We start from the raw sequence: 60948 nt of genomic DNA on the forward strand, positions 1-60948 counted from the left end.
AAGGGGTCCTGTTTTTCACATCCTCCAAAGCTGTAGGGGGCTCGGGTGGAGCAGGTCAAGGTGTGAGAGCTCGTTCTCTGCCTCCAGAGGCAGGACGAGGTGCTTCTATAGAAGCTTGTGTCCCCTCCTTGGGCAGTGGCCCCCACTCCTCAGCATGGGCACAGGCCCCTGTGTCTTTGGGAGTCTACTGACTGGCAGGGGAAGGGGCTGACCTGGTACTTGCCCTGCTGTGGGAACAGCCACGTGGAGCAGCCCAGTGTTTTGTCACAGCCCAGAGGCAGCCATGGAAGTTTAGAACAGAAAACCTCACCACTAAGGTACGAGCTGGAAGTAAGAAAGTGCAGGGAGGCCACACAACCCAGAACCTTCTTTTTAGACCTACATAAAGGCATGTTTCACTTAAGCAGATGGGGTCTGAATTGTGGCATGTGAGCCAAGCTGTTAAAGCAGGCATCCTGGGCCTGTCCTCTCCCTGTCATGGTCCCACCTGTCTGGGACATGGTGGGGCAAGCCTTGGGGAGGACTTCTCAGCCCATCTTCCTCGAGGAGTCCAGAAGCCAGAGGGCTGGGAGGAGCCAGGCCCTGTAACTGCAGTAAGGGGTGACCGCCAGTGTGGGTATCTGCAGCCCAAGAGGCGAGGCGAGGTGAGGAGGCACGTGACGTTGGAGTCCAGCTCTCCCATCGCTTCTGCGCTCATTTCCCACTCTTCACACGCACACGCACGCACACACACACACACCTGGCTGTTCCTGTCTCCTGCCAAGAGAATCAGTATTTGGGAAGACCAGGACTGACATCGTTCCTAGTAGACATCAGCCTCTCGTGGCATCACTGACTCTCCTTACTTTTCCCTCCTGTTTCAGTTTGGTTGGAACAACCTGCGCCCGCAGCCCTGTTTCCTGCACCTTCCTGAGCTCAGAATCAGAGCTTCACTTTCAGTCTTGAGCTCCTGATGTTTCCAAACCAGGGACAGGGGCTGGGGAGCCACAGTCTGTGGAAGATGCAAACTATGGGTTATCTAGATCTCAGATGATCTGTCATTTCAAGGCTCATCCCAGAGCCTACTGGGCAGTGGGCTTGGGGACAAAGAGATATCGAGTGAATGGTGATTTCTCCCTGTATCCTGATTTTCAATAAGGGCTTTAGTCTCTGAGTGACAGTTGTGTAGCTGGTTAACTAGGGGATGGATGTATAACAGGGTGTCTGATCATAGAGGGCCTTGTGGTGTGTAGGCCTGGACAGCACGGCCTCACATTTTTGGCTTTACCGTCCTGTGTGTATGTGTCTGTGTGTGTGTGTGTGTGTGCACGCACACGCACAGTTTCTGTTCCCTGGGAGTGCCTCCTGCAGTCGCTGAGAGCTTTTCTGTGGTGCACTGTCCCAAGAGTGAGCAGATGCAGAGGGCCGTGGTCAGAACTCCTCCTGAGCTGTCCTCCCTCCCTGGGATGAGTCTTCTCACCACCTACTCCGAGGTGCCTTACAAGGTGCAGCTCTTCACCCGGCCACATGGCAGGCATCACCATGCTTGAGAAACCGTGGGACACCAACTGGATACAGTGGTACTGTGCGCCATCCATCTTATTTGTCCAGTCTGGGTCTGAGCCAAACCACCCATAATGGAAACTTGTAAGTCAGGGTCACAGGCAAGTTTCTTGTAACATGGAAGTAACCTGATGAGGTAGAACTGTCATATCCGAATGGAAGAGATAGTTCTTCCCCTTATTTCCTTTTGTTGTCAGTGGGATGTTGACAATGGCAAGGAGGGATGTTGGTGAGATCCCGGGTGGCTTCTTGGTCTGCTCAGCCCAAAACCTGCAAGGTGAAGGTCTCTGGCCCATCAGTTAGCCCTCAGACACACTGGTGGCCTCCTGCCTCAAGCTTTAACTTGTGCCTCTTCCTGGCAAGAGAGAGTCATGGGTTAATGTCGACCTGTCATGCCTCTAAATGGAAATGTGTAAAGGCACAAATCCAAGTTCTATCTTCCCCTAGCAGTGTAGGCCTTGGGCTGCAACCCAGAGTCCCTCTCTGCAGGCTGCCCAGGAGCCTGGAGGGAACAGCAGCCAACTGGCAACCCCACTCTGCCCTCCAGACTGCCGTTTGCTGGCTTTTGGTAGCCAGGCCAACATAGATGGCTCTGGAAACTTCCCATCGGCCAGAGCAGCCACCTCGCAGGGTGTGGACTGGCTTTTAGAGTCTCACACACTTCCGACTAGGTATGGAGAGCCCTCTGTTCTACCCTGTGACGCACTGGCAGCTCTGGAGGGCTTTGCTCCTGATGAGGACCTTCTGGCCTGACTGCTCTCAGCATCTTGGGCTCCTGGGTGGGTGGGTGAGCTGGTTTAATTTGATTTGTCTTTTCATGACGTTTATTAGAAGTCAGGCCTGTGTGAGCAAACCATGGCCTGCTTCTGCTGCCGTCCCAGTGGGGACGTTTCGTCAGTGATGTTACAATTCACAGAAAAACATTTTTGAAATGAAAGGGAAGATGATGTACTTACATTGTAAAATGGTTTACAATAAAGTTTGACATCTTACTACAGTTTTTAAAAAAGAAACCATCATTTTTGTGGTTGTTGGTTGTGTGTTCTCTGGAGTTGAAACAGCTTAGTGGAGTCAAGAAAATTTCCCCAGTGAGTTAGAAGGTTCTCCCCGGGAAACAGTGAGAAAGAACCTTCCATCACCTAATGGCAGACGTAGGAGCCAGAATCCGTGGAGGAAAACAGGACATACTCCTGCCATTTCCACTTTCCAGCTAACGCGAGCAGAACTCCTCTCCCTCCCCCTCAGGAGCCAGTGTTGCTGAGAAGATGGAGTGTGAGGAGGGAACACCCCACATCCTGTCCCTGAGGCCACACGGCTGGAGGGGAGGTGTGTCCCTGGGCAGAACCAGCTGAGGGGGCCCTGCTGAAGCACTCCAGGAGCTGACAGCGGGGCCCTCACAGCCCCGGCCTGCCCTCAGTGCCTCTTGACCCCTGTTGAGAGTCCTGGGTTTGTGCCCACACTGTCCAAAGGCATTCCTCATGTCAGCACTTGTCTCAGATGGAGCCTGGCAGTCCTCACGTTGGCCTCCTGGGGCCAGGAGCGGGCAGGGGGGATTGGGGTGGGGTTTGAGGTATGACAGCAGTGGAGTGGCATTCGGGATAACCAAATGTCAGTGCCTGGTTGGGTTCTGTATGCCTGAAGCCTTCAAGGATAAAAATAATCTCCATCACAAACTGACAAGGAGCTTGGGTACGTCTGATCCAGCGGGCCAGGCCCTGACATCCTACCCACATCCATTCCCCACACCCACGCCAGGCCTAGAGTCCTGCCACGTGGGCTATTAGGGGCCAGCAGAGGGGAACTAAGTGACCTTCAGGGGAGCCCTTGGGCCTGTCCCTCTCTCCAAAGCTCAGTTCCTGGAACGGGCTTCACTCTCACCCTCTCTCAGCAACCTAAACGTCCTCAGACCAGGCGCCTTCCGGCAGCTTCAACTCACAGGCTCTGCGGTTTCCTGCCTCCTTCATCCGTTTGCTAAACTTGCACTGAGAGCCGGACAGAGGATGGGGGCATCAGCAAAAACTCAGATGGAGCAGCCCCCAGGCTTCCCTTGGCCTCAGTTTCTCCACCTGTGAACCAGGACAGCCTCTGTGCTCTGAGTCCACAGTTCGGGCCCGTGAGCTCGCCGTGAGAGGACTCTCCTGAGCGTCAAATGCAGGAAGCTTCTGCCCTGCTGCCATGCATGGACGGAAGGTCCCTTTCCTCTGGAATCCAGAGAAAGGATAGAAGAGAGAGGAAAACAAGCTCAGAGCAGTCCGGCCTGGCTCAGGGCCCTCCTTTTCGTCAAGGACACTCCCTACACTGGGATGGACTGTCACAGATGGACAGCTCAGACTGCCACACACACATTCCAGGGCCTACATTCACAAACACACAAGTAACTGCCAGTCCCACCCCCTCCTGCCTGCAAATAGAGCAGCTGTTCCCAAGGGTGAGGGTCTCCCCAGCTGTCTGCCTTCACCAGGGCTGCAGCCCCCCAGGCAGCCGTGCTCAGTGAGTCCCTATCATCTCCAAGAATAAACTCTGAAGCCAGTGGCTGCGTGGATGTGAATCATCGGGGAGCCTGTTGCAGGAGGGGGAGTGACTTCCCGGGACAGGCACGCCGACTATATAAGCTCCAGAGGGCTGGTCGCTGCTCAGATCTCCCTCCAGCTGCTGCCTGCCCGAGAGGCACCGTCGGAGCCACTGTCCCACAGCACCCACCATGTCCCAGGTAGGAGGGCCGAGCTCCGGCTGTGTTGATGCCTAGGGGGTCGAGGTAGAGAACTGGACACTGTCATCTCTGGCAGCTGTGTCTTGTGCTGAGCTCCAGGCATAAACACAGGAGCTCTGGGACACCGAGGCTCAAGGAGGACAACTCCAGCCCTGAGGAGAAGCCCAGCTTACGCTGAGGAATCCCTGTTTAGCTTGGGATTGGTGGTATTCCCTGATTGGAGGGGTGGGGAAAATGTGTATGGTACTGCAAGATTTCTGTATGCATCTTTGTGTGTAAGGGAGCTTCTTATGTGACTCAGTGTGTGGGGTTGCGTGTGTTTATAGTCGTGTGTGTGTACATGTGCATGTGAGGCTGGCTCTGTAGGTGTGGAACCCTACGCCCCGGTATCTCCCCAGCAGGCTGTATCTCTGTGCAGGGGTGTAGGCTGTTGCCCCAGGAGACCAGCCCAGGCTCAGGGGCCAGAGAGTCCTCGCACCTGCCCTCAGTGCTTAGGAAGGAGTAAGGCCTCAGACTCACAGGCACCTGGGGCTGAGGGGTGGGGTCTGGATGTCCCTGGCACTGGAGGGACAGACAGACCAGCCTGCTGAGGGGAAGGCTGTCCTTGCTGCCTTCTCCATGGGTGGGTGCTGACTTTGGACTCTGACTTCGTGGGCACCTGATTTCTCTGCCCCATTCCCACCCCAAAACACACAAGGTAAATACTGCCAATTTGGGGGGGAGATGGGCAATCCCTAAGGGACCCCCTGCCACCCAGTGAGCAAGTCTTGGAATTCACCAAAGACTTTGGAATTCAGCCTCAAAGCCAGTCCCTTTCCCCTTCACCTGTTGTGCCCAGACCTGAACGTGGCCAGGCAGACAGATACTGTGAGGCTACAGCAACCACAGGCCCAGAGCTCCCAGTCAGTGGGAGAAGGGCAGAGAGACTGGTAGGGGCGGGAGTGGAGTATAGTCAGGAAGGCTTCCTGGAAGAGGAATGGAGCCTTGACTTGGCTTGATCAGTGAGCAGGGAAGAGGGGTCTCAGGGCCAAGGCACACAGGTGGGAAAGAGATCTCAGCCTCAAGGCCTCAGGTTGTAAGATGAGGCTCTGGGCTCTCCAAGGCTGGCGCTCAGGAAGCCCCCATCAAGAAGAAGCGCCCCCCTGTGAAGGAGGAGGACCTGAAGGGGGCCCGAGGGAACCTGGCCAAGAACCAAGAGATCAAGTCTAAAACCTACCAGGTCATGCGGGAGTGTGGTAAGTGTTCTGAGGCAGTGGAGGTAGGGGGCGAGGGGCTCAGATGTGTGTCAGTAGGAGGGGGACAGGGTGGGAGTGTCCTGTGGGTCCTTAGTTCTAAGAGTCCAGAGCTCCTGGGCTCAGGGGGGTACTCCCCACAAAGGGGGCCTTCCCTCCCTAGGAAGCTGGGCTGGGCCCCTGACCACACCTCTTCCCCACAGAGCAAGCGGGCTCTGCCGCCCCGTCAGTGTTCAGCCGCAGCCGCACTGGCACTGAGACCGTCTTTGAGAAGCCCAAAGCCGGACCCGCCAAGAGTGTCTTTGGCTGAGAAGTGCACACCACTCCCTTCGCCACTGCCAACACCTAGATGCAGGAGCCTTTCTCAAGAACTCTTTTTTTATGCCAGAACCCATCTTCTCACCTGCCGCTTTTGGGACTGCCACCCCTTTCCCACAGCCCTGGCCCCTCAGCCCAGGGACTCTGCACCAGCACCCGGGAAACACCAATAAAGAGGATGCCCATGTGGCCCCAGCATTTGGAGGGTGTTGGTTGGTCACTGGCCATGGCCACTAAGTGAGGAAACAAGGAGGGACAGGAGAGGTGGGGGCATGGGGCATGTTCTGTAACCTTCACAGCTTTCAGAAGGGTCCCAGAGGATAATGCAGGTGCTATTATGGTCACTGCCACATACTAGAAAGAGCCTTGGACATGGAGACCGGGCACTGACCTTCTGTGTGACTTCAAACCATCTCTCCTCCTTTTCTCAGCCTCAGTTTCCACTTGTATTTGACAAGGGAGTTGAGCTGAAGCCTATTACATAAAACAGACCACCGTGACACTCACTGCTCAGAGTGAAGCAAGTGGTGGCCTGGGGCTCACCTGATCCCCTGCCTTCCACAGAAGCTGTCGAGATGCTTCCAAGAACCCCAAGGCTCTGCGGGACTGAGAGACCTCACAGCCCCCCCTCCCCCTGTCCCTTGTTTATACTGCCTCCTTGCCAGCTTGCGTCCCCTCAAAGACAAGGCAGGTCGAGGCGCCTCTCTGGCCAGTGGCAGGCGGCTTCCTGAGCTATTCTCTCCTCTCCCAAACTCCGAACAAGCTTCCCCCAGCTCTGCCTGAGCCACGGGAACACAAGGTTCTTGGCTTGTGTGCAATTCTTTCCTCTTCAGGCCTCAGTGTCCACTGTGTGCATAGACCTGTCAGATTCAGGGCACTACAGAGGCCTGTCTAGCTGTGACAGCAAGACCATAGACGGTCCAGGGCAGACTGGCAGGGCCTGGCTCAGGGCCAATGCCCCGCCTGTCCACTGGGCAGGTGGAGCTGGCTGCTCAGAGCCTTTCCCACGTTCCTGGCCAGCCTGGCCTCCTTATATAGCTGTTTCCAGGCTAGGCCTGTGCTCTGTGTCCCAAGGGAGCAGACCTTCTGTGGGGACAGGGCCTGGGCCTGCTCACTGGGCTCCTTGGGGAGACTCTTCCCCCAGATTTCTGAAGGCCCCGCTCACCCCATGCAGCCCAGTCATATCCAGAGCCCCAGGCGAGCAGTCTAGATGGGCACAGAGATGAGGCTCTGGCTGTAGTCATGCTGTGGAAGGGGACATTTACTTGCAGCCACAGACACAGCTACAAAGTCTATAATGCCCTTCCCCTGGGTCTGATGGAGGAGACCCCTTTCCTATAATGCCCTTCCCCTGGGTCTGATGGAGGAGACCCCTTTCCGGCCATCTGCAAGCCAGTCACTACCCCAGGGCCCTGAGTAGACTCCTAAGGTGGCTGCCCCACCCCCCACGCCCAGGCTCTTGTTACCAAGTGCTTCCCCCACCCAGCATTTGGCACCTGCCACACTTTCCTGAAGCATCTTTACCCGTTCTGTGGCCACAGACTCTAAGAACTGGGCTTCCCCGAGCCACCAAGGACACAAGCACCAGCTGCATCCTGATCCCCCAATAATTGTTCACTCTATTGCTGTTTGTTATAAAAGCAGCATTTCAACTTTATTAAAGGAAAATTGAAAAAAGTCGTTGGTAATGCTACCCCAGGCCTTTTGGCTGCCCTCCCATGGGTCTAGGCTCATGACAATGGCACTGCCTGGATGTGCTCATGGGGCAGCCTCTGCCCTTTCTCACACAAGCTGTGGTTCACAGGCTCCCTTGGCACGACTGACCTCCACATGGCCACCTGAACGTGCTTGGCACTGAGCCGAATCACCCCCTTGGGGAGCTCTGTGCTGCTTCTTCTGTTCCATGCTTTCCTCTCAATAAATTCCCCCCGTGAGACTTCTGGGCCACAAGGTGTGGGCGTCTTTATGGCTCTCAGTTAGTCTTGTTTTGGGGGCCTTGCTGGAGCTGAATTGAGAGCCCTGGCTAGATTCATGGGGACCCCAGGAGAGAGAAGGTGTTCCTGGGCCCAGCCCGTCCCACCCCAGAAATGAGGCGTGTCCATCCTGCCTTGGCCCCAGCAGATCTTGCCCCATTCAGACACCCAAGGGCTGTTGAGTGCCTTAGGGCCCCACTGCAGTCACACTCGCCTGGCCTCAGGCACCCTTCTTCCCGGAAGCTGCCCCGGCCCTCCTCTTCCCTCCATCTCTCTGCTGCTGCTAGGCTGGCCTTATGGAGAGTGGGCTGGTTCACTGTTGTGTCCCCCTGCTCTAGGGAGCTTGTTGGTGAACGACTGGTGTGAGGGGTGTTGGTGTCCTGGAAAGGTTCTGGACCTTTCAGAAGGGATGCCAATGCCCAGCTCCCACCTGAGCCTGCCTTTCCTCGGTACGTGTTCCTGTCCCCAGCCAAGGTCCACAGGACATTTCACAGTTTGCCTGTTTATCTGAGGCCACTGCAGCTTTTGGCTTGTAGATCCTAGTTTCCCAGAACCTGCCCCCGCAGGGGCGGGGCAGCGAGCAAGTTACTAATTCATTCCCCACTTCCTCGCAACTTCAGAAGCAGCCTGCCAGGCCCTGGAGCCAAAATGAAGACCCCTGTCTGCAGCTACGGCATCATGCTGGTCCTGCTCTCTCTGCTGGCTGTCCTACAGGCCACCACTGCCCTAAAGGTAGCAGGTGTCCCTGGATGCCTGTGTGTGTGTGCACCTGAGCATGAGTGGTGTGAGCTGGTGAATGGGTGGAGGAGAGCCTCTGTGTGTGCAAGCATGTAAGCACAGATCAGAATGTGTGCAAAGAAATGGTGCCGACCATCCACCAGGCCCCACCCTGAGGGCCTTATGGATATTCTCCCACTTAATAGAAGGGGCAATCCTATTATTCCCATCTCACAGGTGAAGACATGCAGCTCAGCAAGTGGCTGCTCAAGGCCAGCAGTGGGTGGGTGGGTGAGGATGGACTTCACGAGCCCAGCTCCACCTCTCCCTGGCTAAGTGACTGGGAGGAAATGATTTATGCTTTCTCTGTCTCAGTTTCCACATCTGTAAGACAGGGTAATAGCAGAACCTATTTGAAGGTTTATTGTGAAGATGAAACCTAATACCTGTCAAGTACTTAGTACGGTTGTGTGTCACTTAACGACAGGGTACATTCTGAGAAATGCATGGTTAAGCAATTTCGTTGTGTAAACATCATTGAGTGTACTTACACAAACCTCGATGGTGTAGCCCACCACACGCCTAGACTTCATTTTATCTTATGGGACCGCCATCATATATGCGGTCCGTCATTGACCTAAGCGTCATGCAGCACGTGACTGTACAGTGCCTGGCACAGAGCAGACCCTAACGTGTAAACAACCCACTGGGCCAGTCACACACCTCTGCTAACTGTGCTGCTTAACAGGGCTGGTGCGCACACAAGAGTGCCATGTGCAGGCAGGCAAGAGGTGTGTAAGGCTCTGTGTGGCCTCCTTTGGGGACTGCAGTCCTTGGGGCAAAGAACATGTGCCTGGGGGAGAGCCCTGGGGGGTGGATGAGGCAACTGGGAAGGGTCCGCGGCTGCAGGGAAAGTGGGGCAAAGAGGAAGCATCCCAGCTCCTAGCGACTGGACCCCCGTTACCTCCGAATTCTCCCCACTCTGTAGGTCCCTGGTGGGAGACTGGCGGCAGCCATTTTCCCCAATTTCCATGGAGGCCGAGGTTGCCAGAAATCAAAGGACTTGTTCACTGCCCTTTCACTGGGCGGAGCTAAGACTGCATACAAGCTTCCTGACCCTGCCAGGGCCTTCTGTGTCCTCCTCCGCTAGAAGGATAAGTGAGAGTCCCCTCCCAGGCACACTGGGGCTTCTGCAGGGCACTTTGAACCCCGCAGAACAAGACCCGTGTGGTCCCTGCCCCGTGGCACTGTAGGTGGGGAATGAAGCACACAGCTGCCTTAAGAGGGGAGACAAAGCTTTGCATATGAAACGCCTCATGGGGTTGAGCCTGAGGCCTGGGCAGTGGCTCAGTTCGGGTTGGGGGCCAGGGATTGGTCTGGGATCTAGGTCAGGGCCCATTCTTGAAGAGTGTTGCCCCACGCTGGGGTGGCATTGAAACAATCCCGCCCCCTCCTCCTTCGCTGTCCAGAATGGCATCGACATCTACAGCCTCACTGTGGACTCCAAGGTCTCATCCCGATTTGCCCACACGGTCGTCACCAGCCGGGTGGTCAACAAGGCTGAGACTGTGCAGGAGGCCACCTTCCAGATGGAGCTGCCTAAGAAAGCCTTCATCACCAACTTCTCCATGTAGGTGACTTCCTGCCCTCTTCCTCCTCCTCGCTCCCCAACCCAGCACTGTGACATCATCCTTCCTGTGCCCCATCAGGAAGAGAGGCCCTCTTCTTGATGTGAGGTATGCAAGGATGTATGCCTTAGGTGTCTGTGCTCCACCTGTAGGCAACACAGGAACTACATGCATTCTCAGAGGCGTTTCCATCCCCCCCATCCCTCCCTCCATCTCTCCTTCCATCCATCCATCCGTCCACCCGTTATCCTCAGTGCTGCCCAGGTGGCAGCTGGAGAATGACGGTGGCATTGTGTCTTTGCCTTTGAGGAGGACAGACTTGAGACATTCTGAGGGCAGGCCCAGGCAGGAGGGAGTCACCAAAAGGCAGATTCCAGCTCAGAATACAGAAAACTTTCTAACCCCTGGGCTACCCTACAATGGAGTGATGCCTTGAGGAGGGGGAGCTCCTTGCCACAGGAAGTTCTAAGTCAACCTAGTCCCCCTGCTCCCGACAGGGATACTGCAGAGGGCATTTCTACTCTGGATCAGAGGCCACATTGGGAGGCTCCTGGGGTTTCTGTGGACTCTGTGAACTGGTGACTATCCTAACCTTGTCCTCTACTGTCCTCCCCCGTCCCTTCCTCACTCAGTTTTGCAATGTTTGCTAAATGCAAGAGAACTCTGTGTCTGTTCCTGGCCCCACAGGAGAGGCAGTGATTGAGGACAGACCAGCGATTGAGGCTGATCCCAGAAACTTAGGGAGAGAGATGGGTGGGGCAGAGCGCAAGCATCTCTCAGGTGGGGGGTCTCCAGTGTCCCCTGGGACCTCTGAAAAACTGCGGTAGAGGCCAGATCTCTGTGGTTGGCTCCTCCTTCTCTCCCTGCCCACTGCCACCCGCCACCCCCTGCCCCATCAGCTTCTACTTTTCCTAACCCCGGAGCAAGGGCCTGTGCTGCCCAACTTGCAGCAGGAGCATCACAGGCTGCACCCAGCCTCCCACGTGGGTGCCAGGGCCAGCAGGTTGCCAGGTTCTAGGCCCATCGCATCTACTGAGAGCCCAGGACTGGCACCCCTCTCTGGGCCCAGATCCTGTTGCTGCATGAGATAGGGAAGCGGGGGGCAGGGTGCCCTGCTCCCTGACCTGGCCAGGAGCCCCAAGTGGGCATCTGGGAGGAGGAGCCCTGCAGGCCACGCCCCAGCCCTATCCCCAGCCCGGTGTGAAAGTGTGACCGGGAAGGTCAGAAAGGTGGGGAGGAAGGACACTCAGTCCTGATGTCCTGGCTGCCCTCTCCCCACCCACCCTAGACACTCCTGCCCTTTCACACCACCCCAGATAGAGCAGACTCATGTCTGACTTCCATGCCCTCCCCACCCACAGGGAGATTCCGGAGCACTCATTTTCCTTCCAGACAAGCAGCCCAAGCAGTTCTCTCTCAGTCCCAAAGAACAACCACTAGGATTGTGTCCACGCCCATAGGAGTCCTGCCCACGAATTGTCCAAAACCTATTTCCCCAGAGGCCACCTTCTCTGCAGAGGGCCCTGCCCTCTGTTGGCGGGAAGAGGGGACAGCCACAGGGGGAGGGGGATTGGCGCCTTTCAGCCCTGTGTCTCCCACTGGCCTGGAGCCCAGCATCTCCCTCCTCCTCCGTCTGCCCCACAGGGCTGGACACTGGGCTGGGCACAGGCTGCCTCCAAAAGCTTTCGCTGGTGACTGACTGCTTCCTCTGGGAACAGTCGGTGAGGTGGAAGGGGCCATTGGAATGTGGGGCCAGACTGGAAGGGAGAAGAGAGGCCAAGACTTAGCTCAGCCCTGCCTCCTCTGCAACCTCCCTGCCATCTGTCCAGTAAAATGCGTGTTTACTAACCCTCAGCATGCCTCAGGGCGGGTGGAGGCTGGGCACGCCTTGCAGAGGTCCCCTACCTCACCCTGGTGCTACACAGAGTCTTGTGCAGAGTAGGTGCATAATAAACGGAGGAGGGCTCAGGAGTCACTCTGTAAAGAAGCACACCAAGTCCCAGAGAGGCTCTCTGGAGGAGGTGAGACTGGAGTGGGCCACCCCCGCCGAGCTCTCCACAACCCCTGTCCTCCTGCCCCAGGATCATCGACGGTGTGACCTACCCAGGGAACATCAAGGAGAAGGTTGCAGCCCAGAAAGAGTACAGTGCAGCTGTGGCCAGGGGAGAGAGCGCCGGCCTCGTCAAGTGAGCCCGAGGGGGTGGTGGGGCAGAGGCTGCCCCTGCCTTCTGCCCTTCAACCCTGCTCCCCCTTCTCCAGGGGCCATATACCGCCTGGCCTGGAGGGGCAGACCTGAGGCCTTCCTCCCCCAGGGCCACTGGGAGAAACATGGAGCGGTTCCAGGTATCAGTCAATGTGGCTCCCGAGGCCAAGGTCACCTTTGAGCTGGTGTACGAGGAGCTGCTCAAGCGGCGTCTGGGAGTGTACGAACTGCTGCTGAAAGTCCAGCCCAAACAGCTGGTCAAGCACCTGCAGGTACCTCCCGGGAGGCCTCCTAGATGACCCCTGCTCTGCTCTGCTGAGGGCAGCCCCTCCTTCCCCCTCCGCCTCCTGGGAGGCCCAGGCTCGGCTCCTGGCTGACCCAGTGACCCACTTCTTGCCTCCAGATGGACATTCACATTTTCGAGCCTCAGGGCATCAGCTTCCTGGAGACAGAGAGCACCTTCATGACCAACGAACTGGCAGATGCCCTCACCGTCTCGCAGAACATGACCAAGGTGGGTCTGCTGTGGTCGATGGGTGAGGATACCAAGGGGCCTGTCTTCAGGCCAGCCCTATAAGCCTGGATTTCCAGAGATCGAGACGGTTAGGCAGAATCTCTCAGCTGGAGGGACTTCTGAGGCCTCTGTGTCCCTGCTGTCATTTGGCAGATGGGGAGGGCAAGGCCTAGAGAGGGATGGCAGGTGCTGGTTTGACCCCTGAAACTGGGGGAGAAGGACTTGGAGAGGAGACTGATGTGAGTGTCCCAGGACCAGGTGGAGAGGAGAAGATGGCTGGATCGTACACATCCTGAGGCCAGACTCCACTTGCGTAGCTCCGGGAGCAGGGGACTCACCCTCACACCTCCTCCCCTGTATGGAGGCAGTCTAGCAACAGCTCGGCCCGAGAAAGAGGTCCCTGGAGTTTGACCCAAGGCTGCATCCTGGAATTCTCACTTCAGACACGGGCGAGGGGTGTTGTTGGCATGGCCTCGCTGCTCCTCCCAACTTCAGCACGCTCGTTTCTCCAGGCTCACATCCGATTCAAGCCAACGCTCTCCCAGCAGCGGAAGTCTCCAGAGCAGCAGGACACAGTCCTGAATGGCAACTTCATAGTCCGCTATGATGTGAACAGGACCGTCTCTGGGGGTTCCATTCAGGTGCGTGGGCTCCAGGCAAGAGCAGAGCAACCGGGAAATCCATCTACCCTCAAGAGTCTGAGCCTGAGTATTCTAGAAGAAAAGGCAAACTAACCACCCCTACTTACTAGCATACAGCAGGGACAGCACAGACAGAGAGCAAGCAGTTTAGTTGTGTTGTCCCTGAAACGATTCCCTTTCGGAGGCAAAGAAGGTCTGTCTCTACTGAAGAGCTGCCCTGCAGGGTTTTCCTTGTTACCTTGGCTGCCAGGAGGCTCACAGCTCAGTTTTATGCTCATATGCAGTATCGTCTTTCACATAGTTTCTGGCATCCTTATGCTACCCCTTTACTCTTTCGATGGACCATATTTTTGGAGTCTTCAGTCTTTTGCTGAATCTTGGGTTTTTTACATCTGAACCTTTTAAGTTTCCTCAAACACTAAAATAAATAGGAGGTAAAGTGGGGTAGAGTTTTCGTGGGTCATGCATGAGCGGGGAAGGCAAGAGCAGGCTGGATTGAGCCCTAAAATTTGGGGCAGTTAGCAGTGGGACAGAGATGGAGGGGGCCGGAATGAAGACAGCATAGGACCCCAAGGATTCGGCGGGGAGGCTGACTGGGGGCAGGGCAGGGCTGTGCTCTCATCACCCGGATTCGTCTCCCTCCGGTTGCAGATCGAGAATGGCTACTTTGTGCACTACTTTGCCCCTGAGGGCCTGCCTACAATACCCAAGAATGTGATCTTTGTCATTGACCAGAGCGGCTCCATGGCGGGCAGGAAAATCCAGCAGGTGGGGTCCATGGGCTCACCCGGGGCCCTCAAAACTCCCAGACACCTCACACCATCAGCTCTCGTCCAGCAAGCAGACCCTCTCTCTTCCATCTTGCAGGGTAGGGGCCTCCCAGGGGTCAAAGTTGGTCAGAGTATGGGGCAGGTCCTGCCCTTAGAGCATTCGCCATGGCCCCACTCCAGATGCAAGCCCTAGGAGGGCCAGCCTGAGAGCACATGAGACCCCAAGAGGGCCCAGTGAGACACCCACCTTGTCTCCCCTCTCCCTGACCAGACTCGAGAAGCCCTAATTAAGATTGTGGACGACCTCGGCCCCAAAGACCAGTTCAACCTTGTCTGCTTCAATGAGGAAGCAACCCAGTGGAAGCCATCGCTGGTGCCAGCCTCAGCTGAGAACATGAAAGAGGCCAGGAACTTTGCTGCTGGCATCATGGCCCGGGGGGGTGAGAGCCTGTGCAGCCCTGTAGGGTGGGGGCTTCTGGGGTACCGAGCGCAGCCTGGGGCATCTGACTGGGAGCTATCCTGAGAGTGCGTGTCCCCACAGGGACCAACATCAACGATGCGGTGCTGTTGGCCGTGCAGCTGCTGGAGAGAGCCAACAAGCAGGAGCTGCTGCCCGCGGGGAGCGTCTCACTCATCATCCTGCTCACCGACGGCGACCCCACCGTGGGTGAGGGCACTGCCAGCACCTCCAGGGCACACTGCCCAAGGGAAGCAGCTGGGGCTCTACCCTGGCTTGCTGTGGGACCTGGGGAAGGGAGGGTGTCTCTGAGGCCCCTCTGGCTCTGAGATTCCAGAAACATCCATTGAGTAAATCACTGTTTTCTCACTCCCTTCCCAAACCACTGGGTCCAGGGGAGACCAACCGTGCGAACATCCAGAAGAACGTGCAGGAAGCCATAAGCGGCCAGTGCAGCCTCTTCTGCCTGGGCTTCGGCTTCCACGTCAGCTACGCTTTCCTGGAGAAGCTGGCACTGGACAACGGCGGTCTGGCTCGGCGCATCTATGAGGACTCGGACTCCGCACTGCAGCTCCAGGTGCCCACACGCCCCTGGTGGGCTGCGTGAGTGAGGGACAGCGCAGAGAGGTATGGAGACCCCAGCCCGGCCTCGTGACACCCCCTACCCTACAGGACTTCTACCAAGAAGTGGCCAACCCACTGCTGATGAAGGTGGCCTTCGAGTATCCGAGCAATGCTGTGGAGGAGGTCACACAGGACAACTTCCGGCTGCTCTTCAAGGGCTCTGAGATGGTGGTGGCTGGGAAGCTCCGGGACAAGGGCCCTGATGTGCTCTCAGCCAAAGTCCGCGGGCAGCTGGTGAGTGTGGCCAGCCATCCTGGAGACGAAGGGCAGCTGGGACAGGCAGCCAGAGGGGCTGGGTTCAAACCGCAGCCCTGGTGGGCTCTAGCCGGTTGACCTCAAGCAAGTTGCAAAGTGCCCTCTGCCGCTTGTGGATGACATGAGCGCCCACTGCGTGGGCTCGTGGTGGAGATTCAATGAGACAACATCCTGATTCTCCTGAGGGCACCTGCGTGTACGGGCACGTGGTGGACGCTCAGCAGTCAGTCTGAGCTGCTGCTGTTCCTAAGGGCACCAGGGCCTGGCGTCCTCCGTCCTCGCACCAGCCCTTTGAGGTTGCTGCTGGCGGGGAGGGCTGCTCTCATTTGACAGATGAGCAGACTGAGGTCCAGGCAGAGCAGGCATCTTGCCCTGCGCCCTGCTGCAGCCGGGTCAAGGACTCGACTCACCACGTGGTGCCCTGTTCTTGTGCCGTGTCTCTGTGCCACAAGAAGGCCTCTCATTCCACAAAGAGAAACAGCACCTGCTCTGTGCCAGCTCTGTCTCTAGGGACCTCTGGGAGGTCCTCACAGGAGAGACAGCGGGGCTAAATCGTCACACACAGAGCTGCAGGCTGGGCTGTCCCTGACAGGATAAACCCAGGGAATCAGGAGAGCAGCACTGGGAGCCCCAACCTGGCTGGGGGTCAGGGAGGACTTCCTGGAGAAAGCTTAGCTGAGACTGAGGGATGAGTAGGAGGTGGCAGAGGCCAGATGGTGGAGTGATGGAGGAATGTTCCAGGCTTGTGTGGCTGGCAGGCAGCATGTGTGGGGAGAATGGCAGGGCAGCCAGGCAGGTGGGTAGAGGGCCCAGGGCCTCGTCTCAGAAGGGGTGGCCAAGTGTCAGGGTAGGCATTGCATGACCTGTGCCAGTCTGCCCGGCCTTAAGCTCAGCTCTGCCACCTCCCAGAGGTGAGACCTGAGGCAGATCACTTAACCTCCCTGTGCCTTAGTTTCCTCCTCTGTAAAAATGAGAATAAGTCACCTTACCAACTTGTAAGGCTGTTGTGGGGACCAACATGTGGGCCAGCGTAAACACCCCATACATGATAGCTGCTGATGATATCCTGGAGGCGGGGGATTCCCAAAGCCTGGAACCCAAGGGGACTCGGGGTAGTTCACAAACAAACATCTCTTTGTTTCAGTAGTTATGTATTTATTTTAATGTGTGTCCTGAAAAATAAACTCAAACCCCAGACCTAAGATTTTACAGGTATGATTACTTAGGACAAGGCCAAGTAGAGCGTGTTAGTCAATTTAAATTTCATTTAAGGAAAACCATCAAACACATAGCTGTACATGTGGAGAGGGCAAACTTCATGCAGGTGGCCTGCATGTGACAAAGCTTCGGGAGGCCTGGCTCTGAGGGAGAGGCAGAAGAGGGTGGCCCCAGCAGGGGTGGCAGGATCGGATCCACGCTGCACAGGTCTTTGGCTGCTGTGGGGAGTTGTGGTGAGAGGGCTGGGGTTCCTCTTTCCCCAGACCCCATTTCCCAGGCTGGGCCAGGTCAGCCCGAGACCAGAAGGACTCCCACTGGGGCAGGAAGTGGCAGTCCACCCAGAGCTTGGCACACACCTCGCTGTCACCATCCCTCAGTGCCTAGTCCCAGCAGAGGGCACCAGCTTGGGCAGGAGACAGCTTGCTGGGGTGGACGGGGCTCCAGACCCCATCAAGGCCACGACCCCTGAGTTCTCTTCTTGACTCTGCCACTGCCTGCTGGGAAAGGCTCCTGCCTCTCTGTCCCGAGTCTCCGTCTTTGGGGTGAGAGTGGGCTCTGTCTGGGACCCTCTCTGTTCCACACTGCACTTGGCGTCCCTCCTGCTGCTATTTCTCCCCCGGCCTGGGGTTCAGAGGCCATCCTCACTCCCTGCCTCCCAAAGGGTCGGTCTGCCCTGGGCCCCTGGCTCTGCGCCTGCGTGCTGCCCCTGGGGTAGTGTCCTAGCTTTTATCTCCTCCTCCTTCTCATCCTTGGAGGCTCTGTCACTGAGCCCCTCACAGCCCTAAACTCCCTCCCTGCCTCCACTCTACTCAAAGAAGGGCAGTCCTTGCAGACAACGCACCAGAGCTGTGCCAGCCCCAACAGGTTTCTCAGGGAAGTGCTCGAAGCACCAGGCCGGGTGCGGATGTCCCCCTCTCACTGCTCCTGCCCTGGCTGGGCCCCTCTTCCCAGCACCTGCAGAACATCACCTTCCAAACGGAGGCCAGCGTGGCCGAGAAGGAAGAGGAGTTCCGCAGCCCCAAGTATATCTTCCATAGCTTCATGGAGAGACTCTGGGCATACCTGACCATCCAGCAACTGCTGGAGCGAGCGTGAGTGGCCCATACCCTTGAGGGCCTGCTGGGGTGGCCACACATGGCCTCAGCGCCTCCCCAAGCTCTTCACTGGGTGGGTAGATGTAGCGGGCATGGGGGCATCTCCCAGGCATGGAGAGAAGGGGTTGTAGTATTGTGTCTGAGTTCCAGACTCCCCGAGCAGGAACCCCCTGGAAGGGTCTGGAAGGGAGAGGGAATCTGATTAGGCATCCAGGGACCTGCTGAGCTTCTGTGTCCTCAATCTGCAGAGTTTCTGCATCAGATTCTGAAAAACAGGCCCTAGAGACCCGAGCTCTGAGCTTGTCACTCAACTACAGCTTTGTCACCCCACTCACATCCATGGTGGTCACCAAGCCTGAAGGTCAAGAGGAGTCTCGAGTTGCTGAGAAGCCCGTGGAAAACGGTGGGTGTGAGGTGGGATCCCAGCCTCTTTGGCAGCAGGGTTTTGATCCAGTGTTCTGCCCCGCGCCTCCGCATCCCCACCAAGACTCCATCCCTGCCCCCCACAGACTCCCAGGAACCCCGGGAGACTCACCCCATTTCATTGGTGAGGAACCTGAGGCCAGGTCTCCTGACCCCGGTGTTCACTACACCTGTGTGGTGCTGGGGTTGAGAGCAAGGTTAGATATAAGCATTCAAATTTATCAGATACCCTGAGTGTATCTCTCACTCTCTCTTTTTGTTTTATCCAGAAAACAGACACAGGAACATCCACGTAGGTAAGGTCCTAACACCCTTAAAGGCTAGCCTGGGTGACAGTTGGCCAACACAGCATAGGACACCAGCCCCACGAGGTCGCTCGCTAGGGCCTCTCCAGCTCAGCCCAGCTGCCAGGAGGGAGCATCGTCTGCCCAAGCACACTGGTGCATTTAGTCACCTGTTCATTCAGTTATTGGCTACCACTCAGGCCCAGTCCTGGGCACTGGGAACACTGTCCCCATCTAGCTGGGAGCCCCAGAAAAGTGCATCCAAGAAGCAAACCCACATCTCTCTGCTTTCCAGGTCAGTCATTCTTCAGATCTCATTCCACGGGAGACGGAAGGTCCAGAATAACAGGTAGCAAAGGAGGAGAGGGGAGGGGGAGGGGAGGTAGCCAGAACCTTGACCCCGGCCACAGTCTGGCTCTGCCCTGGCCGAGGGGGAGCGACTTACTTGGCTCACCTGGCTGGTGGCAGGGCTGGGACTCAAGTTCCAGTGTGTCTATTAAGAGGCACTGTACAGACCGTGTCCTTACTGAAAGAAGAGGCTTGAGAGGACAGGGTAGTTTGAGGGGCACTGCTGAGTGGGAGACCTGACGTCCCAGTGGAGAGGAGTTCAAGAAGAGTCCATTGTTCCAGCCTTGAATTTCTCCCAGCTGTGGAGGGAGGGGCTCCCAGGGTGACGGGTGTGGGGAGGGGAGCCACCTGCCCTCCCCACAGCCCTCTCCTGGGGTGGGTCCCAGAGCCCTGGCTGTGCGGACACATGACACTGTTTGAGAGAACACCGCATGTGTCAACTTTTCCAAAGCTGGGACTTCTGAGAGGCTATCCAGCTTCCAAAGGAGATTCGGACCGCCCGGCCCTCTTCACCCTCCTCGTGGTCCTTTTCTACCCGACCATATGCTGCTACCAGACATCAGCTTAGGTAAGCTGCTTTCTGATCCTCTAGAGACTGGTTTCCTCAAGGTGATAATCAAACCTGCCCGCAGAGTTGGATGAAATGAAGCACCAAGCACGTGCGGACCAGGGAGGCTGCTGTGGGGCATGTCATCCAGTGACGTGGCCTTCATCTTCACGGAATCAGGTTCATTACGCTCTGGAGGCTGGCCCAAAGCCAACAGTGGTCCCTTGAGCTGTTTCCGAGCCCCAATCTGGACTCAGATGCAGCTGCAGAGGCAATTTGGACCCTGTCTCCTCAGCCTTTTCCCTAATAGCATTCTCTTCAGTTTGAAAACCTCTTTGCAAAGGTTCTTCTAGATTGGGTGTATATGTGGCAGGGGTTGTGGGGCTGGAGTGTGGTGGGTGGCGGGTGGCAGCGATGGCTGGAAGGCAAGCTGATTGCTCTGAATCCTGACTGCCTTCTCCCCTTCTGTTTCCGGCTGTTCCTGCACTAATGCCTGCTTCGGCGCCCTCAGCCCCACCGGTTCCTGAGGGAGTGTTTCATGACATGGATTTAAGAACCAAAGGTGCCTCCCAGGCCAAAGCCCCTGCAGTAGACTCTAGCCCTATAGTAGGGAGACCCTGGGAGGGGAGAGCCCCCGGGATCTCTAGGAACCTGTCGCATAGGTTTCTCAATGTTGAAGTGGAAAGAGAGCCTTGGCCACATCCGCGTACTACCCCATCCCTCACGGCCCCCCAGGGATGGGCTGCCTAAACCCAGACTTTTTTTCTTTCAGAAACAATCATCATGGCAGCCCCACCCCCAGGTAAATTGCCAGCCCTCCTTAGCCCCACTCCCCGTCCTCGCCCCCTAGCCTGCTCCACCTACCGTGGGAACCACACCTGCTGTCCCAGCCCCCATCCAGGCTCCTCCTGTCATCCTGCCGCTGCCTGGGCAAAGCGTGGACTGGCTCTGTGTGGACATCAAGCGCTCTCAGGGGCTGATGAAGCTGCTCTCAGACCCTGACCAAGGTGAGAGGTGCACACCCAGTCATCTACCCCGAGAGACCCAGACACCTCTCAGCCCCAACTTACTACCCTGGAGACAATGAAGGGACAACTGCCCACAGAGACACATGGGCAGACCTTGTCCTGTGCAGGCCTGTCCCAGATCATGGCATGGGCACGCTCCCGAGCACTGACACTTGCACTCATGTATCTACTCCATAGACCTCCCACTGAGCAACACATATGCAGGCTGGGGTGGCCCAGGCACTCCAGGGTGACCAGATGTGGGCTTGCCCCAAGGCACTGCCGTACTTCAGGGGTCGGGGGACAGACATAGGCACAGATAAGCATAGTGGCTTATAGTCAGTGCCCCAAGTGACATGGAAATGAGCCCGGAGGAGCTTTCTGAGGGTCAGGGTTGGCTACACAGGGTCATATGATAGTGACTAGGCTTTGGTACACGAGTGGGGTCCACTAGGCAGAGGAGGGGGTAGGCAGAAACGCAGAGCCCCAAAAGATGCTGGTGGGACTTTACAGGGTGTGGAGGAAGTAGGTGTGCTGGCCATACCTGTCCCCCAACCCCAGAAGGATCTTCCTAGTTGAGCTGAGATTGCAGGTCAGACATGGGGACGCACAGCACTCAGGGCTGCTCACACACACACACCCGCAGAGCCACTCAGAGTCAACGAACATCTACGGCTTCCTCATTCCTCCCAGATCCACATGGTCTCCGCTGCATCACACCAGGCTGGGAATCTGTTCGCTTCCTGAGGGTGGGGACCACTGATTTTCCATTTTGCTCTTGGCCTTGCCACCTGTATCAGGGCCAGACATACTACAGGGGCCTTATGAACATTTATTGACTTCAGACAAGATCTCCCTTCTTGGAGGGCTCATCTGAAGGTGGCGGTAACTGCAGATTCGGGGGACCTTCCATAGGAAACCGAGGGATGAGCGGAAAGATTGTGGCAACAGGCTCCAGTGTGAGGGAATGCTGGGAAGGGGGATTGAGGGCATGAGCTGATGAAGAATGGTTCTGGGGATGTAATCAGGGAGGACCTCCTGCTCAGGCCAGTGCTCAGCTGGGCCCACAGCTTTGACCTCCCTGCTCCCGGCCCTCTCAGGAGTTGAGGTGACTGGGCAGTACGAGACAGAGAAGGCCCAGTTCGCATGGATCGAGGTGACCTTCAAGAACCCCCAGCTGCAGGTCCGCGCATCCCCTGAGCACGTGGTGGTGACTCGGAACCGAAGAAGCACTGCGCACAAGTGGAAGGAAACACTGTTCTCAGTGATACCTGGGTAAGCCCCAGGCTGTGTGCCAGCAGTGACCTCTCAGGCTGCATCAGCTGGTGACAGCGCTGACAGGTGACCTGAGGCCCCAGGCCTGAGTGTGGAGTGGCTAGGCATGAGTCCTCTGCACTGGGCTGTACCCACAGGAGGGGCACCTGCACCATGTCCCTCCTACTCTTGAGGGCACCAAGGTGACTCTGGGTACCTGGCTGCCCTCACATCTAACCCAGGTCACTATCTCATGCAGGGAAACCTGTGGTCAGGAGCTAGCTCTGCTGCTAATCCTGTGTGACCCTGGGCAGGCCGCTTAGCCCCTCTGAGCCTCAGTTTCCTCACTCATAGCTAGGGATAACCATCCCAGCCCTGAGTCAGAGGGCCGAGGGGCCAGATCAAGTGAGAGAATGTGGTTGAAGAGCATTTTGCCCTGTAGACAATGAGGTGCCCTCTGGGCACACCAGAAGGCAGCGCTCTCTAAGAGGTGAGGTAAGGATGACAATGACGAGAAGCTGGAGAGCGTTGTCCACCAAAGAAGGTTACGAATGTTACCCTCAGCACACTCTTCAACTCTGCTAAGAGATAAGTGCAACTGGCATCAAATACCAGGCAGCTGGTGGGTAATGGGGGTGGAAGGCGACCTCTTCTGGATGGAGCTGCCCCACCATAGAGCCTTCCAGAGGCAGCTCTCCAGCTCTGGGAGTCACGAGCGGCCTGGGAGAGAGGCCAAGGACCCTGGCCTTCCCTGAGCAGTGCCCCCTGAGCCCCAAGCCTGTGCCGAGTGTAGAGAGCCTGTGTGTTCCCTCTCCCTGAGCCCCTCAGCAGAGACAGGTTCACACGACAAGTGAGTGCACAGCCAGCAATCCGAGGGCTCCCCCAGAACCTCTCGGTTTTACAGAAGGTCCTAAAGTTCCCTGTTATCCGATGAAGGCACAAAGATCCAGAGCATCCCTCTGCCTTGGATGAACACACTAGAAGATGGAATCAAGTCTTCCTATTGATTGTAGCGATGCAGAGTCCACATACTTTCCCGAGCTATGGAAGATACACATAAACAGACCACGTCTTTTACGTTGAATTGAGGACAGTGTACGTTTAGAACAATTCCATTTACAATAACCTCAGAGTAACATCAGGGTCTTATTCAACATACTCGAAGGCTCCTAACATTCCTAAGAAAACCAAAAAGGTAAGAATTTCAGATTATTTTAAGTAAAAAAGGAGAGGATGGAATGAGAAGGGACTTGCCCTTCTCAGCACTAAGACACAATTTAACACTAATCATCAAAAGGACGTGGCACTGGCCTCAAAGCAAAAGGGACAGAGTGAAGGTGTCAGAGCCCCTAAATCTAGAAACCATTAGAAACCAAATCCAAGAAAACCAGAGAGGAGGGAACCATTATTTTATCTTATAAATAACGTTGGGATCACCAGACATCATCAAGTTACCGTTGGTCCCAGTTGATCAATGAGGAAACTGAAGCCCGGAAGGTTTATGGACTCCCATCCGAGACTACAGTAGGAGTGCCTGATGACGAGAGGGCAGGCCTCACCACTCCCACCCCACCTGCTGAGGTCCCACGCAGGCCTCCCTTCCTGCTCAGGACGCTGGTCTCTCCACAGCCTCAAGATGACCATGGATAGCGCAGGGCTCCTGCTGCTCACCAGCCCAGACAAAGTGACCATCGGCCTGCTGTCCTGGGATGGCCCTGGGAAGGGGCTCCGGCTCCTTCTGCAGGACACTGACCGCTTCTCCAGCCACGTTGGTGGGGCCCTTGGTATGCTGTCCATGGCCGGGCTCAGGGCATCCTCAGAAACCACCTCTGCCTGTGAACAGGCAGTACCCCTCACCTCTGTGTGTCTCCCAGCCTCCCTCTGTCTTTTTCCCTCACTGACCTGCCCTTTGTACCTCAGGCCAGTTTTACCAGGACGTGCTTTGGGGTCCGCCTGCAGCAGCAGATGACAACAAGCGCACACTGAGGGTTCAGGGCCATGACCACCCTGCCACCAGGTGAGTCAGTGCAAGCAGGCCGCTAAGTCCAGCCATGGTTGGGGGCCAGGAGGCTGGGAGCTGGACTTTGGGGCCCCCAATCCTCTGTCCTTGACCAGGAGCTAGGAAGAGTCAGGTGAAAGGTTGATGGCTTAGACATGGCTGAACCAGCTCTCAGTGACCCCGTAAAGGACGGTCAACTCAGACTCACAGAAAACACAGCGGCCCAGAGAGAACTAGGGTGGGTTGGGGGCAGTAGGAAACTCCCCCTGAATTCTCAGAGCCCTGGACCCTGGCGACCACACACAACTGGGTCCCCTTGGGTGACCAGGCCTTGTCAGCCTGTGCTGGAGGGAATTCAAAGAGGCCTCGAGACTCTCCACCCTCCATGTTCCTATCCCCAGCTGTCTCCCTCTCTTCCCACCACACCTGAGATTTGCTAACCACTTGTCTGTCTGTCTGTCTGTCTGTCCATCTATTCATCCCAGAGAGCTCAAGCTGGATTACCAAGAGGGGCTCCCGGGAAGAGAGATTTCCTGCTGGTCTGTGGAGCTGTAGTTCTGATGGGAGGAGTTATGCCCATCCCCGATGCCACCCCACCGTGTGCAGACGGCTGCCACCGTGTGACCACAGGGCTACCTGTGGGTCCTGGACTGTGATGGGGAGGGGTACTTCCACTCATTACAAATAAAGAAAGATGTGTGAGCCCAGGGAGTGGGCATCTCTGGTTCTTTCTGGACAAATCCCAGGGCCTCAGAATCACATCCTGGACACTTAGCGTCATGTGACATAATCTTCCACTGTTGGTCCTCAAAGGCCTTGTGGCCATTGAGGCTCGGGGAGAGCTTGCAGGCCAGCCCCTTCATTTTACAAGCAGGTAACTAAGGTTCAGAGAGATTAAATCACCCATTTAAAAGAACATTCTCTGGGATCAGAGGTTCGGTCTACTTTGTGGTCACTGATTCATGGAAATTAGTTTGGAGTGGGAAAAAAAAGAAGGATCTGAGTAGAAGTTCTTTACAGGCCAACTCTCCAATGTTCTCAGCAAGCTTTTGGGCCCCTTTGCAATGGGATTCACATGACACAATTTGATTTTCACACCTGTGCTCAGGAACGGGCCTGTCTGCTCACCACCTGGTAAAGAAGCAGCATTGGAAGAAAAAGAAGACAGTGAGGAGGCCCCTGTCCCAGGAGGGAAGCAAGGGTCTGTTCCTAGGAGCCCCCAGTCTCACGGGGGTGATCCAGGCCCGCACGTCTAAGTCCTGAGCTGTTGAGGTCTAGTCTCCTGCCCGTGCCCTAGGGTTAGGCGCCCCCAAGATCCACCCAATTCCTGCAGAGGCAAAGCATACTTCAAAAAAATGTATAATTACTCCACCTACTTATAAAAAATGCCACAAGTCTTTGGCTTACAAATAAAAATAGAATAAACCCAAAACCACGGGTGTGAGAACAAGAGAAAAGAGCCGTGCAGGAGGAAAGTTAAATCAGAGGGTAGGAAGCTGCAGCAGCACAAAGCTTTGCTCTGAGCTCCCTGGCAGCCGGAATAAAGCAGAAAATGAGCTAGTTGCTTGTTAAGAGGAAGCAAACCAGATCATCAGGGAAAACATTCTTCTCCCAGCTCTTGAGCTATACGGGTGTTTGCTGAGGGAGCCTTTCTAGGAGGGTAGGAGGAGAAGCCTCTCCAGTGGCAGGATTGCCAAATACACAGGAGCTCTCTCCTGCCTGCTGCTCTCCATCAAGCCTGGTTGGGAATGGGGGTCTCAGGCTGAGTCACTTTGTGAAGGTCTCTCAGAAGAGCTCAGGCCCTAGCTCTACAAGACAAGGGAGCAGCCTCGGGGCTCCATCAGACTGCTGTGGGGCTAGCCCTGACACACCGGGGATGAAACAGGGTGCCCACTCCAAGTTCAGCCCCCTGGGACACTGCCATCTGGGCTGGGCTGTCGAAACTGCAACAGCAGAGGCGTTGTGGGTGATATTCTGGCCCAGCCAGTGCCTGCAGGCCAGGTGTCCTCTCTGAACAGTTGAAAGTAGTTCACACCCTTCACTGTTTTGTTCACTGACTGCTTTCTAGCTCCTACTTGGGCCAGGCCCGGGGCCAAGTGCTGCAGTTATGTTTGGCACCATGACAGACACAGTGCGTATTGTGACAGCTACCACGTAGAAGATGACTAGGTGCCACAAGAAGCCGGAAGTGAGACATCCTGCCCAACCTAGGGAATATCAGGGAAGACTTCCTGGAAGTGGCATGGTTGGGGTTGAGTTTTGAAGAATAAAGAGAAGCTAGTCCAATGGAAAAGGAAGGCAAGGACACCAGGCCTAGAATGAGGACGCTGAACCTGGCATAGAGTTCAAGGAAGGTGAAGGAAAGCAGAGCTGTAGGGTGAGGTGGAAAGGGATGCTGGAGAGGTGGAGAAGCAGGACCAAGCTGGCACTGGCTGTGTACACGTGCCATAGAGCATGGCTTCTATCCTGAAAGTGGGGGGAGCATCAGAGGTTGTAGGGAGGGACAGGCGCAGCCAGGGTAATGTGGGGAGAGGATAGAGTCTGCCTGGTTTTTGCCTGCATGGAGGGCCTTGTTGACTCTGTGTTGGGGGGAAGAGGCAGAATCTTGACTGGGAGCCTCCTCCTGCCTTTCTTCCAACCCGCTGGGCTTGGCTGCCAGCTGGAGCAGCAGGGCAAAAACAGACACCTCAGGAGGACCAAAAACCACGGCGATGATGCCTCTTCACATCCTCCATCCGGCGGGATCTTTCTCCCCTTCGCATGCACATGAAAACTGACCTGAAGGCGTCTGGTTTAAAGCTCCATGGTTCCTCAGCCAAGGTGGGACTGAATGGGTGACAGGGCCTGTCCACTTTGTGGTGTCCCTTCCCAGGCCTGGGCCCTTTTTGCCAGCCCAGCCAGGACGCCTGCCTCGTTCGCTCTGGAGCATCTTAGGTGGCCCACTCCCTAGAGCACTAGCAGCCACCAGTCCACCAGTAGCCTCTCATAGCCACTGGGGGTCTCCCCTGATGACAGGCATTTCCTCCAGGACCGCCCTCCCCAATACCCTCTCCAGGCCCCCAGGCCAGCGTGGGCCCTGGGAAACTCTAGCCTGGCTCGGGCAGAGTGGCCCCTGGAGTGGGAGGTAGGAGAACGTGCTCGCTACCCTTGGCCAGATCCCATCCCCACCCCCACTGGCATTGGTGACCTTTCCTAATCTAACTCCAAGCTCCTCTAGCCCCTGCTCTTGTGTCCCCTGCTCTGTCATCAAGCAAAGGCGCCCACTGCTTCCTCCAACGGGATACCCTCTGCCTAGCATGCCCTAGCCCCTCAGGCAGAGAGAGCAGCAGAGGCAAAGCATCCAGGGCAGGAGGGCTTATGTCAGTAGAACTGGAAGTGGACTGTTTGTCTGGAACCCAGAGAGGGAGCGGAAGCAGCTGGTGTGCGGCGTTGATGAAGTTGGAGAGGCCATAGGAAGGACTTTTGTCTTTGTCCCAAGAGCAATGGGTAGGAGATGTCACTATAGGGTTTGGTCAGGGAGTGGTGAGTTTTGCTCTGCAACATCTCCCTCTGGAAGCAGGGAGTCCCAGGAAGGGGCAGTTGCTGTTGTCCGGGTGAAAGAGGGTTGGCCGGGCTGAGAGCTCTTAGAGCCCCTTCTCCGGGAACCCCTGGCAGACCCTCCATGCCACCCAGAACTTACTGTGGAGGTGGAGCAGGTGATCACCATGAGGTGTGACTGCAGGGGAATCCATGGATCCCCAGCCCAGCTGAAGGCAAATTTGGGGCAGTCATGCAAACAGGTACTGGGGTACTCAGCTGTGCACCCCCAAATCCTGGCCCAGAATGTTGGATTTATCTGCTGAATGGTTGGATCTTGGTGGATATACGGATGATGGGTGGGTGGATGGGTGGGTGGATGGATGCATGAGTGGGTGAGTGGATGGCTAGAGGATTGGAGGGGTATAGGGATGAGGGACATCCACAATTAGCTTCAGGCTGTGTCTGGCCTGGAACCCTCTGCTTCTCAGTGACGGAAGGCTCTTCAGGCCTGAAGGTCCTGAAAGAAGCTCCTGAGCCATGACCCCTGACTTTTCTTATGACCCTCCTGGACTCTGAAATGCACTCAGCCCTTCCCAACTTCTCAGAGCCTCTTTGCTTCAGAGCCAATTCTTCGTTTTTCTCTTCCCCAACCCTCACACATTTGACATCTCAAAATGCCACCCCAACCAGCACTTTTAGCCACTTCAGTGGAGAAGCCCAGGAAGTCGCCTTCCTAGGAGCCCGCCCCTCCTTTGTCCTAGCTGCCTGTTCCCGGGAGCGGGAGCAGGAGTTTGTAGAGGCATGCAGAGGCTGCGACGGTCTTTTTCCACCTCAGGCTTTATTATTACAGCCCTCCGTCAGGCCTCGCACTGTGCCTCTGTTCCAGACGCCAGGCAAGCCAGGCCAGCTGTCTCAGCAGGAGCTGATGTTTCTACTCAGAACAGGCTGGGGACAATGTAGTCGCTATGGACACCATCAATCAGCCCTTGCCCATTGTTGTGGACGAACCAGCAAGTCACCTTCGTGCCACTGCTGACATCTTTCCCGTAGTCTTTCTGGGAGCCCCTGGGAGAAAGGAGAGAGATGCCATGATACACAGTGTGGGCCAGACAGCTGCTGCGCCCATGGACCTAAGGTTGGACAAGGGTGTGAAATTGCCGATTCTAGGAGTCCAGAACTCTTTGGTCAAGAATGAGATTACGTGATTAGTCCTTTCAGTGGGCCACATTTGGCCTTTTCCTGGTTAGGAGGGGCCTGGAGGGGGCCAAGACCCCAGAGGAAAATGAGGGTACCCCACAGAAGACAAGAGCCAGTAGGCCTGTGTGCGTGGGTGCAGAGGGCTCTTCTTTCCTGTCTTGCCCCTGGGCAGGGTGAGGATGTCAGAGGAGTTCCCTCACCTGGTGACTGTCAGCCGGTGGTTCTTCACCACCATGGTGGCATCTGGCTTTGTGGGGTCAGAGCCGGGGTGGACATCAGACACTTTAAACTCGAAGGGGTGGAAGAATTGTCCTGGGAATAAAAACATGCACACTGTCAGCCCCTGTCATCACCACAGGTAACATGGCCACTGGCTTTCCAGGGTTGATGCAAAGGCTGAATGGTGTGTTTTGTACTGGGTCTGGGGTGACCAGAACGGCCTTTCACATGGCTTTCCCCCTTAGCCATGTCGCCTGAACAGCCTGAAGCTTGAACATTCCATACCCAGCAGCCCGTGTGTCTGTGTTGACATCCGGTGACTGTCCACCACGTAGAAGCCCAGAAAGTCCTGGTGGACAGGATGTTTCTTCCACACCTGGTGCAAGACGACCACAAAGGTAACCCCATCTCCAAAGGAGATCACCATGTTCTTCTTCCTGTTGATCGTCACGGACAGCCTAGGAGAGAAGAGGAGGTCAGCAAGTGGGGCCTAGTGGCCATAACGCCGGGCATCTGAATCAAGGGCATCTCAGAAGGGCCTTCCCTGTACATGGCACCTGAGAGCACACAGACTCTGGAAACTATCTCAGGGGTGTTGGAGAGAAGACGCCTCATGTGTGCTGACTATGCCCTCCACCGAGTAGATCTCTGCTCCTCCGTGAGCAGGAGAGGGGTCTGTCCCGGGAGTCTAGAGGCCTGGGATTGAGCCCCAGATCAGCCACTGGCCTCCTGTGTGACCTTGGGCAGGTTCTGCCCGGACTCTGTGCCTCTGTGAGAGTAACACTCCTGCCCTGCTCACCAGGCTCTGGTGATCTGAAGACATAGGAAAGGCTGAAGAGTTTGAGAAATAACAAGCTCAGCCAGAGAAGATGCAAACGGAGATTATTGTTCTTATCAGATTGCGAGGTCCACCAAAAGCTCCCATCCACGCAGCCCTTCTCTGCGTGGTCAGTACTATGAACTGTCCAGCTACCAATTCTGGTTCTGACAGGGCCCCAGGGCTTGCTTGGGGGCCACCATGGCCACCCTCCCCTGGGGCAGGGACTGAACTCTGAGGCCACTGGTCTCCTCTGTGGTCCCTATGGATCTTCTGTCCTGGGATTTGTCCAAATCTCTCTGGCCTCCTTCGACCATCAGACCATAGAGCTCCTCAGAGACTCAGGCACGGGGCCTTACCCATCCTGCCTGACTGTGACGGTGTCCAGCCAGCTGAAAGTGCTCTGTGCAGCCCCATTCCGCAGGGTGATCTTCTCTGGTGTCACCTCAATCTGGAAGTCCATCTGAGCGTTGGCAATGCCCAGTTTGCCAAAGTAAGTCTTGCTGCTCTTGGAGTCAGGGCTGTCTCTCTTGTCACCAATGATCTGCCCATTAACTGTGAGGCCTGCCAGGGGCAGCAAGAGACCAGTGAGAGCTTCTGAGTCCAGGCTGGCCTTTAGCGATGCGCCCGCCCATTCAGCCAGACTTGCTAAGAGGTAACAGAGTGGGAGCCCCAAGGAGAGACTAGAACTTCAGAGCCAACCATGTATGTTCCTAGACTCTCTTGGGTCACGCCGGAGGTTGAGGCCCACGTCGTGGATCTGCCCCTTGCCTGGTCCAGGGAGTATTCAGAGAAAAACTATTCCCCAGACACAGGTTGGATCCTGCCCCCAGGCCCGGGCCACCCTTAGCTCTAACCATCTCCCCAACACCACTGGCTCCTGGGGAACTTGGTGAGCCTGGGGCTCTGGACAGCCTTCAGGATGTAATCTGCATATAAAGATGGGAACGTGATGGGCAGAGCGAGGAGCAGGTCCATGTGCCTACCCCGGGGCGGCTCCAGGCCTTCCCAGGAAGATCCCCTGGCCCCAGCTCCAGCCTGCAGCCCCCACCTGTGATGGGGTCCTGAATGAGACGCAGCACTGTGCCTGGGTCTTCATCAATGTTGAAGCAGATGGCATCGTCTTTCTCTGGGACTTGGATGATGAAGTGGGGGTCCCCATCCACTGAGGGCACATCAGAGAAGGGACTGGTTCCTGGGACCTCTCACTGTTTTGAGGGCCTCCCCTTGCCTCCTGACCCCTGTGGGGTGGACTCCTAGACAGGCAGGAGGTGCTGGACCCTGGGCCCTGAGCCTCACCCCAGGAGGAGCCGGGGAACTCACCGTAGTAGTAGGGTGTTTGCGGACGCTGGTAGCTGGCTGTGGATGCAAAGGGAGAGAGGGCTGAGCTAAACAAAGCAGGCCTGGGGAGGCACAAAGCCCCCACCCAGACACTGTTCATGCCCCTCCCCTTCCTGCTCCCTGAAGCTCTCAACACTCCCCATCTCCTCAGGATCCCAACTATCTGCCTGTCCCGGAGAGCTGATTCAGGAGACTCCACACGGGATCGCGCAGGGCCACGCTCTGTGCAGCGGGGAGGGGGCTATAGTAGCCAGCATGGACTCACTCAGGTAGGCCATGGAGGGGGTCACTGAGGAAAGAAGGCAAAACAGCAGTCGTGAGCAGGGTCTAGGGGTTGCCTCTCCCCAAACTACATTCCCTCTGCCTGTCTGGGGGCTACCGGTCCCCACTGGGGCCTCAACACTGACAGATAGAGGGACTGTGACCCCTAAGTTTAGGCTTTAGAAATGGGGGCACGCCCATGGAACTCCTTTCTGGGGCAGGTGGTAATAGGGGTGTGATTTTAATGCCACGGGTGTGGCATTTTGATGTGGCTAAAATGCAAGCCATTAGATGGTCAGCTTCTCTGTCAGCAGCAATGCTCACAGCAGACGCTGTCCCCTATGCCTGAACTCACTCCCCTAGTTGGGCTAGGGTGGGGCTCGCAGCTGTCTGTCGTCCTTGGTAGTAAAACGCCCACCCATATGCACACTTGTGCGTGGGCACTGCAAGCGTACATTTGATGGGACTGTTCTAGGGGAAAGCAATGACCCTGTCCAAATGCGCCACTGGGACTGAACAGCCCAGATTGATGGAGGTGGCGCAGGTGCTAAGCGGCCCTGCCTGGTGGTGGTGAGCTTGCAGGGGTGAGGTTCCAATTTCATGATGAGAGATGCACAGAATGCCGTGAATCCCAGCATGGGCACTGGAACCAGGCTTCCCGGGCTGAAGTCCCAGCTTGGCCACCTGCTGACTGAGTCCTCAGGCAAGTAGATTTAACCTCTCTGTGCCTCCGTTTCCCCACTATAAAATAGGAACCATGAGAGGACTCCCTTAGAGGGTTGCTGTGGGATTAACGGAGTGTCAGTGCCTGATGTGAGAAACTGCTATTTTTTGCAGGTCACAGAATACTCTCATACTGACTGTCCCTTTTCTGTCAGGGAAAGTCACCCCCCATCAACTGAGAAGGACTTTACGAGGCTCAGAGAGGGCAGAGCCCAGTCCAAGGTTGCTCATGCGGTGGCAGCAGAGCTGGGACCTGAGCCCCGGTGTGCTGAGGCCTCTCCCTGAGCTGGACATCCCCAGTGTGCTTGGAAAGACGTTCTTGGTTCTCTTTTGTCTCCCTCCTGGGACACCCACCCAGCGGCTGACTGAAGCTCACCTTCTGCATCCGTAGGCCCTGCAAGGGAGGAAGAGGAGAAATGTGTTAGAAGTCATAGACTCTCGGCATTGGGGCCAATGTGACCAACTTGCTGCCTGTCCAACCAGCCCCAGGGTGTGGGCCTCGCAGCAGCCAGCTGTGCCCCCACTGAGTGTGCCCTGGAACCAGGAGCTCCTGGGTCAGCTCTTGGCCTCTTGTGCCTCCCAAGGCCATCCCCCACTCCCTGTGCCCAGTTGCAAGGACACTCAGGACTGCCCTCTTGGGGTCTGGTAAGGAGGCCTGGTCCCAGCCTCCCGCTGTTAGGGCCTTTTCCTCTCACAATCCCAGGTACATGCTCCGGGCCTAACTTTCAGGCCAGAAGTGCTACTTCTTGTCTAACTGAACCCTTCCATGCTGAAATGACCCTGGGTAGGGTGCCCCTTTACTCACATCCCTCTAGAGACTCAGAGGCTCCTATTCACCCCCACACTCCACTGTCCACGCCGATGGCTTCATTCCCTCCGCAACACCTTCCTCAGCCCTTGGCCAGTTTGCCTTCGATGCCCCCTGGACCTGCCCCTCTTCGGCAGGTCTGGGTCTCCCCAGCCTGGCCCACTCCCCTTCAGGGCGCCCAAGGCCTGGGGTCCTGAAGGAAGACCTCTGAGTTCTGGTCTCCCCTCTCCGTGCCCACCTTCCCCAGGCTTGTCAGCAATGGCCGTCTGGTCCTCATTGTCCTCAGGCTTGGTCACCACCATGGAGGTGAGTGGAGTCACAAAGTGGTACTTGAGAGATAGGTCCAGGGCCTGGGCCGTGAGGTTCTCCTTCTCCTCGCCATGGGCGTTCTTGCTGTGGGGAGGGGGAGGGAGGGAGGGAGGGTCAGCCTGGAGAACAGCTCCCTGCCTGCCTTCCCCAGCTCTGACTCCTAGATCAGGCCAGGAGCTCCAGAGACAGCCCAGGGCCCCCTCTCTTCATGGTAGAGCCCACTAATGTTCAGGTAAGACTGATTCACCACCTCCCTGGGACAGATGGACAGGCCATGTTGCCTCTCTGGGCCTCAATTTCCCCACCTATAAAACATAAGGAGCTTCAAATGGCCACTACAGCAACCACTCATGGTAGTGTCCATGTGCTGAGTGCTCGGCATGTGCCAGACACTTCGCCGGGGGCTTAACAGGTTAATCCCACCTAAAAGAAGGCTGATGTGGCCCTCCCAAAAGGGCTCAAGCTCTGCCCTCGGGGGCTGAGGGCTGGGACCCCAGCCTTCAGTTGTATTCAGCTTCACCATCACGGCAGGCCCATGCTGGGTTTGGAGTACGGGGTGCTAAGGCTTGCCCCTGCCCTCAGGGAGCTTCCAGGCTGCAGCTTGAGCCCTGGATGTTGGGCTGGGCTCTGCCCCAGGAAGAACATTCCATGGGGCTTGGCCAAGAAGAGGGCAGGGCAGCTGGGAGTGCACATGCGGGTCTACTTCCTGGAGTGTAGCCGAGTCTTCCTTCTCTTGGGCTCCCCCAGAGCATAGCCAGCACAGGGGCAGGCACAGGCAGGTGCTGGGGCAATGCCAGGGGCCCAGCTGTGGGGCTCGGCCATGTGAGAGGTGGGCCAGTGTCACCGTTTCTCCAGCAGCTGCTCGATGGTGAGGTAGGCCCAGAGCCGCTCAATGTAGTTCCCAAAAATGTAGTCCCGCTCCCGCAGGGCCTCCTCCATCTCCTTCATGTCCACCTCCTCTGTAAAGGTCAGATCATTGATGGCCTGGGGCGGGGATGGGAGGAGGAGAGAGCCTTGAGGGCTGGAGGCCTGGAGCCAGGTGGGCCCGATTCGGGGGTCGCCACTGCTGGACTGTCAGCCAGGAGGCCAGAGCCCCATTGGTGCCCATACCCCATCCCTAGCATACATCCAGGCCTGGCCCAGCTCACCCCGTGGCCCTTCACATCCGCCTTAAAGTTGTTCAAGTCCTTGTCCACCAGGCGCCCGGCTACCACGATCTCTGAGCCATCATAGAAGTGCTGGTAAGTGTTCTGGGTGAGGTCCAGGATGGCGTTCTCAGGGTACTCCACCTCCACACTTGTCAGCAGCGGGTTGGCAACCTCCTCGTAGAAGCCCTGGGGTCCAATGAGGGGACCTGGTCATCTCAGGCCACCAGGGAGGGCATGGAGAGGACCGGGTGGGCAGGCTCCTGCTGACACCTCAGCGGGTTGTTGAGTCCCCCAGACCTGGCCGAACCTGGCTCCTGGTCTCCACTTCCACGTGTCCCTGACTGCGCCCTTCAGTTGTGGGAGCCCCCCGCCCCCCCGCAGGTAGAGACTGGGAAGAATAGGAAAGGTAAGAACAGAGCCCTCAGCACATGGAAAGTACTCAAGAAATGTATCTTGGAATGAAAGTAAGACGGAGGAAAGGAAAGGATGAGAAGCTGACTAGAGAAGGTGACAGGAGGACCCAGAGACAGACAGATGAAGGCATGGGGGTCCCCCGCAGGGGTGGAGACGCTGGCACCTTACCTGCTCAGGGAGGAATGGGGTTGCCAGATTTAGCAAATGAAAATATAGGACATGCAGTTAAACTTGAATATCAGGTAAACAACAAATTAATTTTTAGTGAAAGTATGTCTGTTAAGGCTTAAATTGTGTACCCCCAAAATACATAGGTTAAATTCCTTACCCTCAGTACCTCAAGAGGAGACCTTATTTGGGGTTAGGGTCTTTACGGAGGTAATCAAGTTAAAATCTTCAGGTCCTTGGAGTGGCCCTCAATCCAATACGACTGTGTCTTTATGAAAAGGGGAAATTAGGACCCAGAGACAGACATGCACGCAGACAAGGTGATGTAAAGAGACAGGGAGAAGGTAGCCATCTACAAGCCGAGGGTAGAGGCCTGGAACAGGTCCTTCTCTCACAGCCTTCAGAAGGAACCAACCCTGGTAACACCTTGATTTTGAACTTCTAGCCTCCAGAACTATGAGACAGTGAATTTCTGCTGTTTAAGCCACTCAGTTTGTGGTACTTTGTTATGCAGCCCTAGCAAGCAAATACAGTGTCCTGTGCAATATTTGGGGCATGCTTACATTAAAAAAATATTCATTGCTTATCAGAAATTCATATTTAACTGGATGTCCTGTATTTGATCTGGCAGTCCCACAGAGGAAGCCTGAGGACAAAATCAGAACCATTACTGATGGGTAGGAGGTAACCAGAGCTTGATTTAAACCCAAGAGGAAGTTCTTTCTAATAACTGAAATTGTTACACACTAGAACAGCTTCCTGAGGAAGCAGTGAGTTCCTCATTCCTGGAGGTGTGCAAGACAAGGCATACCTGCAACTGCAAGTTGGCATCAGAATCCTCATAAATGCGCCGGGCAAGCCCGTGGTTCTCCAGGGCCATACTCTCCAGGAAGTTATAATTCAGATTGTTGCCAAAGCCCAGGTTATATAGAGGGAACTTGCCCCTGATGGCGTTGCGCACATTCTCTTGGATTTTTTCGGGTTTGCTTTCACCTGCAGGAGAAGGGGATGTTCCCACTCCAGCCACAGCCCCGGTGACTGTCTGGTCCGGCTCTGTCTAGACATTTCTGACTCCTGCACCTGCACAGCCGGTGGAATCACGGCCACGAGCCCCTATTGAGGCAGAGGGTGAGGAGCCCTGGCTGGGGGAGGCAGGGCCCTGACCTTGAGGGGCTCACAGACCATGGGCGTCCCTGGGGAGAGCTGCCCAAGGTCTTCCAGCAAGTTGGCTGCAGAGCCAGGATTCAGAGTCACACCCTCCTGCCTCACCAACATTGGCATCTCCGTCGGTCAGCATGATGATGATGGACGTGCTTCTCTCTGGGACTGCATTCTCCTCCCGGGCCTTGTTCAGCATGCTGATGCCCCTCAGCAGCGCGTCATTGATGTTGGTCACTGGCACACAGACAGACAGCACTGTAGGAGGGTCTCCTCAGGTGCCAGGGTGGAAGAGGTCGGGACAGCAGGTCCTGCTCATTGCCCAAGGGCTCTGCCCACCAGTGCATGGTGGTACCCAGTAAATATTGACTTACTGAGTCCATGGGTAAAGAAAGAATGATTCATTCTTTCAAATGGACATAAAAAGACCGGTCTCTCAGAAGCACATGGTAATTGTAAAAGCAATTTGGAAAAAGTCAGATGGACCCCCAGCCCCCTCACTGGGAAGACAGGGTGGCAGTGTAGATGTCACCTGTGATTTTCGATAACAAGCGGCCAAGGAGAAGGGTTCTCTGTGGCCTTATATTGCTGGGTCTTGTGGGGCACCAGAATCAAGAGTTAGAAACAGAGAGGATGGGTTTCCTTAGACCTCAGGGAAGACACCCTGATATCAAGCCTGAGGACCCCCCATTCCCACTTCTACCCCAGATAGGGTCTGCAGAGCCTGGAACAGCAGAGTCTTTGCCCCAGGGCAGGAGGGAAACAGCTGCTCAGGCAAAGAGAGGAGGGGTAGGAAGTGTCTGCTCTGCCCTCTGTTCTTACTTCCTTGAGAGTGAATGTTCATCACGAACTCCCTGGCCTCCTGGATGTTCTCAGGAGTGGCTTGAACTAAATTGTCCTTCCAAGTAGTCACATCCCCACTGAACAGGATGAAATTCAGGTAGTCATCCTCTTTCACATCCTCCAGGATTTTGAGGAGGGCATCCTTTGTCTAGGAAAGAGAAAGACAAGCAGATGGGAAGCTGGGAGAGGGAGAAGCAGACAGCTGGATGTCCTCCAAGCCTGGACTGGTGGTGGGGCCTGTGCAGTCTGCAACGAAAAGGGGTAGATGCTTTGTGCCTTTTTTTAATGCTGTTCCCCTTCCTCCCCTTTCACTGGAAATATCAGCTTTGTCCATTTAAAAAAAAAAAGACCTCTCTCTCCCACCCCTCACCCCCACTCGCACTGAGGAGAGTACCTGCTGTATTTTCCGACCGTACATGGAACCGCTGACATCGATCACAAAGACCACATTCTTAGGCACCACTGGAAGGCCTTGAGGTGCAAAGAAGTGCACGAAGTAGCCATTGACTATCTGGAAAGGGGAGAGAGAGACTGGAGACTGGTGTCCCTTTAGCACCCTCACATTGGCTGCTCTGGCAAATAGAAGCCAGCCGTTTACCAGCCCAAGAAAAAGAGAGCCTTTCCCACACTCCCAGGGTCACTACACAAAGGCTCTGGCCTGCCTGCCCTCTGCACACCCTGCAGGAAACTTGGTCTTGGGCTGAGGATGGAGGGTGCCAGCACAAGATGCAGCTGCAGCCACTCCCCACACCAGTGCTCACTCCACCGTGATGGGGAATCAACCACCCACCAGTGGGTACCTGTACGTTGGCTGGAGACTCTCTGTTCACATCATAGGTGATGGTGAAATCTCCGTTGAGGAGTGAGTCTGTACAGGTTGGGCATGAACGCTGTTGATCCAAGCTGGGCTTGAAGGACACGTGGCCCTGAGGGAGGGAGATGGAGGGCCTTGCTCAGCTTGGCAAGGGCCTGCCCACTGCAGACTTCAGCCTGAGTGTGCCCTGGGGAGCAGAGGCACAGCCCTCACAGGGGGGAGCACTTAGGTGGGTGCCTGGGCAGGCCTGCCACCATCTGGCATGCTCTGGCCTTTCCCAGCACCTCTCCCCCTCTCAGAGGTCAGGGTCTCCTTGGAGGGCAGGGGCCTTGTCTGATTCAGCCTTTGTCTCTCCCTGTTCACTGGGCCCCTTAGCTCCGCCTACCTTGGAGCTTAGCCCCAAGAAGCCAGTTAGGGAGGGGAGTTTTCACCAGAAGAGGAACTGCATGTTGGGTGGTATTGCATGTATAAGTGCCAAGAGGAGGGAGAAGGGGGAGGGAGCAGAACAGAGAAGGGGGGTGGGGGCCAGGGCAGGAACACTGCCCTGCAGAAGCCAGCAGCCCTCTGAGCGTGTGCTCCTCAGGCTTGCCCTGGACGTCCTGAGTGACTGAGCTTTGCTGTTCACGTAAAGGTTTATTCATCCACTGCCCACAACCAGCAAGGCCCCTGGAATAGCTGGGGGCCTTGGGGACCAGAGCCAACCACCAGCACCAAGAATAAAATTCCCTTTTATCTTTCACCCCTCAGTGTGGAGTCAGTAGATCTAAATGACTCTGTCTGCCTCAGTTTCCTTATCTGTAACACAGGGACAGTAACCTGCCCTGCCTGCTTCCCAAGGTAGAATGGGACTGGGCTTTATAATTGGTTCCACATTCCCCCCAGTGCAGCTGAGACCCGACTTCCTCTGGCAGGTCATCATCAGCAAGCAGCCCCCTGCCTCCAGCCTCCTCACTCCTGACCCAGGTGGCCATGGAGGAAGGCAATGGCTACAGATTTATCCCCACACCACTTCACACACATACTCCCTCGCATCAGCCAAGCCCCGGGTTTCAGACTTGTGCTGCTAGGGTCAGTGTTCCTGCCCCTGCCCCCTAGGTCTGAGAGGCCTCTACACCACCTTTTTCCCTGAGAAGGACTTGGTGAGGGCACTGCCCAGGAGGTCATTGGTGATAAATGAGGCTTCAGCGTCCAGTGTGCTGATGCCCTGGGGCTCGAAGATGTCTGCCTCGATCTGAAATGGTCAAAGGTAGAGAGAAGTCACTCAGCGACACTGCAGAGGCCAGGCTCCAGAACAAGGCCAAGGGAAAGGAGATGGGGCAGTGACGGGGCAGGGAGCGCCTCTAGGACAACTCCGTGACAGCCAAGCCTGGGGTCTCCCACCAAGAAAATGACTACAAGGACTTGTAGATGGCTACTCTGACCCCAAGCTCTCCCACCATCTGCCATACGCTGCCCCCAGTTCCACCACTAAGGCGGTTCCTTTGGCTGTCAGCTCCGATATAGGTAAAATGCCCAGGTAACCAGTTACAGGCACTATAGAGACACTTCGCGATGTCACCTCCGGGGACCAGCACCCAATTTGGATCTGCCAGGTCCAGCCTAGCCTCCTGCCCTTGGCCCAGGTGCCAAGACCAGAACCATTGTAATTCCCCCAAGCTTTCTTAGCCAAGTGATGAGGCCTGGACTTCTGTGCTCTTGACCTTGCCCTCGGCTCAGCCCCAGGGGCCCTTCCCTGTACCCACACCCCCAGCAGTTTCCTCAGGGGTTGCAGGAGGAGTTGATTACCTCAAAGTGCTTGACCAGTTGCTTGGGCTGGACCTTGAGATACATCTCATACTTGCCCTTGTGCCTCTTCAGTAGCTCCTCGTAGGTAAGCTCAAAGGTGACCTTACTGCCTGCAGCCACGTTGACTGAGACTGTGAATTTCTCCAGCTTCCTCCCAGAGGCTCTGAATGGGGATGCGAGACAATGCCCCACAAACTGCATGAGCCCACCCTTCCTGGGTCTTCAGTTTCTGGGCCAACCCCTTGGGGGAGACCCCTACCCACTGTGAGCTTCAGTTGCCTCAATCTCAAAATGGGATAATGTTGTAAGAATTATGGGCACATTTTGCTATAATAATAATAGGTGCTGTTGTTGTTTGCATCTCTGAGGGCCCTTGCAGCCCTGACATTCTCCCCAAGGTCTGGGGTCCACACTTACTTAACCAAGCCAGCTGTCTTGCCCTGGGATACAGCCTTTTCATACTGCTTCTTGGCAACTTCCTTCTCCTTGACATTCCCAGGGTAGGTAACACCGTCAATGGTCCTGCAGGGAGAGAGTTTGGGAGCTCACGCTGGGCCAGACTTCCCTTCTGAGCCCAGAGCCAGCAACCATAGTTACACCCACAAGGTGAAGTTGGTGATGAAGGCTGTCTTGGGCAGCTCCACGTCAAAGGAAACCTCCTTGGCAGTGTCTGCACGATTGACGGCCCTCGTGGTAACAACATTGTGAGCAAAGCGGGAGGTCACCTTGCAGCTGATCTTGGTACTGTAGACCTCAATGCCGTCGACCACCTGCAGGAGGTGGGGGGGGGTGATGAGTGGTGGTGACCAGCCAGCCTGGGACACCTGGAAATCAGGTCTTCAAACTGGCCACTTCCCTTCCAAGCTCCCTTTGCAGATTCTAAAGCCCCTGCCTTGTTAAGTGGCCCCTCCATTCTCCCAGTCACCTATGTCAGGAGGTTGGGTGGCATCCTCCATCCCCACATTGAATTGGCCACCATTGTTCTGATGGTGGGCACCTGGGCAGTCCTGTTGCCATCTGGCACGCTCTGGCCTTTCTGAGCACTTATCCCCGCTTCGGAGATTAGGGGCTCCCTGGAGGGCAGAGTCCTTGCTGATTCAGCCTTTGTCTCTCCCTGTTCGCTGGACCCTACAAGCTCCTTAGCTCAACCTACCTCATTGCTCAGTAGCAAGAAGCCACTTAGGGATGGGAGCTTTGCACTATGAAAAGGAATTCCATGTTGGGTGGTACTGCAATGTGTTGGTGCCAAGGGGAGGGGCCGGGGAAGGGAGGAGTACACAGAGAGTGGAGGGGACCTGCTCTGCCTCTTTAACCCTTTCATCTGTTTAGATGCAGCTGTAGCCAGTGACATCTTGTAAAAACCCATATCTGACCCTGTCCCTCTCCCGCTTAAAGTGCTCCCGTGCACTCCATCACCCTCTTCCCCATGACTCTGAGGTCCTCCAGGCAGGTCCTGCCTCCTCTGCTCATCCAGCACTGCCAGGTCTCTGTACCGGGAACACCTTCCCTAGCTCTTCTCGCTCATCTTTCACACCTCTGCTTTGAAAGAAATCACCTTCACACACACCCCAGCCGCCTCCCTTGTCCTTTGGTAATTGCCTGGTTCTGTCTCCCAAATAGGCACTTATGTCCTATGCCAACAAGAATGTGTGGGGAGGGCCTTTGTGCCCCCAATACTCTCCTTCCAACGCAGGTGGCGGACTGAGGGAGACTCTAGGGAGTCATCTGGGTTAAACATGGATATAAAGATGCTCCATGAGGGTGTGATGGAGCCACTGGTAAGTGCTCAGTGTTTGTGGAAGGAAAGACTGGTAGAATGGCAGTCCTGCACTGCATCCAGAGAGGTCTGAGGGGGCATGGTTCTGTGGCACTCTTTCCTGGAGTCTTGAGTCGCACGAGGATCTGCCAGAGCAGGGGGCTGTGAGCTGTTTGCCAGCTGTGAGGGACCTGCCATTACGGCCCACCCCTTCAGCTGTTGGGCAACCGGCTCCATCCTGCCCTACCCCACTCCACCCCATCCCTGGTGAAAGTTCTCACCCCCTCCGGGAGGCTCTGTCTCTGCAAAAACAAAGACAAACACGGGGTCAGGCCGTGGCCAAGGCCACCATGGCCTGAGAGCAGGCTCTGGGCTGAGGCCAGGGTTCAGTGATGACTTCCCCCGACACACACCTTGAGGGGCCTCAGGACACAGGACCTACCCAGAGTCACATGTAAGAGTAGGAAGGGTACTGAACAGATGGGGAAACAGGTCCAGAGAGGGCAGGTCTCCAGGCTACCCAGGGTAGCAGGGCAGGGAGAACCAAACTCAGCACTCCCTCCCTGCCCCGCGTACCCCGATACTAAGGCCCCTGGCTCTGAGGTGTCCTCTCAGAATACCCCCCACCACTGCACCCCACAGTGCTCAGCTCGGCCCCTCCAGCCTCTACCTTTGTCTTAGACATGGACCTTAATCCCTCAGTGAGGTGAGCAGGTCATGGTGCATCGCCCATTTGACAGGTGGGGGAAACAGAGGCCCAGAGAGACTTAAGAGCCTTGCCCAGGGTTAGACTGCAGGCCTGGAGTCCAGTTCTTCCAACACCCAGCCCTCATGCCTCCTCCTCACCCCACAAAGAGGACCGCCCAGCCTGGCGCCTCTGCCCGTGTGACAGGCCCAGACAGTGAAGAGTGGTCAGACTTACCCCAAGCGGCCGGGAAGGGCTTCTTGGGAAGCCGGAGGCTGCCAAGTAGGAGAGCAGGGCCAAGATGAGGCAGGGCCACTGAGCAGACGCCATTGCTGAGCCCGCTGGCCAGGCAGCGCTCCTTATATGAGCAAGCCTGGTGTTTTCCAAGTGGGGTCAGCGACCTGCAGTGTGGGACAGGAGGAGGGGAGGCGGGAGGCTCCTCCGGGAAGCTGGGGCATGGGTGGAGTAACAGCCCTGGATCTGCCTGTTTCAAGGGGGCCCAGTGGATATTGTCCACAGGGTTGGGACTTCACTCCTGGTGGCTGGGGGACATGGAGACCCGAGAGAAAGCAGAAGCTGCGTCTTGGCAAATGGGCCCCAGGACTCCATGGATGGAGGCGATGGTGACAGGGTGTGGAGTCACATTTAAAGCAAACAGCATCTCAGCATTGTTGCCTCTTACCTGCACCACTGACATGGCCTCTGGTGTGGCCTCCTGGATCGTGGCCCCCCTCCCTTCTCAAGGCAGCCAGGGCATACAACCAGACCCATCACCCTAAGGTTTAGATCTCCGTGGCTGAACCTCTTGCTCATTACCCTTCTGCGGTTTCTGTCGCCCCAAGGAAAGGACAAACCCCAAGTCCTGGGGTCCAGCTGTCTTTGTGACCTGGCTCCAACTTGCGTTTCTGAACTTACTCTCTTTCCACTGGCATGCTGTCCCGTTTCTGTACATCACATCTCTCATCTTTGTCAGGCCCTGTGTCCCTCTCTAGAAGCCTTCCTCTTTTGTCCACAGCTGACATCAGCAGCCCTGCTCCGCACTCCAAGCTCCCTAAGGGCCTGTCTGCTCCATCATTACCTTTATGCATTGAGGTTTGCATATTTGGGTCTGACTGCCCCCTCTAGACTCCTGGAGGGCCAGGCCATGTCATGTTCACGTTCCCAGGGCCTGACCAGGGACTCAGCTGCCCTCGGCCTCTTGGGGAGTCATTCCCTGAAAAGTCTCCAGTGAGGCTGGAGCTCTGCCCTCCGGGACAATGGGAGCTTCAGAGGCAGGGTCTGGTCTCCTCCTAGTGGTGGTTGGGACCTCCTGGGCCATACCAAGGTTCTGCCAGCCCCCAGACCTTCCAGAGTGGCCAACAGCTGCCTCCCATTCCCATGCTCTTCTGAGCAAAGTGACCCAGTGACCCTCCCACTCAGCAATGATCGATGGAGTTGATGAGGATGCCTGGGTGTAGGGCAGCTAATTGATAGATTGTACCATGGTGTTGGCTGAAAGCTCTGTACTGACTGTGAAATGTACAGGGAGAGTTGACTGCTGGGAGCAAAGAAACAGCGAGAAGGCAGAAAGCAGAAGTTTTGAGGCAGCAGAAGCCACAAAGAGGGAGTGGACTAATGATCGGAAGTGGCAGGAGTCACAGAAACAATGACAGAGAGTTGCCAAGTCAGTAGAACGATGGCGGACCAACAGCTGCAGCTGCTGAGGTGGCAACTGCCTGTGTTTGAGGCCCGGCTGGGGGCTCCTGTTCCCCTCAGACCTCTTGGATCCTTACACCAACCACCCTGCCAACTGGCACCGAGCTCAGGGCTGACCGAGAACAAACCCAGCAGGTGCTGACACCTGGGAGCAGAGAGAAGACCCCTTTCAGAGCTTTGCCATCAAGCCCTGCAGTCTGGCCTCGAGTTTCCAGGTCCCAGGACATCTCATTTACGTGGTCATTTTCAGCGCCTGTGGTCACTGACCACTGGACAGCTTGGGGCTGTGGCAGAAATACTGTCCTGCCAACTTTGCCTGATGGCTCTTCCTCATGGCCCTGCAGCTGCCTGTGGAGCTTCCCCCAGCCCCATTCCTCTAGGCTACCGCCTCATCCCCAGATACATGGAGTTTTGTGGGAGGAACAACTTGAAATAGGAATTCTGAGGCTGCTCAAGAAGCCCCTGAGGGATAGCTGGGGACTTGGAGGGACCCAGAGTCATCATGCAGAACTTAGAATTAGACAGAATCTAAGAGATCTTCAAAGTTCACCCCATTTCTGCTCTACAGGAGGGGAAAATGAGGCCCCAGTTGGGCAGGGCCTTGCTCAGGGTGACCAGCCAGCTGGCAGCCCATAGCTCTCCCCTGAGAAGCGCAGGATACTCCAGATGGCGGGTTGGTGTCTGAAATTCCATTGGCCGCCGCTCTCCCCAGACTGCCCCTGAGGGCTCTGTGTTCCCTGGGCCTGGGGCAGCCCTGGAGCTCAGCATTTGTGCTGTTGATCTGGGCCCTCAGTTGGAGTGGGAATGGACAGAAGCCAGCAGAGAAAAAGTAGAAACCCTCTGGAAAGGAGTAGGCAGGGCCCCATCAATCTTCACCAGAAGGACCAGCAGCTCCAGAAAGTACAGGTTCATCTCCCTGCACCCTGTGACTTTGCATTTTAACTGGGTGCCGGGGCGAAGCTGGGAAGGAGCCCTGAAGGGACAATTCCCGCCATCAGGGTGAGGAGCCAGTGGGCTGCTCTCCCTGCCCCATGAAATCACAGCTTCTGGGCCATCGCTGTCTCTGCCTCTGTCGGAGGTTGCAAACCCCGAGCTGGGTAATCGAGCTGAGGCTGGAGGCCCAGGCACTGCCCCCTGAGGCCCTAGCTCCAGCGGTGCAGACTCCAGCTCCTGGTTGGACTTCTGTAGGACCCCAGGTCTGTACATATTTCATGCACTTCTTTCACATGTTCATTTTAAGTGATACTTTGGAATATCTGGAACCAAATCCCAACAGGCTTTAGCCAACAGCTGCCCAGGCTGACTGGAGTATTTACATGGGGGTGGTTAAAAACACAGATGCCGACACAGACAGCATGGGTTCAAATCCCAGCTCTGCTACTTACAAGATGAGGGATTTTGGACAAATTACCTAACTTCAATTTCTCAGCTGTAAATGGGCATGATAAAAGCATCCCCAGGGGGGCCAGCTCTGTGGCCAAGTGGTTAAGTTCATGCGCTCTGCTTCCGTGGCCCAGGGTTTCGCCAGTTCGGATCCTGGGCACGGACATGGCACCGCTCATCAAGCCATGCTGAGGCGGCATCCCACATGCCACAAGTGGAAAGACCCACAGCTAAAATATACAGCTATGTAACCCGGGGGTTGGGGGAGAGAAAAAGTAAAAATAAAATCTTTAAAAAAAAGGAAAAAAAAGCATCCCCAGACCTGTTGGGAGCATGCGTTTAGTTAATTCAATCAGGGCTCCTAGAACAGTGCCTGGCTATAGAAAGCACTGAGTCAGCTGTGGCTGTTGCTGATCATTCCAGGCCCCACTGCCAGAGTGTCCTTTGATCCCTGAACCTATTGGGGCAGCTATGTGCAGGGGACATAGGGGCAGTCTGAGGGCATGGGGCAGGCAACTGCAGAGAACACTGTAGGGTGAGGGCAGAGTTGGCATGGCCTCCCTCCCAGCCACCAGGTCTGCTGTGACCCCTGAGCCCTTCCGATGGGCAGCATCTTGGGTTGCCTCCCTGCCATCCTCCCTCCCAAAAAGCAGCCAGCCTGGACTGGACATAGTCTCTCTTTAATGGGAGCATGGGTGCTTTGATACAGGGGACCAGCTTGGACAGGGAGGTGTGGCCTGGGCAGAAGGTCACTGCTGTCCTTTTCCTCTGCCATGGTCCCAAGGCAGGACAGATGTGCTGGCAATGGGCTCAGAAGATATCAGGGACGATATAGTCTGTGTGAATGCCATCAATCAGCCCGGCCCCATTGTTGTGGACGAACCAGCAGGTCACCTCAGCCCCATGCCGGGGGTCCTTGCTGTAGTCTTTTTGAGAGCCCCTGGAGAGAGACAGGTCAGTTTTTGGACCTAGCAGAGCTGCACCTCCCCAGGAAATCCACCCCACCCATGTGACAGCTGGAGGAAGGCCTGGACCTAAGATGGAGAATGCCAAGGGTAGAGATGCTGGAAGGGCAGCCCACCCACCTGGTGACTGTCAGCCGGTGGTTCTTCACCACCATGGTGGCATCTGTCTTTGTGGGGTCAGAGCCTGGGTGGAGGTCGGACACTTTATAATCAAAGGGGTGGAAGAATTGTCCTGGAAAGACACGTTGGAGGCAGCAGTTACCATGGGGGGCCTTGCTCCAGCCTTGCACTCAGCAGGTGCTCACTGGAGGTTTAGAGAGTTGCTTGAACATTTTTTTCAAGGACTTGACTGTTTCTGATAAATTTTAGCATAAAAAGCCACCTTTAGTTCACCTGCTATAGAGGAGCAGATATATTGCCAGGTGGCTGTACCTCTTGTCTTTTGGACTGATTCCAAAGGAATCTGGCTGGGAAGAGAGGTTTGAGGGGTAGGTGCCTATAGAAAGCAGGGTCTGCAGGAAGGCCACAAGGAGAAGCAGTGTGGCTGATGACTCATCCCTCCCAGGAGGTCTCTGGGAGCCCACTGGACCTTTCTGTTTGCTAATTGGCCATCTTCCCACTTGGTCCTGGGCTCACTTAAGCTTTAGTTTCACTGTGTGTTTGATTGCAGCCTCTTGAGGGACAGGACGCTCACCAGGACAATCCCTCTTTGGAGCTCTGAGCCTTGGAGGCCATGTTGGAGGTGAGCCTGTCCTGGTGCCCGGCTGCAAAGCTGACCCATGGCGAGTCCACTGACTTCAACACCCCACCCCACAGCTCTGCCCGCTTGGCCAGCCATACCCAGCAGCCCATGCGTCCGCCTTGACATCTGGTGACTATCCAGCACGTAGAAGCCCAAGAAGTCTTGGTGACTTCCCTTCCACACTCGGTGCAGAACGACCTCGAAGGTGCCCCTGTCCTCTACAGATACCACCAGGCTCTTCTTCCTGTTGATGGTCACCACCACCCTGCAGGGATGGGTGGCCATGAGGGCAGGTGCAGCCGCACTGCACTCCTCTCCATTCTGCTGCCCTTGTCCTCTAGGACTCAGCTCTTACGAACTTCTACCCTCATCCCCAGATGGTTGAGTGTTTCCTGCTCCGTGCTCCTCCTCACATGTTGCTGTTGTATGTGGGGCCCTTGCAATGTGCTAGGCTCTGTGTCAAGCCCTCCGTGCAAACTGCATCATTCAATTCTTACTCTGATCCTGTGAGGACGAAGGCTCAGAGAGGTTAAGTAACTTGCCCAAGGTCACACATCTGGTAAGTGGTAAAGCCAGGACTTGGACTCCATCCTGCCTAATATCAGTGTCTGTGTTCTTTGACTCCCATTCATCACCTGTGTCTTCCACTCCAGACTCTGCCCACCTCTTTCTACAGCTCTGCTGGCCAGCATCGGGCTCTGGTTTTGCATCCACAGAGCTTGTTGAATGAATGAATGAGTGAGTGAATGAAGGAACAAACATGAGACAAGGCATACTACGATAGGTGCTGAAAGAGAAGCCCAGAGAATTCTGGAGCTCAACAGAGGAAGAGACTAGGAGGGCTTCAGGGAAGAGGTGGCCTTTATGCTGGGCCTGAAGGATGAGTCGGCTTTGTTTGGTGGAGATGTAGGTGGACTGCAGGGTGAGGGTGCCATGGGAACACAGGCATCCAGGCAGCAGGGCCCAGAGCACATGTCCAGGAACCAAGGGAAATGAGGGGAGTGGTTCACAGGGTCTGACATGTCTGCACAGTCCACACTGAGGCCACAGGGACATCGCTCTCTGACACGGCTCGGGGGATGAGGGCCCAGCAGGCTCAGGTAGCAGAGCTGGCTCTGGGGCACATCCTCACTGCACCTACCCCTGCCTCCCCTCCCAGGCCCCGGCCCCGGCCCCAGCCCGGTTACTCGTCCTGCCGCAGCAAAGCCTGGTCCCTCCAGGAGAACACGGGCCCACCCGAGCGAGGGTTCAGCATAATGTTCTGAGGAGTCACTTCCAGCTGAAAGCCCGTTGCAGGGTTTGCGATCCCCAGCCGCCCGAAGTACGTGCCCTCATGCTGCCCAGGGCTCCTGGCGTTGTTGCCAATGAGCTGCCCATTCACTGAGAAGCCTGCAGTGGGGTGAGGAGCATCTGGGTCTGGGAGGGGCCAGCTTGTGCTAGACTCCCCCCCCCCCCACAAGCCTGCCTTTGCTCATGGCGTGCCTCCTTCCTGAGAGATCCCCCACACTCCACCCATGCCATGTTGTCTTTGAGGGTCTTGCCTCCCGAGGGGGCCTTCAGAACCAGTACAGGCTGCACCCAGCACAACCCACCTCCCCTCCCGTCCTGCCACGCTAACTAGCCGGTGCTTAGTTCTGGGCCTTGAAGGAGGTCTTGCCTCCCTGAAGACGGGACTTGGGGCTGCTCTTGCTCCATGACCCAGTCAGCCCCAACAGGGGCAGGCCACAGCAGGGGCTGCAGATGAGTTTGTGGGGCCTCTTCACAGAGGCCTCCACTGACCCGAGCAACCAAAATCCCCCTCCTTGTCTTCACCAACCCAACACTGCACGTCTCGTGCTCTGAAATGCTCACCTAAGGATTTGCTCACTTTTTTGTCTCCCTTCCATAAACTCCATGAGAGCAGGGACTTCATCTCGGGTGCCCCTCACCCCCGGCCCTAGCAGGTGCTCAACAGACATTTGCAGATAGCACAACTGGAGAGGGATGGAGGGAGGAGTGGTGGAGAGATGGAGAGGGAGTCATTCCTGCCACTTGAGCACTCCCGGGGAGCCGGACTCAGAGGGTTGCTCAGTCACGCTGAGGGGAGAGGAGGGGGCAGGACTGCTACACAATTTTTAGGACTCAGTACAAAATGAAAATGAGGGGCCCCTTGTTCAAAAATTGTTAAGAATTTCAAGATAGCAACAGCAGAGCATTAAACCAAATATGGGGCCCTTCTAAGAGTAGGGTCTTGTGTGCCTGTATGGTCACAGGCCCATGAAGTAGGCCCCGCATAGGGCCCAGGCAAGTGGACGGGACGAGAAGGAGGCAGGTCGAGCCCAGCCAGGTGACTGGTGTACAGGCCGTGGGGAGTGGAGGCCACTACCACTGTCCTGTCCATGGCACGAATATTGAGGGTGGAGGAGCCCAGGCCCTGCCCTGTCTGGCAGAGGGCACAATGTCACTCATACCTGTGTCAGGGTCCTGCACCAGGCTCAGGACCACACCAGGTTCTTCATTGATATTGAAGCACAGGGTGTCCTCTTTCTGGGGCACGTGGATGATGAAGTGTGGGTCAGTGTCCACTGGGGGCACAGCATGGGGTCCGTTAGATTGGGTACCAGGCAGATGTGGCCAGCGGAGGGCAGGGGTTCAACCAGGGAGAGGTGTCCCTCAGCCCTCCCAAGAACTCACCGCCAGTCACTTGGCTTGGCAACTGCATGACATTGGAGCTGGGGCGAGTCGGAGAAGGCTGCGAGGCGGACAGCACGAACGCTGACATGTGAAGGGGAATGGCATTTAGAAGGAAGGTGGCTGGGCCTTTCCTGGAGCTGCTGGCTCCTTTTCTGAGGCCCCTCCCACCCAGCGGGGCTGCCCGGTGGCCACAGGAGCAGGAGCAAACACAGAGCCCTTGATGCCTCTCAGAAGGTGGGAACAGAAGTTTGGCCGAGCACAGTGGGCTGGCCCCCTCTCTGTCTCCTTCCATAGGTACCTGGTGGAGCTGGTGGCATGAGGGTGGGGAAGGCCAGGCCCATGTCAGGGGGACAGTTCTGAGAATTATCAGTGAGAGCAGTGAGGAGAGGTGGAGCAGAGGCAGGAAGCTTTCTCATCCTGCAAGTGGGGTGATAACCTAGGGCCTCTGCTCAGGACCGACTTCACAGCCTGAGGGACAGCAACGTGTGGAGTAGAGAGGGAGAGATGTGCATCATGGGGACAGCTGCCACTTACTCTTTCTGTGTCCCAGCATCTCTGTAGAGAATGATGACAGAGAACAGAGTTACCCTCAGCACCCCACATGAAAAGCACGCACCTCATTCCCCAAGTGCACCCCAGGCCCAGAGGCCCATCAGGCCTGGGCTGGCCCTCCTCCTGAGGGTCCCAGCCCTCCTCCAGGGCCCCAGATCCTTGCAGATACATGCTCAAGCAGAGGACCCAGATGGAGGCTGGCGGGGGTTCAGGCTGTTTAAGGGCCCCCAAGCACACAGGAGGCAGCAACTAGTTTGTGGCCAAGTAGAAAAGGGCATCTCGGGGAAGGAAGAGACCATGAAGGGGTGGAGACAGGGAAGATGTGGGATTGGGGAGCTGTGCCTGGGGGCTGGATCACATGGCCCCGATGCCCCTCGAGAAAACCAACGTGATTTAAAAACTCACCCAAGGGCTGAGAATCTGGAAGGAAGAGAAAGGGAAGAGAATCAAAGCCCAGGAGATTTTTGGCCCTCAGAAGCCTCCCCCTGGCCCACAGCCTCCCCCTCTGCAGAGCCCATACCCTCTGGGGGCTTGTCAATGATGGGCTTCAGGCCGTCCTCGTCCTCCATGCCCCTGATGGTCATGGAGGTCAGCGGGGTCACGAACTGATAGGCCAGTGACATCTGCAGGGCCTTGGCTGTCAGGTTGGCCTTCTCCTCCCCCTCTAACTTCATCCTGCGAGACAGACACTGACTCCAAGCCCCATAGTTTAGATGACAATGGACTTGCACTCCCTTGTCCTTTCACTCATTCAGTCATTCAACAAAGATGTATTAGCACCTGTAGTGCCCCCATTCAGTAGCTGCCTTCAAGGACTTCATGATTTAAAGACCCCCCTCCCCCCACAGAGAAAACCTGGAGATTTGGCAGAGTTAGGGGATGTGCCTCAGAAATACACAGAGGATTTAACAGTCGTGAGCTTCTGGGAAGTGGTCTAATCTCTCTGAGCCTCAGTTTGCTTGTTTGTTAAATGGGGATAATGAGGACATTCCCCTGCATGTTGTGAGGATTCTGTGAGTGTGTCTGGACACAGCAGCCCAACCATAAAGGGCAGCCTCCCCCACAGCAGCTCAGTGGGGACAAACAGTGGGTTGCCCTGTGCCCCCAATGGGCCCTGCCCACACTATTGACTGACTGGTTGATATTAACTTGGCAAGTGAAGCAGAAGGACAGTAAATCTGACCTGCTTACAACCTCGAAGGCCCAGAACCGCCCCTTCTCTGTCCACCTCATCGGTCCAAAGGCCCAGGGGCAGGGGGTGCTCTGGAGTGGATGATGCCCACTCCAGGTGTCTGCAGGGGTCGTACCGCTTGGCCAGCAGCTCCTGGATGGTGAGGTAGGCCCAGAGGCGTTCGATGTGGTTCTCCAGCATGTGGCCCCGCTCTTGGAGCAGTTTCTTCATCTCTTCCTCATCTACCAGGCAGGTTGTCTTGAATTCTTGGCCCTCCTGAGGGGTGTGATGGGAGAGAGGCCGTGCATCATGAGGAGCACAACCAGTGGCTGGTGCTCAAGGCTCTGAGCAGCCCTGCCTTTGTCTGGTCTCTGCAGCTTCCTCCTTAGCACACCCCTCTTTCCTGAGCCTGCTCTCCTCATGCTCATTCATCCATTCATTCCATAAAAGCTTGCTGAGCACCCTCTGTGAGCCAAGTTGGCCCAGCTGCTGGGGATCCCATGGATGGGAGGACCAGGCTCTGCCCTCATGGAATTACTCTCTCTGGGGGATACCAACAAGCATCCAGCTGCTTCCACCATGGCCTGCTCCTCCAAAAGCCCACCACCTCTCCAGTGGGCGGCACCATTCAACTTGCCACAGCACATGAATGTGCCTTCTCTCCCCAGCTACAACAATGAGGGCACCACTTCCCGAGGGCATCCCACGCACCAGGCACTGTGTAAGCACGGATTATTTCATTTACTCCACAGAACTCTCCAACGCAGTGTTACCCCCGTGGTACAGAAAAGGAACCTGAGGTCTAGAGAGCTAGACTTATTTGCTCAAGGTCACCTAGCTGGTCAGGGTGCAGTCAGGGTCCTGCTCAGCCCTCCTCACACAAAGCCTGAGTTCTGAACCCTCAACCACACTGCAGGGCTCGAGTCCACACCCTGCAGGGCAGGCTCCAGGTCTCACAGGCCCATGACCCCCCAGTGCGCATATGCACACGTGCACTGCACCGTGGCACAAAGCTGGGTACACACGTGGTGTTTGGGAAATGGTTGTCAAATGAGAAAGGAGAGGCTGGCCTCTTGCTCTCTCATGCCTTGGGGGGAATGATGTGAGGAGTAACAAGTGGTCCATTTTGGGCCGATGGTCAGTGAACTACAACTAATCAAGGTTACGTTGGCCCCATTCCAGACTGTCCAGCCCCCTGGGATGCCTGCGTGGAGGAACCTTCAAGCCTGGGTGTGTGTGGCATAGTGCAGGGGTGGAGGCACTACTCTGGAGAAAGAGAGATCCCCAGGGGTAGACAGGGATGGGGAACAGTGTGGGTTTGGAGCCTCTGGGTGCTGCCTGGCTTCTCCACCCTCTGCAGCCCACTATTTACCCCATGGGCCTGTACATCAGCCTTGAAGCTGCTCAGTTTATGGTCAGCGACGCGCCCAGCCACCACGATCTCTGAGCCTTCATAGTACTGTTTATGGCGGTGCTGGGTCAGGGCTGAGACGGCATCCTGGGGATACTGCAACTCCACATCCACCAGCAGGGGGGTGGCTACCTGGTCGTAGAAACCCTGCAGGAGAGGGGGGCACAGTCTCAGAACTGATGGGTCACCCTGAGCACCCACTGGGAAACCCACTCATAAAGCGCAGTGTTTTGATCTCCACTTTATAGGAGGAATCACAGGCTTATGAGGGTAAACTAACTGCCTTGAGGTCATGTAGCTAATTCGAACGCCATGCCAGAGTTTTATCTGCTCCTCTAGGCTGATGGGCCAATGGTTGCCAAGGCTGGGCTCCCCGTGGCATGGTGCTGGCAGTGCGTTGGGGGTCAGGGGGGACAAGGAGACCTGTAGCTGCTGGGTGGCATCATGGTCCTCGTAGATTCTCTGGGCTCGTCCGTTGTTTTCCATGGACATGACCTCCAGGAAGTTGAAGTCCACGTTCTGGCCGAAGCCCAGGTTGTAGAGTGGGAACTTGCCCCTGACGGCGTTGCGGACGTTCTTGAGGATTTGGGAACGGTCCGTCACCCCTGCAGCCACACACCGGGCAGTGACAGGATACCAGCTCACAGGCATGTGGGGCATGAAAGGACTTTGGGGTACACTCCCCGGGGGCCAAGCCTCCCGTCTCAGTCTCTATTGGTATCTTGAGGCAGCGCCTCCTGCTGGCTCAGCTGGGCAACTGCAACAGCTTCTAACAGCTCACAGATCTTGCCCTTCTACAGGGATCCATCACAAGCAAACCTGATTCTGCCCTAAACCCTCCCACGACTTCTTGCTGTGGCCTGCGAGGGCTTGCTGACTTGTCCACCCTTGTTTTACTTCTTCTGCACATGCCTGCTGCTCCTGGGCAGGGCCTGCCAGCGCACAAACCTTTTTATGCTCAAGCTGCCCGTCTGCCAGGGATCCCTTCCTGCTTCTCTCCTCCTTCCAGACAGAGCTCAGGGGTCACCTCAGGAGGCCTTCTGGGACCCTGCCTGGGCCAGACACCTGTTGTCCATGGGCCCACAGCCTCCTAGCACTCTGTTCTTTCAGGGTCCTCAACAGAGTGTCTGCTCCTGGCTCTGCCTCCCCCAGTGGGCCCAGGGCTCCTTAAGGGCAGACACATTTCTTATTCTTTTGGTCCCTAGCCCTGGGCTTGGCACACAGTCAGTGCTGAATACATAGTTCATTAAACTCAACCTAGGAATCCTACCCATCCTCCTGGGCCAAGTACAACCCTGTGTTGGGCAGCAACTTCCCCAACTTCCCAACACAGGAGAGAAGTGCACCCTGGAGCTTCTGCAGACTTTAGGGTCTGAACTCTGTGTTTAGACCAGTGCTTGACTTTGTCCTGAGCCTTTCTCCCCCCTGACAGCATCCCCAGTGGTTGGGTTTCCAAGTTCAGCTTGAATGCCTTTGGTAACGGAGAGATCACCACCTCCCAAGGTAGCCATCCAGGTGCTTACCCTCTGTGGGCTCGCCATCTGTCAACATGATGAGAATTGAGGCATGGTTGCTGACTTCTGGGAGGCTTCCCTGAGCTTTGTTCAAGATCTCAATTCCTTGGAGCAACCCTCCATTCAGGTTTGTGGCTGCAAAGGAGAGAAAGCAGACCTGTGTATGCCCTCATTCTGAGGGGACAGAGGTGACACCAAGGTGGCCCAAGCCCCTGTCCTTACACCCTTCCAGAGTGAAGCGCTGCACGAAGTCCCGAGCCGCTTGCAGATTGGCGGCAGATGCGGGCACCAGCGAGCCCTTCCACGACTGCACGCCAGACCCAAAGAGGACCAGGTCGAAATAGTCTCCTGGCCGCATGTCCCCCAGGATTTTAAGGAGCGCTTCCTTGGTCTGTAAGGACAGGATAGTCAGTGCAGGGACACGGCCCCAAGCATAGTGCCTCCTGTCAGCTCCAGATACCCCTTTCAGAGATCCAGAGGGGAGAGGTACCTGGTGGAGAGGCAGGAGGGGAGGGACAGGACGGCCAGGTGGTGCTAGGAGAGAAGCATCCTGCCAGGCCCTGGGAGTGTATCAGGGGGATGGAGGAGGCAAAGGGACCCAGTGTGGGGAGAAGTGACCAGAAGTTTGAGTGGGGCAGGATTAAGAAAGATGACCCTAGGGGGCTGAGTTTCTAAAACTCTGCTTGTCCAGCCATGGTCTCACTGCCCTATGGGCAGGACACTTAGAGCACTGTGGATGGCGGGCTGTGCCCTACTGTAAGATGCTTCCCCACAGATGGTCGTAAGTATCCCCGGCACTTTTAGCATCCAGGTTTCATCTTCCAAGCACTCCCCCATCGATAAACCCCATGACCCTGAGGGCACTGCTATTATTCCCACTTTTGCCTTTGAGGAGAAGTGAATGAATGCATTTGCCCACAGGTGCACAGCGAGGCAGCACAGCAGCTGATTCCAGAGTGCCTAACTGGGATCTCCTGTTAAATCACTGCCTCTGACCAGGAGCAGAAATCCCAAACCCAGAATCGGGGGGCAAAACCAGTGTGGGGTCAGCGATGGGGCTGACGAAGCCTATGCTGTGTGAACCACGTAAAGCTATAGTTTACCTGCTGCACTTTCTGGCCTTGCATGGAAGTGCTGATGTCAATCACAAAAACCAGGTTCTTGTTCAGGTTTGTCAGGTTTTGGGGGGCAAAGAAGTGGGCAAAGTGGTTATTGGTGACCTAAAACACAAAGATCACAACAAATGAGTGAGGCCTTTCTCACAAGCACCCCTGCCTGCTCTCTGAGTCTTGGGCCAGAGGTTTCAGGCTCACCAGGAGGTCGCAGAGCTTATCTCGATTGACATCATAGGTCACCCTGAAGTCCCCATTCAGCAAGGATGTGGAGCACGTGGGGCAGGATTGCTGCTGGCCCACGGTGGGGCGGAAAAGCACATGACCCTGGAACCAATGAGGATGAGAGGCATGCCTGGTGTGTGCAGCCGCAAACAGAGTGTTTGCAAAGACAACATAAGGGGGTGTGTGTGTGCGTGTGCGTGTGTTACATGGGCATAGAAATGAGTCTGGGAGTCTGATGGGCCCCTCGCCCAGCTGCCAAGAGTGCACACCTGCAGATGGCAGGAGGGAAGACCTGTTCTTTACTTACATACTTCTGAATCATTGGGATTTTCTACAATAAGCATCACCACTTTGGGTGCAAAATAAAACCAAACTAACAGCAGTATGAGAGCATGAGAGACGTCAGTTAACTCAAACTGTCTGGTGAAAAAACAAGGCTACAAAACTGTGCTGGACAATAGAACCTGAGTAGACAAAGGGCAGAGGCTGGAAGGAAGGGCCCAGAGTGGGGGCTGAGGTCTGGGGTTGACTTGGAGTTGTGCTCGGGGAAATTAGGGAGGGTTTTTACTCAATACTGTTCTGTACTTCTGTACCTTCCACATTTTCTTTAAAGAATTTTTTATTTTTACTTTTTATTTGTTAAAAAAGTAAGATGTTCATTAAAAAAAAAAGCTTGAAAAGAATTGTTAGGAAGACAAAACCCATCCCCTTTGTTCCCTACTTAAGCAAGCATGTTTGCTAACACTCTGGGGTATCATGTTTTGTTTAAAAGAAACCCCTCTAAAACTGTAAGAAGCAGTTCTTTTAAGTGAAGTGTTATGGGATCACCACCAAAAGTAGTGGGAGCTAGAGGGTTGGCTCCTGGCTCCAGTTGAGGGCGAGTTAGGAAGCAGGGCACCAGCTGGCACCCATATGCCACACTCCTCCAGGACCTAGGGTAGGAGCAAGCAGGGGGCTTCTGAGATTCCTGCAAATGGGTGGCAAGTGACAAGCCGCAAGTGGCTGGATAGGCCAAAGGCCTTTCCAAACTTAATTATGTTTCCAAGAACACTGAAGCTTGAAATCATAACCACAACAACATCTGAGATTTACTCAAGTGCCCTATATTTCCCTGAATGCCCTCCTATGGCTGTGTGACAGGCAAGGAGGAAACTGAGGCTCAAGCAAGGCAGCAACTCACCCCAGACCACACAACTGGCGTGGCCACCTTCTCCAGCCTCAGCATGCAGGCTTTTGCTAATTTGCTCTGAGAACCAGGGGTTTGAGTTCCCCTGGGATACCAACCACAAAACACCTGCCTTTCTCACCCTTGGGGCAGCCTGCAACCCGTGCCTGGCTCCCAGGACAAGGCTGAACAGTCAGTGATGAGTTGGGCCAGGCTGAGTTGTCTTGGAGGGAGGGTGGGGTGGGGGGTGGGGCAGGGTGTTGGGGTGGGGTCCGCCACCATCCCCAGCCATCCCATGCACCTTTTTCCCTGAGAAGGACTTCTTGATGATTTGGGTCGCCAGTTGCTTGGGGAGGAAGGAGGCCTGGGCATCCAGCTTGCTGATCCCCTGGGGCTCAAAGATGTCCACGTCGATCTGCATCATTGAAGCAATCCCTGTACCAAGGCTCCCATTTGGGCCATCATCAAGTCTCAGCCAAGAGCCAATGTGTCCTGGCCACCTACTGTGTGCAGTGCCCACCCAGCCCTCAGCACAGGGCCTGGCATGTCATAGGTACTCCAAAAATACCGGCCCAGTGAAGGTGTGCATGCCTGCTCCCCTCAACACGGCCACCACTGAGGTGCCAGTGACAATAACAGCCGCTCAGGCCACCCAGGACTTTCTGGTTTACAAACTACCTGGACATTCAATATCTCTCGTGATCCTTGTGGCAGTCCTGCGACACACAGGAACCCCCATTTAACAGATGAGCAAGCCGAGGTTCAGAGAGGAGGAGAAGGTTGGAGGGTTCAGGGAGCTCCCAGCCCACAAAGAGCCCGGGGAGCCCACCCTGAGGAGTCTGTCCCCTTCCCTGCGTGCTCGGGCCTGGGATGGCACATGGCAGGTGCCAAGCCAGTGCTTGGAGCCACCATGAGAGAGAGACCACTCCCCTGCATGTGGTCACCTGTAATCTACCTCAAAATGATCCACCAGCTGCTTGGGCTTGACTTTGATGACAAGGTCGTACTGCGTAAGTTTTCGCTTCAGCACCTCTTCGTAGGTCAGCCGGAATGTGGCCTTGCTCCGGGGACCAACGATAAGGTTGATAGTGAATTGCTCCATTGTTCTCCCCGAGGCCCTAGACATGCCACCAAAGGCAACAACAAACAGACAAATGGTAAGTGACATGAGTGTCCTTGTCACTAACGCAAGGCCCTCAGAATCAATTTCTCTTATTTTAGTGCTGTTCTCAGGTTTCCTTGACCCTCACCTTTGTCTTACTTGGTTGGTCAAGGTCTGAGCCCAAGAACAGGACCCCACTGCTCCCAAAGGCTGGGAGATGGGCAAGTCAACACCAACCTTGTCCACAGCCTTTGAGTTTGGGCAGTTTGCTCGCTTCCCATTAGCCCAAGGCTGCTTTCTACTGAAGCCCACCTTGCAGTCCTCGGATCTGTCCTGGCTGGGGAAGGCAGCCCCAGAGACTGGGCCAGAGGGGCCCAGAAATCACCTGACAAGGCCGGCATTCTCTCCTGAGATGGCCGCTTTCCGGTACTGCTTCCATGCAGTCACTTTGTCCTTTATGTCCCCAACAAATGCCTGTCCATCTGCTGTGCTGCAGAGAGGAAGAAACTCTCAGGGGAGATGCCCCTCCCTGAACACGCAAGTCCTTCATGTTGGAGGTACTCCCAGCCCAGACCTTGAGAAGGCCCTGTCCAGGTAAGCACTCATGGGACAGCATTGCCTACTGACCTCTCACTGCCCAAAGAGCTGCTTAGTGGCCCCACAGCAGTGAGGTGGGTAACTGTGGCCACTAAATCCAGCAAAAAGCCTTGGGTACCAGCCCTTGCTCCTTGGGCCCTAGGCTGAAAACATACCGTCAGAGGCCCCAGTTTGCTCCCCAGGATGGGAGCCCATAACAGACCTAAAGAGCTTGTTCCTCCCCTTGGAGCTGGAGCTGGCCTGTGGCCCTTTGGGAGATGAGGAGATGGTCTGCACTGTCTGGCCCCTCTGAGTCGTGGGCTTGGGCTGGGCCTAGTGAAGGGACAGCTCTGAGTGTGGGAGTCAGGCAGGGCACACACATGGCAAAGTCACTGATGAAGGCCGTCTTGGGGATCTCCACATCGAAGGCCACTTCCTTGGCTTCATCGGCGCTGTTGACCACTTGGCTGGTAATGACACAGTGGGCGAAGCGAGAGGTGACTTTGCAGTTGACTTTCAAATTCCGGATGATCACGCCATCAACAGCCTAAAGTAAGATGTGAGGGAGCTGTGGCTGGGATGGGGGGTTCTCTGAGCCTGAGAGAGACCTTAATGTTGTACTGGGGCTCAGCACCCAGCTCTGACACAAGTTGACTGAAGAACAGACCAGACCTCCCTCGAAGACCTGTTCCATTCTCTCCGCATGAGACCATGCAGTGGGGTGTGAGGTAGGATGGGAAAGCCCCCATTTCCCAAAGACGGGAGTCCCTCTCCCCAGAGCACTAACAGAGGGGCAAACCCCTGAGGGAGGGGGAGAACAAGGCTGTAATAATGGCCCCACCACAGATCCCTTAGCCGAGGCTCTTACTCACTGTGTTCACAGCCTGTCGCTTCTGTAAAACAAACCAGGTGCAAGTGTGAGTGTGAATGCTCAGGGGCCCACGGACTATTTGTTAAGGGATGGGAGTGCGACACAGCCTGTGTCCTCTGCCCTTGGCCTCACCTCTCCAGTCAGAGGCGATCAAGGTAGGTGGGGGTGGCCCCAGCCCCTAGGGTAGGGGTCTTGTGTCCCTCCCAAGCCTGATCCAGGCCCAGCTGCCTGTTTCTGCCCTGAGGGTTTACCCACATACCTCGCTGCCTTTGGGCCTGCTTGTGGGTGAACCTTGAGCGGGCATGGCCTGCAGGGCCAGGAGGGGCACCACGTACATGCACAGCAGCCCCCGCAGCCCCATGGTGCCGTCCATGGTCTCAAGGCTCCCACTGCCTTGTCACTTCAGTCAGGCCATTAATCAATAAAGTGCTGAATAAACACAGATTAAACATTAGACAGGGTGAAGGCAAATATTACAATTTGGAGCATCAAAAAACGGCAGTGAAAGCTTTCTCCCTGAGGGGATTCCCAGCTGTGTAAACTCCTAACCAGACTCAGACCACATCCCTCTGTATAGAACTGCACTCAGCCAGCATGAATTGTGAAGACCCCAATGACTCGTCTAATGCTGGGTCTGGCACAGGGCAATACTACTGATACAGTGACATGTGGCAAGAAGCCACAGTTAAAAATGGATTTCTAAACTTCGTTGGGTGTCACTTTCAAAATCCTTTAAGTATCAACAGACTTTTCAGACAGCCACACTTTGACCAGGGAGGCAGATACTGTGGCTTAGAAAGTGTCTGTCCACATCCTTGTTTCTGATGATGCCACCCTAGCAGCAGTTCTGCCAGAGGCAGCCTGGGCAGTCCTGGTAATGCCTAATGGGTGACCCACGCTTTAGGACAGTTGCTTCATCTCTCTGGTCCTTCTCGCTCAGATTTGGAAAGAAGAACAGAAGTAAGCCTCATCGTTCGTCCATCTGAGCAGGACTGCCTGGCAGATAAAGGAGAGACAAAGATGAATACCACATCGTCATACTGGAGGGCCGACTGTGTGCCATGCACTGCTCTAAGCCCTGTATTGTCTAATTTTATCCTTATGATGTCCCTGGGACATTGGTCCCACAGCAAGTGACAGAACATGTATTCAAACCCAGATCTTTCAGACTTCAAAGCCAAAGCCTATCACATAATGACAGAAACGCCTTCCTTGTTATTAGGAAGAAAGGAGAAGCAGAGTCAAAGGCCCCAGAGACCCCTCTTGTACCTGCAGTTTCTTAATTTTTATGCCTAAACTCTCCCTGAGTCCCACAAGCCACAGCACCCTGGGCAGACATGGTCCCTGGGTAATCCACTCCATGACCCTGGGTGGGGTATGCTGGCTGCCATGACCCCAATAAGATAAGGGGCCCAGAGGCCTCTTTGATCTCTGTTTGCTTGCACTGGACTTTGTCTCACAGAGCAGCTTCTGAGAAAAGGTTTATTGACCCCAGGCCAGAATGACCTTCTGGCTTGTTTTCTGGCCTTTGTGGAAGATAAGCTGGATCAACATGAAGCTGTACATTTGAGGTCCTGTTGATTTCCTGCACCAGTCCTGACTGGGCCCTGTGGTTGGTTGGGCATAGTGCCAGGCACAAGGACACCACAGATGATACTTGAGTGCCTCACTGTGTTCAGTGAGCTGATGCCTTGGGCAAAGGACTCAGACAAATCAAAGGAAGCCCAGGGAATCCCAGGAATGATCAGAAGCTTATGAGGAGCATGAAGGAGCTGCAGAAATCTGGAAGGGGTGGCACTCATCTCCACAGGACCTTGGAAAAGGTTCCTGAAGGAGGTGCCTGGGAAATAGAGCAGCACTTGGGAAGGGGGAGGTGGGAAGGGGAGGGAGAGACGAGCATGGGTAAATGTGAAGCATGCTCGGGGAAGGTGCAGCATCTGTGTGATAGGAGCAGGACCTGAAGGAGAAGGTGGGGAAGGAGGGTGGGAAGTGGTTTGGGAGCAGCTGGCACAGGGGTCTGAAAGTGACCAGTCTTTTGGTTGGGAAATGAAAGATATTTTGATCAGGG

General features: G+C 55.8%; 4 protein-coding genes across 4 annotated transcripts in view; 2 read left to right on the top strand and 2 right to left on the bottom strand.

Annotated features, from left to right (window-relative positions):
• STIMATE (STIM activating enhancer) overlaps window positions 1-6000 on the top strand; it is a 59182-nt gene extending 53182 nt beyond the window's left edge. The window contains exons 9-10 of the mRNA XM_046675387.1: window positions 5355-5487; window positions 5688-6000. Of these exons, the coding sequence (XP_046531343.1) occupies window positions 5355-5487; window positions 5688-5794 (240 nt within the window). The 3' untranslated portion in view covers window positions 5795-6000. The remainder of the gene's footprint in view (window positions 1-5354; window positions 5488-5687) is intronic.
• Window positions 6001-8363: 2363 nt separating this feature from the next.
• On the top strand, window positions 8364-24469 carry ITIH4 (inter-alpha-trypsin inhibitor heavy chain 4). The gene is made up of 23 exons (XM_046675378.1): window positions 8364-8507; window positions 9962-10122; window positions 12202-12306; window positions 12433-12595; window positions 12727-12837; window positions 13350-13478; window positions 14130-14246; window positions 14520-14688; window positions 14790-14915; window positions 15101-15282; window positions 15378-15563; window positions 17754-17893; window positions 18145-18299; window positions 18589-18615; window positions 18899-18952; window positions 19403-19519; window positions 20010-20060; window positions 20271-20300; window positions 20389-20505; window positions 21606-21780; window positions 23389-23543; window positions 23680-23776; window positions 24244-24469. Exons 1-23 carry the CDS (start codon window positions 8424-8426, stop codon window positions 24311-24313), a joined length of 2721 nt encoding a protein of 906 aa, XP_046531334.1. The 5' UTR covers window positions 8364-8423; the 3' UTR covers window positions 24314-24469.
• Window positions 24470-28095: 3626 nt separating this feature from the next.
• Window positions 28096-42113, bottom strand: ITIH3 (inter-alpha-trypsin inhibitor heavy chain 3). The gene is made up of 21 exons (XM_046646223.1): window positions 41961-42113; window positions 39886-40052; window positions 39700-39804; window positions 39283-39445; window positions 38615-38728; window positions 37484-37609; window positions 37078-37194; window positions 36663-36831; window positions 35952-36077; window positions 35494-35675; window positions 34101-34286; window positions 33797-33936; window positions 32882-33036; window positions 32212-32229; window positions 31117-31140; window positions 30834-30869; window positions 30562-30675; window positions 29870-30074; window positions 28979-29151; window positions 28675-28786; window positions 28096-28342 (listed from the first exon to the last, which is right to left on the bottom strand). Exons 1-21 carry the CDS (start codon window positions 42051-42053, stop codon window positions 28213-28215), a joined length of 2655 nt encoding a protein of 884 aa, XP_046502179.1. The 5' UTR covers window positions 42054-42113; the 3' UTR covers window positions 28096-28212.
• Window positions 42114-45462: 3349 nt separating this feature from the next.
• Window positions 45463-59279, bottom strand: ITIH1 (inter-alpha-trypsin inhibitor heavy chain 1). The gene is made up of 22 exons (XM_046684619.1): window positions 59140-59279; window positions 58882-58902; window positions 58390-58556; window positions 57819-57923; window positions 57287-57449; window positions 56633-56746; window positions 55143-55268; window positions 54933-55049; window positions 54052-54220; window positions 53839-53964; window positions 52739-52920; window positions 52277-52462; window positions 51041-51180; window positions 50254-50408; window positions 50139-50153; window positions 49716-49736; window positions 49182-49262; window positions 48959-49072; window positions 47696-47897; window positions 46607-46773; window positions 45887-45998; window positions 45463-45741 (listed from the first exon to the last, which is right to left on the bottom strand). The coding sequence occupies exons 1-22, from the start codon at window positions 59251-59253 to the stop codon at window positions 45612-45614; spliced, it is 2727 nt and encodes a 908-aa protein (XP_046540575.1). The 5' UTR covers window positions 59254-59279; the 3' UTR covers window positions 45463-45611.
• Window positions 59280-60948: the final 1669 nt, after the last annotated feature.

The sequence above is a fragment of the Equus quagga genome, chromosome 1 (genome assembly GCF_021613505.1).
Source record: "Equus quagga isolate Etosha38 chromosome 1, UCLA_HA_Equagga_1.0, whole genome shotgun sequence".
Taxonomy (NCBI): domain Eukaryota; kingdom Metazoa; phylum Chordata; class Mammalia; order Perissodactyla; family Equidae; genus Equus; species Equus quagga.

Coding starts and splice junctions, on each gene's coding strand:
- ITIH4 (XM_046675378.1), top strand. CDS start 8,424: ATGAAGACCCCTGTCTGCAGCTACGGCATCATGCTGGTCCTGCTCTCT. Junction 15,564..17,753: donor CCAAAGTCCGCGGGCAGCTG/GTGAGTGTGGCC, acceptor CCCTCTTCCCAG/CACCTGCAGAACATCACCTT. Junction 20,301..20,388: donor CATGGCAGCCCCACCCCCAG/GTAAATTGCCAG, acceptor CTGCTGTCCCAG/CCCCCATCCAGGCTCCTCCT.
- ITIH1 (XM_046684619.1), bottom strand. CDS start 59,253: ATGGACGGCACCATGGGGCTGCGGGGGCTGCTGTGCATGTACGTGGTG. Junction 55,269..56,632: donor AGTCCTTCTCAGGGAAAAAG/GTGCATGGGATG, acceptor CATTGGTTCCAG/GGTCATGTGCTTTTCCGCCC. Junction 49,073..49,181: donor GCCAAGCCAAGTGACTGGCG/GTGAGTTCTTGG, acceptor CTGTGCCCCCAG/TGGACACTGACCCACACTTC.
- ITIH3 (XM_046646223.1), bottom strand. CDS start 42,053: ATGGCGTCTGCTCAGTGGCCCTGCCTCATCTTGGCCCTGCTCTCCTAC. Junction 37,610..38,614: donor AGTCCTTCTCAGGGAAAAAG/GTGGTGTAGAGG, acceptor TCCCTCCCTCAG/GGCCACGTGTCCTTCAAGCC. Junction 29,152..29,869: donor GTCACAGTCAGGCAGGATGG/GTAAGGCCCCGT, acceptor CTTCTCTCCTAG/GCTGTCCGTGACGATCAACA.